The sequence below is a fragment of the Sorex fumeus genome, unplaced genomic scaffold (genome assembly GCF_029834395.1).
Source record: "Sorex fumeus unplaced genomic scaffold, SorFum_2.1 ptg000047l, whole genome shotgun sequence".
In the NCBI taxonomy this organism is placed as follows: domain Eukaryota; kingdom Metazoa; phylum Chordata; class Mammalia; order Eulipotyphla; family Soricidae; genus Sorex; species Sorex fumeus.
Genome location: NW_026606104.1, coordinates 54,502,608 through 54,570,000, shown reverse-complemented (window position 1 = coordinate 54,570,000; position 67,393 = coordinate 54,502,608). Strand labels below are relative to the sequence as shown.

The window sequence follows — 67,393 nt, the reverse complement described above, 5'->3', positions numbered from 1 at the left end:
ATCTCTGCCGCTTCTCTCTCACCATCTCTGCTACCTGGTCATTGATGTGGTCACCCCAGCTTTCTTGTGTCTGAATCCCTCGCTCTTTCTGTATCCATTTCCGTTCCACCGGTTAGATTGACAGTGCCTTCTGTAGAGTGAGCTTATCACTTGTTCCTGATTTTCTTTGCTCCCTTACTGCATCATTCGGCAATCTCTGATTTTAATTAGAGCATTTAGTCCATTAACTTAAGCCCTGGGCTGGAGATTCCCCCATGAAGACAGGACTGTCTCGTTGCATTTATTTGCTTCTTCCTGCTGTGTAAGCCCATCTTGGGAACATGATGAACTGGATTTTCCCAGCATCCGGGATGCAGCCAGCCAGGAAGGCGAGACAGGCACCCTGGAGGCTGCTCAGCCATCTGTTAACGAGGCATTATAGGCCCCGACCCATGCGGCCTCCAGCCCTGACTCAGTCCTGAGGCTGCAGCTCGGGGCAGGATCTCGTGAGAGCATGAAGCAGGTTCCCAGCACACAAACTGCCTAGGTTGGCACGGTGGCTTGGGATAATCTGCACTCCTGAGCTGTCTATCTTGGGGACAACTTGTTTCTCCGCTCTTCTTGTTGTCGCTTTTGTCTCTGGATCACAACTGGTGGTGCTCAGGGCTACTCATGGTTGTGTGTTTGGGATCATTGCTACTGGTTCCCTGGAGACCCCTTTGGGACAGGGATTGAACCCTTTGGGCTCCCTGTCTGGTCCCTAAGTTACCAATTCTTTTCCTGTTCTGCAAAAGGCAGGTAGGTCTTGGTCCTGGTGACCCTCACCTTGTGGTAATGAAGGCTCTTGGTTTACAAAAGCTGGTGTGCAAGAGACCAGTGTCAGCGCCTGAGAGGGGGCCTTGCTGGCCCCCCACCGCAACCTCAGCACCTCAACCTGTATCTACTTGCAACTCCCCTGTGAGGAATAATGGTTCTTTTTTTAAAAAAATTATTAGACACTGTGGTTTACAAAGTTATTCATGATAGATTTGTTTCAGACATACAATATTCCAACCCAACCCCACCACCAATGTCTCCTTCCCTCCACCAATATCTTTCTCACCCTCCAGTCTTGCCCTCGAGGCAGGCATATAACAAATTTGTTTCCTATTATTTGCTCCAACAAAATTTAAAGGAATGGCAAATGGAATTATCAGAAAACAAATCAATAAAATTCAAATTTGTGATGACTGACTGCTATGTTTTAACCTTTCTTAATCTATATGCCCGAGCGGGCCCAGTAACGTCTCCATTGGAGACGTTGTTGTTACTGTGTCTGGCATATCGAATACTCTCGGTAGCTTGCCGGACTCTCACAAAATTCTCCAATGGAGACGTTACTGGGCCCGCTCGAGCAAATCGATGATCAACGGGAGGGCCTTTACTTTACTTTACTTAATCTATATGCACCGTTAGTGAGTGCTATACTCAATGCCTAATGTTGGGAAGTTTCTCCTGTCCTAAAAGGGTTAAAAAGGAGCTCTTTGAATGTTTCTTGCTAAACTGCTTTCAAGGCTCTAAATTCCCTAAGTTGTTGCCTGTCCCAGGAATCTCTGTATCATTCCTTCAAATCTGAATGATAGCAATGGTTCTTAAGAGCATGATTCTCGAAGATTGGATGGCTGTGCCTTTCTCAGAGACTGGTGCCTTCAGCAAATATTTATGAACCCCTGACCGATTGCCCAGAGTCGAAACGCCAGAGGTGCTTGGGCTCTGAAGGTAAATTGGGATGATAATCTGCTAGTGGAGGGAGGGACCTGTAAAGGGACCTGGAATTTTCAGCCAAGGCAGCACATGCAGGAGAACAGAACAGTGGTGGGAATGTGTGCGTGTGTGTGCATGGGCGGGGTGGGCAGACTGCAGAGACAGAGCAGGGCTGCCAGACCTCCAGGTGCTACGCATTTATGCACCTGGAATAGCACAAGTTAAAGCTAAGCAGGTGTCAGCACTGCAGGCATTCAAGCGGTTAATGTCAAGTGCATTAGGCCCCCCAAAGGGGCAGTGTTCCTGGAACTTCTTAGTAGAAGGCACTCGGAAGCAGCACCCTGTGGGTGGTTCTTCTGTAACAGGTTGAGAGAGTAGATTTTTATTTTGAAGTTTGGGCTGCAGCTGCAGAGAAAGGGAATCAGGAGAGGCGGGGGGGGGGGGGGTGGTACTAGGAGGAAGCACAGTCGGGAGTGGGGGTGGCAGAGAAGAGAAACCGCAGGAAGCACCTAGGTTAAGAGGGCAGGGAGGGAGGGGGCAGAGGGATAAGACAGTGGTTAGGGCTCTTGTCTTGCACCCATATGACCTGGATTCAATCTCCAGCATCTTATACGATTCCCTCATGCACCAGCAGGAGTAAGTTCTGAGTGCAGAGCCAGGAGTAAGTCCTGAGCATTCCCAGATGTGGTCCAAAAACAAACTAAGAAAAGCACAACCCTCCCCCCAAAAAAAAGATCTGGGGGGGACTGGAGCGATAGCACAGCGGGTAGGGCATTTGCCTTGCATGCAGCCAACATGGCCGACCCAGGTTCGATTCTCGGCATCCCATATGGTCCCCCGAGCACTGCCAGGAGTGATTCCTGAGTGCATGAGCCAGGAGTAACCCCTGAGCATCGCCGGGTGTGACCCAAAAAGCAAAGAAAAAAAAAGATCTGGGAGAGTTGAGGAGATATTTGATCCTAGTTTGTATTCATTTTATTTATTTTTATAGAGTCATCCCCAGCGGGGGTGGGTGCCAGGGGTTACTAGGGCTACTAACGCAGGGTTAGAATGGGGAGGGGGGTGTGGTGCTGGGGATCAAACTCAGGACCTCACATTTGCTAGACCTGTGCTGCACCACTTTAGAAATCTCCCTTCTTGGCCTCTCAAGAAGCGGCAGAAGGTTGAATTGATAGTTCACACCATCAGTCATTGGCTATAAAGGGACCTCCAGGAGAGAAGCTGCACTGGACAGACTCATGTGCTCCCCTGGCATTGAAGACTCAGGCGGGTGAGCTCTGCACCAGGCTGAAAGGCTAAGAGGAAGAACAGGACTGGGCATCTGTGTCTGAGCAAGGGACCAAAGAGCAGCAGGAGAGCAGCTATCCTGGAGACGGGATGCAGTGATCCAAGCAGAAGCAAGCAGTGAGAAATAAGAGAGGGATTTTTAAAAAATTTTTATTAGTGAATCACTGTGGGGTACAGTTACAGACTTACAAACCTTTGTGCTTGCGTTTCAGTCACACAATGGTTGAGTACTCATCCCTCCACCAGTGCCCATTTTCCACCACCAACAGTCCCAGCATCCCTCCCATCACCCCCCACCCTGTCCCCTCCACCCCACCCCGCCTTTGTGGCAGGGCATTCCCTTTTGTTCTCTCAAGAGAGAGGTTTTTTGTTTTTTTTTTTTTTTTTTTAGTGACATTTATTTATTTATTTAAAAGAGCTCTTTTATTTTGTTTTTTTTTTTTCCCTTTATTTTATTTTATTTTTTTTAAAGTTGTAGATTTACAATTTTTTGTGCTTTGGTTTCAATTATACAATGATCAGATACCCATCCCTCCACCAGTGCCCATTTTCCACCTCCATGGATAATATCCCTCCCACCCCCATCCCCCCATCCCCCCTGTCTCTGTGGCAGGGAAATCCCCTGTGTTCTCTCTCTCCTTTTGGGTGTTGTGGTCTGCAAAAGAGGCATTGAGTGGCAAACATGTTCAGTCCATAGTCTACTTTCGACATGCATCTCCCCTCCTGGGAGGATCCTCCAAACATCCTTTATTTGGTGCTCCCTTCTCTATCTGAGCTGCCCTTTCCTCTAGAATGCCCGGCTGGCCTCTAAGCTATGGAGTAATCCTCCTGGTGCTGATCTCAGCTATTCTTGGGTATTAATCTCATACTTTGTTACTTTATATCCCCCAGATGAATGCAATCTTTCTATGTCTATCCCTAAGAGAGAGGTTTTGACCTATCAGTTTGGCTTTGTATTTGGCTAAATACACTTACTTATGTGTATTTAGCAAATACATAAGTGCCTGGGGTTGGCTCAAGTGGAAAGGAATGGGCATCTCTGTCCCCTCCCCTTTTTAGTGACACTCCTGGAGGTGCTTGGTGCCTCCAAAGACTTACCAATCTCCATTCATGGAGACCATGTAGTGCCAGGCATCAAACCCAGGGTTTCACATGTACAAAGAATGTGCTCTACTACTGGGCCCTGGTCAGTTTATGCCCTTTGATCAAAACAGCTCATCTCTGGAAATTTATCCCAAAGAAACCAGGGGGCTGGAGAGATAGTGCAGGTAAGGTACTTGCCTTGCAAGATTTATGAGCACAGTTCTATGTCTAGTACTGTATATGGTCTCCTGAACATGGCCCACAGAGTGATTCCTGAGCACAGACGCTCACCTGAGCACCACTGGGTGTGACCCAAACTCTCTGTCCCTGAAAAAAAGAAATAGAGGGCTGGAGTGATAACTTAAAGTTTATATGCAGAAACTCTGGGTTCAGTCTCTGGTACTTCATGCTCCCCCAAGCAATGAGGGGAAAAAAGAAATCACTTTAAAGGGGATCAGATTATCTGACAAGACTGTGAATAACAGCACTGCACAAAACAGACAAATCTGGGACCAGAGAGATAGCACAGCAAGATGGGTTCTTGCCTTGCATGAGGCCAACCTGAGTTCAATCCACATATGGTCCCTTGAGCTCAACTAGGAGTGATTCCTGAGTGCAGAGCCAGGAGTAAGCCCTAAGTACCACTGGGTGTGGTCCAAGCAAGTTATCTTTATAAAGGGAAAAAATAGTGCCTTTATTTTTAAATTTTTTTATGTTTATTTATTTTGGTTTTTGGGTAACAGTCGGCAATGATCAAGGGTTTCTCCTGGCTTTGCATTCAGGAATTACTCCTGTCAGTGCTCGGGGAACCATATGGGATGCTGGGGGTCAAACCATTCCAGCCCCAAATTAGTGCCTTTAGTAGTGTGAGCAAAACATTTAATGAGTATAGCTAGGGCTGGCTGGAGGGATAGTACAGAGGGTAGGGCATTTGCCTGGCATGCATTCGACCTAGGCTAGATCCCTGGCTTCCCATATGTTCCCCCGAACATGATCAGGGGTGATCTCTGAGTGAAGATCCAGGAGTAAGCCCTGGGTTCTGCTGGTGGTGCCCCCCCCCCGACCAAAATAGACTATCTAAAAGGTAAAGGTAAAGGCCATGTTGACTGCGTGTAAGGCAAACGCCCTACCGCTGTGCTATCGCGACCCGAGTTCGATTCCTCCGCCCCTCTCGGAGAGCCCGGCAAGCTACCGAGAGTATCTCACCCACATGGCAGAGCCTGGCAAGCCACCCGTAATGTATTCGATATGCCAAACACAGTAACAACAAAATCTCCAATGGAGACGTTACTGGGCCCACTCGAGCAAATCGATGAACAACGGGAGGGCCTTTATAGACTATCTAACCCCCATTAATTGCTTCTGCTTCCTCTTCCTGTCATGGTGCCAAGTGCTCTATCTACACTCCCACTGAATCTCCATTACAGACTTCCAATTCATTCTGGTCCGACAACAGTTGAGAAACAGCTCAGAGATAAATCATTTCTCGATGGTTGCAGAGTTGGATGTGGTGGGGAAAGCCATTGGTTGATATCACTCTGCCCAGTTCTAGATATTCCCTCATGGGGGGGGGGGGTCACTACCAACTTCCACTGTCCTTCTAGGCAGTTGACAGACCCCTCTGTTGGCACTGCTGTCATTCTGCCTTTGGAAATGATTGTCCATCCACGTCACCCCTGGGAGAGCGGGCACTGCCTGGGAGTGGGCAGCTGTCAACTTTCTCTATTTCAAGACACAGCCCAGCAGCCCATAGAGGTGTAGGGTCATGGGAGACCCTCTGGATAAAGAGCAGAGCTCTCCCCTTCCCCAATAAACTGAAAGGATTCGCTGTTACCGAATGAGGCCAGCAGGCAGAATGAGCTGCTGCCGTCTAGCTGGGGGACCAGCACCGCCTAAAACCGAACTGAGATTCCAAGCTAGGTCTGAGGGCCTACGTGTTGTGATGTGGACTCAAATGGGGACTAGAAAGGGATGCCCAGGGGTCCAGGGTAGTAGATTCAGAGACCTTGACTCAGTGGGGCACTCTGCGCCTCTGCAGAGTCACCCCACCCCGGTGGATTCTACTTCCTATCAGCTTTTTCGACCTCAACCCATCACCATGGAAGGATCATGACCCTCTTCACGGGATCTTCCCCTGCACTGCAGGCCCTGATCCATCTCCCTCCTTCCAATCAGGGTCCCTCTGCAGCCAGGCTGTCTGGCCTAGGGCACTTCGATGGCGAAAGAGCAGCGCATGCTCTGGGTTTACAAGCACCTATTGAGTAAGACAGAGCTGGCATGTGGTTAAAGTATCAGTGAATGATTTAAGAACTGACTTGGGAATCCAGAGAGCTCAGAGTTGGGTGTCTGTGATCCCTCCACCCTGCCCCCAGTGAGCATCACAAACAGAGGGGTGTGCGTTGCTGCCCCTGAGTGGGAACAAGAAAGGGAAGGGAAGTGACTTATGAGAATTTTATAGAACATCACATTTATTTTGAGGTTTGATCCTGAATCCTTTTGGGTCACCATAATACCTGTCCAGAACATTCATCTAGTCTCCCTGCCCAGCACCTGTGGTCAGTCCTTGCCCACCCCTCCAGCCTCAGCTTGGTCGTTTGCCCACCTGCCTCCCCCTTACCCAGGCTCTGCTGAACAGCTCACCTGCACGTGGCCACCTGTCCAGCCTAGCTGTGTGTCTGGGTAGCCTGGAGGAGTTTCTCATCCACAGTGCTCTGCCTGTTCAGGAAGGGCATAAATGGTCTTTATTCTAGAGCAGCGTGAGATCTTTCGTGGATTGATAGAGAACCTGCCTGGTGAGGAGAGTGCTCATTGTCACCTGCCTCCGGCATGCTGTCCCCTCTCCCAGGGCCTCACTCAGCCTTTTCCTTCGGAACACGCCTCCCAATACCGTTCCTGACGTCCAGGAGTTCCGGGCCAATTCCTCCAGCGTCCCAACTCCGTCTGGGCGTCACTGCCCCCCACGAAAGAAACACGGGGGAGGAAGGACCACCCGAGAGGGGAGCATACAGGACAATGAATCAAGTGCAGTTCCCCGAGGCGTCTTCTCAAGTCCGGGTGGGAAGCAAGTGAAATCGCAAAGGGACTGGATGCTCGGCGTCGAGAGGTGGTGTCGGGAGGGGACCAGCGCCCGTGGGCGGCGCTGGAGGCCTGTGCGCGACCCCGGGCAGCCGGAGCAGCACTGGGCGCGCTACGAGGCCGCCGGAGCCCCGCGGTGCGCACGCAGAGCCGCGACGGCGCTTTACCCGGGAAGGAGACGCCCCGGGGACGGTTTGCGCGGGGCCGCAGCGGGGAAGGCACCGGGTGACCAGGACGAGCCGCCGGGACCGACAAGGACCCCGGGCTGCGGCCGCGCAGGGGTGCGGTCACCCTCCGGGCCAGGCTGACCCCGGCGGGCCCCGGCACGTGGGACTCACGCCGCGTTTCTAGGCCGCGCCTGAGCCGCCCGCAGCACCGAGCCTGGGGTCGGGGACTGGCGGAGGGCGCTCGAGGGTCCGCTGTCCTGGGGCCCAGAGCCAGACCCCGCGCCTGAGTCAGTGCCTGGGGGAGACCCAAGACGACCCTGACGGCCCGGACGGCTGAGCGGCAGGACCCTCGCACGAACTGCCCACTCCCGGCGGGCGAGTCGTACCAGCGGTTCCCGCGCCGCCGCACCGGCCCCGGGCCCCTCGAGGGTCGCGGCCGGGCCTTGGCCCCGCCCCGCCGTCCCATTGGTCGGCCCGGGGGGCGGGGCCAGGGACGCGCCACTCAGAGGGCGGCTCGCGCCGGCGGCCGCACTCCGGGCCGCGCCTCCCAGACGTCGAGGCGCCCCCTCGGCCGGGTCCGCCGCGCCGCCCCGCCAGCCCCGGAGCTCGCTCGGCCCCGACAGCCGTGGGAGCGGCCCGCGCCCGCGGGTCCCGGGACGTCGCGAGCCGCGGAGCCGCGACAGGTGCGGCCGGGCCCCGTGGCCGGCGAGCCCGGGCGGATGCGCGCCGGGTGAGCGGCGGCCGCTGCCCGCCCGCCATGCCCGCGCGCCCCGGGCCGCTCTGGCTCCTGGGCCTGGCGCTGTGCGCGCTGAGCGGCGGCGGCGGCCCCGGCCCGCGCCCCCCGCCCGGGGGCCCGTCGCGCCGTCTGGGCGCGCGCGAGCGCCGCGACATGCAGCGCGAGATCCTGGCGGTGCTCGGGCTGCCCGGGCGGCCCCGGCCCCGCGCGCCCCCCGCCGCCGCCCGGCTGCCCGCGTCCGCGCCGCGCTTCATGCTGGACCTCTACCGCGCCATGGCCGGCGGCGGCGGCCGCGACGGGCCCCTCGAGCGGCGCCTGGGCCGCGCCGACCTGGTCATGAGCTTCGTGAACATGGGTGAGTGCGCGGGGGGCGCGGCGGCGGGCCGGCGGGGGCGGGGACACGCGCCGCCGCGCACCGGGGCCGCGGGGCTGTCGCCGTGGACGGACGGGGCGGGCGGGACAGCCCGGGGCGCGTCGCCGCGGTGGCCGGAGCCGAGCCGAGGGGTCACCCCTGGCCCGGCGCGCAGGACACGGCTCAGCGTCGGGTCAGCGTCCAGGCCCTGCCGGCTTGGGTCTGCGCGCAGGGCCCAGCCCTCCTCCCCGCGACCTGGACTCCAGATCCCGGAGCCTTTTGCCCTGCGCTGTCCCCGACCCTGGTCTGCAGTCCGGAGCCTTGGCGGCCTCTGGCTGTGCCCCTGTGAAGTCAGTGGGGGCAGACCCCCAACTCCGGCTCTCGCAGGTGAGGAGCACTGTGGGGCCGAGTCGGGAGGCTGCAGCCTTCGGTCTTAGTCCTCCCCAGCCCCGGACACCAGGACTCGCATCTGTCCCCGTCTCCTACGGGAGCCCTGTCACTGCTGGGCAGAGCAGCCTCGGCTCGGACCCTCGTGGTGTCAGTGGCCCCTCCATCCGCTGCTCCAGGAGGCCACATCCCACAGCAGGAGGCAGCTTCCAGGTGGGGAGAGTGGCCAGGGAGGGTGGCAGCGACACAGGATGAGCCACAGCAGGTTTGTGGGTCCTTGGCCGTCACTTCCTCACTGGGCAGGAAGAGGGGACAGTCACGGAGACCCTATGCCCCCACCCCAGAGTTGGGGCTAGTCCGGAACTCAGGCAGCAGGAGGCAGCGGTTGCGCAGTGCCTGGGAACCCAGACCAGGCTCAGGACTAGATCCCAGGTTCTCAGTACCAACTGTCACTCATGGAAGGGACCCCCGGGGATCACCACCGGCCCCTTATACTGCTGTCCCAAAGCCCCTGGTCAAGGCACATAGGGCCCCATGGAGCTGCGAAGGGAGCTGTGGTCTCTTTCCCTGGCACTGGCCCTGTGGCCTCTGCACGGTGGACTGGCTCTGTGACCTCTGCTCTGGCCTGGGAGTCCCATTCCCATTCCCATTCCCATTCTGAGCCTCTGCTCCCTCCTTGTCAAAGGCAGGGGGGGCGGGGGGGGGGGGGACGGGGACGGTCCTGGGTGCATTCTCAGGGCTGTGATTGGACAATAATCCAATCATCCTGTGGGGTGAACCTGACCTGCTCCCTGCTGACCCCCGTTTCTCCCAGCTCCTGGCCAGCCTCAGTGTTCCTGGTGGGCATACCCCCACGTGTCTTAAACACATGCAGATTCCAGAAACAGACTTTCAAAGGATTCCTGAAGGGGTCTCCACCAATTTTCCAGCTGAAAGCTAACGCTGGAGACCCAGAACCTTGTAATTCCTCATTTCTTCCATGTGGTCACATGTGAAAGCTGTTTTCCCAGCCCCCTTTCGTGGGCTCAGAAAGGTTAGGTGGCAGCCCAGGGCCAATGGCACATCCAAGTCCCAGCTTCTCCCCACACCGGCTGAGCGTGTTTCCTTGGGTCTCGGGCCTCTGTGGCTGTGGGATCAACAAACTGCTTTGTTCGGAGGAAGCCCAGGCAGTGGGCGGGCCGGCGGCCCTGTCCCAGGGACTAATTGCTCCCAAGACTCTTTCAGCTGAGTAGTTTAACTGGTGATTACGGGGCGGATGCAGGGTTAGACGCCTCCCAGATCGGCTCCTTGTTGGGAGGCCCAGGCCCCTGAAGCCCCGTGGGGTCTAAGAGCAGAGCCGCTGGGAAGCAGCGCCCACGCCCAGGCTCCCACACCTGTGCCTACACACCCTGCCTCCCCTCGGCCTCCTGGGGTTCCGGAGCAGCCACCCCAGACTCAGACCCCGCGGTCCTCCCTCTTAGTTTGATCTTCGCTCAGCAGCTTTGTCCGAAGGATGGTGCCTGCAGGGAGGCCAGAGCCTTGGATACAGCCCTTGGCCCTGCCTGGCCTGGCGCTCGGCCTCACAGACACTTGACTTCCTTCCCTTGGGCAGAACAGGGACACAATAGTGTTTCTCTCGTGGGACAGGGTGAGCCTGTCCTGGCTGTTACCTGTGCTTGCACCTGGATCTGCACTCAGGAATCACTTCTGGCAGGCTTGGGAACTTATATTGGGTGCCAGGGATTGGACCCGGGTTGGCCACGTGCAAGGCAAGTGCCCTGCTGCTGTCCTATCACTCTGGTTCATTAGCTGTGGCTCTGAGAGGCATCCTCTCCCACTCGTCCCTCACCTCAGGGCCCCAAGCCCCCAGGAGGTCACATGATCCACAGACTTCGGTACTAATAGCTTGTGCCAGACATGATTCTAGTGACAGGACTTTGACCGCAACGTATGCCACATCCCTCCCTCATGGCGCTGCACTTCCGGTGGGACCCACAAATAATAAACACAGCTGCCAAGTCAGCTGTCAGCAGTGACTGTGGTGGCCACAATGGGGGTTCTGAGCTGGATGGGCCGAATTCTCATCTGGACTTCGCTGCCTTCTCTGAGTGCGCTCGGGGTTTTCCAGTCCCCACACCGACCCCAGCGTCCTCCTCTGTAAGTGGAGCCATTCTCAGTGCCACACCATGGGGAGATTCAGGCATGGGTAGAGATGGCAGGGGGTGGGGAGGGGGCGAGCACTTGCCCCAAACCTCAGGTGCTTCTTCATTTTCATCTCCCGGGTACCTTAACAGCTTCATTTTAAACAGAGGCCTAGAGAAGTCTGGTGATTTTCTCCAGGCCACACTGCAGGCTGTCTCCCTGCCTGCACCCTGTGCACGAAGCTGCCTCTCCCTCAGCCTAGGGCCTGCCCTGTCATTAGGTGCAGTGAGCAGCGCTGAATCAGACTGTGGTGAATATGTGTTGTAAACTGAGTATCTCATTAAAAACATATCTCTTTGTTGGCCAGGGCACTGGCTCAGTGGTAGAGCATATTCCTTGCATATGTGAGGCCAAGGGTTGAATCTTTAGCATTGTGCACTCTCTTGGGCGGGCAGGCTGTAGACACACACACACACACACACACACACACAGTACATTTACAATGCTTTTTCATTGTAGATAATTACTACCATATAGAGTCATTACAAACAATTCAGACCATATGTCTAAAAACATATGAATGGTCTGGAAGTCCTTAGTAATAGTCCTTCTAACTCAGAAAACCATTAAAAATCTTTCTATGTAGTCACCCCCCAGCCTATATTTTGTCAATACAGTAAGTAGCAATAGCAGTGATATTATCTTTTACAAAATACATCACACATGCTCACTACCTTGGTACTTTGTCTCTCATTGAACAATAAATTCTTGCCGATCATAAAAGCTTGAGGGGATTTTCTTTGTTTTTGGGCCACTCAGCTTGTTTTTATGTAGTCTTGTACCTGGCATACTTCATTTACGTAATGTTCTCAAGGTTTGTCCACATATCTCAAATAACAGGACTTCCTTCTTTCTCATGGCTGAGTAATATTTCCTTATATGTAAAAGTCCCAGAGTAATCTGTCACTTCTTTATCTGTTCCTCAGCAGTCCACAGGTTGTTTCTGCATCTGGGCTGTTGTGAGTAATGCTGCAGTGAACGAGCACTGGAGTACTTACGAGTAGCTCTCAGGCTTTCATTTCCTCTTAGTACACGCTCAAGTGGGGTTGCTGAATCAGATGGTAGTTTTAGTTTTCACTTTTTGGAGGGCTATTCATGTTGTTTTCCATAGTGGTTGCACTAATTTCTATTCCCACCAACAGTGCGCGGCACCATGATGCTTTTCTCATCATGTTCACCATGATGAACTCTTTTCTCTGCACCTCTGTCAACATTGGTTATTGCGGGGCTGGAGCAATAGCACAGCGGGTAAGGCGTTTGCCTTGCACGCAGCCAACATGGCCTACCCGGGTTCGATTCCCAGCATCCCATATGGTTCCCCGAGCACCGCCAGGAGTAATTCCTGAGTACATGAGCCAGGAGTAACCCCTGAGCATTGCCGGGTGTGACAAAAAAAAAAAAAAGCATTGGTTATTGCTTGAGTTTCAATGATTGTCACTCCAAGATGTGTGAGGTGATAGTTTTGATGGTTTTGATTTGCATTTCCCTATGTGTAGGGATGTTGAGAAACATTTCATATACCTGTTCACTGTTTCTGTGTTGTCTCTGGGAAAATGTCCACTATGTTCCTCTACAGAATTTTAAATAGAAATTTTTCTTATTGTTTTTGTTATATGTGTTTCTTATAGGTTTGGCATGTTACCCCCTTATGAGAGAAATATTTTCTCTTCTTCTGTAGGTTGTCTTGTCTTTTCATTTCATCGATGGCTTCCAAACTCTTTTCAAGAGCTGAAGTAGGTCCTTTCCCTCAGGTCAGCTTCTTGAGGGTTGACTTGTCTGGCTGGCCCTATCTCCTCACTAATTTCTCATCCTTCTGGAGAAAAGAACTATTGGCCCCAGTTGACAGAGGAGGGAATTGAATCTCAACCTGTGTTAGACTGACCAAAAGTGTTAGCCAGATCCATTTGGGAAAATATAAAAATGGATCACTGCAGCTATGAGGAAGGTGGGAGTCTGCTATCAACAATGGAGAGATCTTGAACAGGTTACTCAAACCTCTGCATCTCAGCTCCCTCCCCGCTTCTCACCTTCAAAATCAGAGTAATACCTGCATCATAGTGCAACAGTTAAGGCATTTACAGTGCATGTTTATGAGACAGCAAGTACCTTGCACTTCTCTCTAAGTGGCGGGCAGTTTCATGAGAGAGCACCTGCTTTATTTATCTATAGCACCTTTTCCTAGTCATTTGGAACCTGTAGACAGGCAACAAAGAACAGTTCTAGGATTACGCTGCCAGCATCCAGAGCCATATTCCACCACTTACTGGTGCTTTTTGTAACAGATCCCATGGTTCTTCCCAGATCTGGTCTTTGGGATTAAGTCACTCTTTACACTGCCTGGCGGGTGTATGAGTCATAGCTAAGTCCATCACTAAACCCATGAAAGCTTCATGTCCCAGGGAGGTACACTCTAGGGAGGCTGTACATCCAGTGGCTGGTTTGTCAGGGTGTAGCATAAATGTCCAACCTTCCTTTGTCAGGGAGGGACAACTCTGAAGAGTATCAGCCCCATAGCTCCTGTGCAGATGGAGTGGGCCAGGCCTTTGTTGTGACTGCATCACTGTTCCTCTGGGTTCAGTTAATATCCAGGAAACCTCCCCGCCCAGAGGCTGGGGCACAGGAATCCTGACCAATGTTATGACTCGTGTGTGTGTGTGTGTGTGTGTGTGTGTGTGTGTGTCTATATATCATGGTGCGGGGGATCAAACCCAGAGCCTCACACATGCAAGCAAGCCTCATGTCTACTGCTGAACTGCATTCCTGGCCCCAGTATTTTTATGTAAATTATTTAATGTTTTGTGCCTTTGTTTCCTTATCAAATGGGAGAGAGAAATAGTTCTTCCCTTGTAAGATGACTACCTTAAATGTTTACATATAATGTGCTAAAATTGTGTTCAATAAATGTAAGCTTTTCCTTTTTTTATTTATTTTTATGTAGGAGTACTGCTATTTATTCAGCCACTGATTAGATGATTGAATTGTGCATGAACTCCACCTTACTTTTTTTTTCATTTTTTATAATTTTATTTATTGAATCACCGTGAGAGCAGTTACAAAGCTTTCGGGTCTAAGTCTCGGTCATACAATGAAACACCCGTACCTTTACCAGTGCCCATTCTCCACCACCAAAAACCCAGTATACCCCCATCCCACACCCTCTCCCTACCTGTGGGGCAGATGGGATTTCCACATTACTCTCTCTCTACTTTGATCACATTCAATATTTTGACACCAGACCTACCATTATTATTTGAGATTTCACCCCAACACTCAGATCTGCTGAAAAGGCAACAGTAGACAATTTGTGTTCTATTGCTGGTTATGAATAACATATGATGTCGCGTGGCTGCAGTAGGGCCATGTGATTTTGAGATTCCGAAATTTTAACATTTAAATCTGGAGGGATTTCTGCCAAAAGCTACTGGGTTTTGAGATTTGCTCCTGAGTCTCTGGGATCATGGCCATTGAGCCGCTTGATCAGGAGCCAGAAAGGCCGTTCGTGGGCGATGACTTGGGGTCTCATTGGAACGGGGAGACCAGGACCGGCTCCACCCCCATCCTGTGAGGCCCAACAAGTTTCATCACTGCGGGTCCAGACCTGACTGTCCAATGGCCTTTGGAGGATGACAGCCACCAAGCTGCCAAGGGGGAGCAGGTGGAGGGACAACACCCTTTCCCCCTGGGATGACCTGGCGACAGTAACATACTGTGGGGTCCGGACACATTTCTGCCAAAAACCACTGGGTTACGAGATTTGTTTCTGAGTCTCGGGGATCATGGCTGTTAAGCAGCTTGATCAGGAGCCAGAGAGGCCGTTCATGGGCGTGACTTGGGGTCTCGTTGGGATGGGGAGGACGGGACCGGCTCCACCCCCATCCCGTGAGGCCCTGTGCGTCTCGTCACTGGGGGCCCAAACCTGACTGTCCAGTAGCCTCTGAAGGATGGCGGCCACTGGGCCACCGGGGGGAACAGGCCAAGGCATGAAACCTATTCCCACCTGGGTTGGCCCAGCACCGGTAACCTACTGCAGAGACCAGACGCATTTCTGCCAAAAGCCGCTGGGTTTTGAGATTTGTTTCTGAGTCTCTGGGATCATGGCCATTAAGCAATTCAGTCAGGAACCAGAGAGGCCATGCCTCCAATTATACAGCTGAGCCAGAGGTGGTTTGTGGGTGTGTCTCCCACATACCTAACTTTTGGCCGTTTACTTTCTTGGTAAACTTTGCCCCAAGTTTTTGGGGTCTGGCCAAAGGCACAGCAGCAATTTTGGGGTATCTGGAAGTCTGAAGGCGCCATCAGGCTGCTGATGCACACGTCTCACAGGTACAGAGTGACCTGCTGGCGGCACCATACCTCCAAGCTTTTATTTTTCTTTAGTTCAAGGCCAGCTGGTTTGTGACAGGACCGGAAACAGAAAGTTATTTCTTTTAGCTGTTGACCCTTTGTCCTGTTTCTGAAAAGTCTAGGGCTCCTCATACAAAAATGGTTCTAAAGAAACTGAGGCTGAAAGACCTGGTAGTGAAGCAGGGTGGTCTGTGGTCATTCCTGAATAAATCCTATTGTGCTCCTCCTGGGCACCATTCCTCTTCATGGTTATCCTGTCACCTGATAAAGGCACTGCCTGAGCCCAAGACCCCTCATTGTTAGTGGGAGATCTTAATATAAATGGTCACAGAATGGAAGAGATGGTGGCCATTCAGCTGCTCAGCAGAGTCCATGAATGTTCATTTCTTCAGAAAACAAACCAGGGATGGGTGTGGTGGGAATTATATACACAGGGAATCATCATTAACAATATAGTAAATCACAGTACCTCAATCAATTAAACAAAATTAAAAAGATGATGACAAATCAGGCCCCTCTCTTTTATGGGAGACAAACAAGGTCAGAAGAAAAGGGGGCAATTTCCTCCTGGCTAGGGGACAGAGAAGGCTTGGAGGAACTAACATGTGTGCTGGACCTTGGGGAAAAGGAGGGATTAGAGGAAATGAGGAGAGAGGCCATGTTCAGGTGGAAGGGAGGCATGGAGATTAAAAATATTCTCACGTGTTCTTGGGACTTCAGCCACTGAAGTGAAAATCCAGGTGTCACTGTTTGGTTGGGATGCCCCTGTGTGTTCCTACATGCAGAATAGCACTCATGTCCCTCTGGCCCAGGTCTTAACAGCCAATGGTCTAGTTCGACTCAGCTACACAGTTGGAACCTTGACATAGCCCAATTTTGCAAGATCATGGATGAAGAGAAAGTATACTGACTCTGGAGAAGATACTCGCAGACACGAACATCACCTTGGGTGCTTCAGGGATTGGTCTGCCGCAAGGCAATTCACATCTCTGACCTTGTTATGGTCTCTGTCAGAGGGGATGAATCATGCCTCATTCACAGGTTCACAGGCCCCTTGTGAATACTCCCTTTCACTCTGACTCCCTCCCCCCGCTGGTCAGTGTGACCAATAGAATATGATAATAGTGAGACATGTCACTTCCCAGAGAAGGTTCTGAAATACCACAGCTTCATCTCTATTGCCAGCATCCCTTCCACTCACCTCACATACAGATTGCTAGTATAAGGGAAGTTCTGTGTGAACAACCCTGTGCAGAGGTATGCATGGTGAGGAACGGAAGTAACTATCTGCTTGAACTTAGAAATGAATCTTTTACTATTTATTTATTTAGGGTTTGGGTCCATGCTCACTTGTACTCAGGGCTTCCCTAGCTGCACTCAGGGGTCACTCCTGGAGGGCTCCAGGAACCTAATGGGGTATTGGGGATTGAGTTTGGGTCAAATTTATGCAAGGCAAGGGCCTTAACCTTTGTTCTATTTCTCTGGCCCCTGTTTATTTTATTTTTGTTATTTTTACCATTTTTATTGAGGTGTCAGTATTTATAATACTATTAATTATACTTTTGATGCTTGCATCATTCTGATACCACACCCATCACCAGAGTGTCTGCCTCCCTCCACCAGTGTCCGCAGGCCCCCATCCCCAAAGTAAGCTCAGTACTATAAACAAAATCTCCAGTTCTGATAACTTTGACCATTCGTTGTTCCCTCACTATATTTCTTTATATTCCAAAGTGGATCTTTTGGTTCCTGCAAATCCTCAACATGGCAGCTCCAGCTAAGAGCTTAACTGTTAGCTCAGGAGAGTTCTGAGCCACCCCACCCAGCTAACTGCCATGATTTCAGACCATCAGACACTGTGTAAAATAGAAAGTGGTTGTCTGAAGCTGCTGTGTTTGGGGTGATTTATTAGGTAGCAGTCGTTAGTGGTACCGTTGGGCAAATGTTAGTGGGAATCACAGACATGGCACCTAGCACAATGCCCAACAGCTCTATGCCTTTCTCTGTGCCTGCGTGTCAGAATGCTTCCACACTCAAATTCAAATTCCACCACTAGATGTGTTCTCTGATTTTTTCTCCCCAGGGCTCTTCATTGTTGTGTATTTCTCTTAAGGTTCTAGTTGTTTCTGCCACTTTGATTGAGAACCATATCTGGTTCCTCTTTTCTTCTCCCCAGAAACTATGAACAGAGACTAAATCTGTGTCTTCATCGAACTCCCACCAACCCCCAGACCGTGCTCAGACAGTTGAGGACCAGAGTGGAGGAGGCTGGGAGTAGCAGGAAGCAGGGAGAGAGAGGAATACTGGGCCTGGCCCGGTCACAGAAGCTAGCTGGTCCCTCCTGCTGATAGTAGGCACAGTCCTAGCCCCCATAGATCCTGCCTAGAGGAAGGCGGCTTCAGTAGGGTCCTCAGGCCACCAGGTGACAAGAGGACTTTGTAGACCGGTGACCCCTGCCCTAGTTCCACCATCCTGAGGTGCATTCAGGCTGTTCCTTTCTTGTGGGCTTCCACTCAGAGTCCCCACAGAGGGCCTTAACCTGACACATGACCCTGGCAAGTCTCTGCCCTTCTGGTCCAGCTCCCATCAAAAGTTGGGGTGAGGTGCAGGGTGGGGAGGGCCACCCAGTCTCCACCCACTACTGGGGCAGTGGGGATGTGTCACCTGACCACATCCTTCTGGAAGACTCCCCGGCTCTGAACTGAGGCTAAGTCCATCCATACTCACAGCTCCTTGGGTCTATTTTTGGCATTGGAGGCTTGATGTGGTACACCATGCGGGTGTTCCCCTTTAATTTGGGGGTGGAAGCGTCTGGGCCCAGCCCGGTAATCATGAGTACAGAGTCATTTATGGAAACAGCTCTTGAAAAAGTTCCTGATGAGAATGGACTAAAGATACCTCAGAGAGGAAGCCTGGGGCCCTGGGCAGCACTGGGATTTCGGGGTGGGGGAGCCCTTCAGGGTGCAGGCTCAGTAGGTGATGGGGCTGCGCCTCCTCCAGGGGCCGCATAGGGTCTGGTTTTAGGTCAAAGGTGGTGAGCCTCCCTCTGCCTGAGTGCCTTGGTCACTGGCAGGACCAGCCAGACAGGCACAGCCTGTTCCCCCTCCGGGCCTTGGGGCAGCCTGACTTCCCCTTCACCCCCCAGCCCCGCAGGGAACAGGCCAAGGAGAGGGGAAATAGGGTGCCTTCTGGGGGGACCTGCTGTGATAGGGGAGCCATTTCCGGAGCAACAGAGTTGCCCCTCCAGGGAAGTGATGATGCTGGACCCCAAGGGCTGTCCTAATGAGAGGGGAAGGAATATGGGCTTTCTTTCTGGGTCCTTCAAGTACAAGGGGCTTGGTCAGGCCACTGGAAGTTTCCATGTTCCCCTCATATTATTGCCTTCACATTGTTCACCATCCTCTTGCACAAGCGAGCCAGGGACATGAACTCTGGCCAGGAAATGAGGGACCACCAAGCTGGTCTGGATAGGGTAAGAGGGTAGGGAGCTGGGCTGAGGGAAGTAGCCTTAGACATGGTAGAAGGGGATAATCCAGGAGAGAGCGGCTTTGAGGAGAGTCTGGGGAATGAAGCCATCTGCCAGAAGGTCCAGGAGACCCGAGAATGGGCCAGCCTGAAACAGAGTCCAACTGAGGCGCCATATGGGCTGGGGGTTAACTGGGAAGGGTCTGAGGGCAGGAAAGACCCTCAGAACTGCCAGAAAGTTCTCTTCTCTTTGCAGCCACTCTGACCTTAAATCTCAGTAAGACTAACTTGATTGTCTGGCAGACTAAGAGCTGAGGCCTGGCTGGTGTGGGGCGGTGGGTACAGTGCGTGACAACTGGAAGTTGAAGTCAGAGACTGGGCTGGCTGGCCTGGAGGCGCCCTGAGCCCACAGCGGGCCCTCCCTGCAGATGGGCATCCAGAGTTGGTTTTGTCATGGGCTGGAGAACTAAAATCCTGTTAGCAGACTTGATGAATCCTGATTATTAATTGTTCCGGAAGCCACAAGAAGGCTGTTTGAAAAACTAATTCATTTGCTGTTTCCCCCAAACAGGTTCAGAGTTTGAACATTTTGGGCAGCTTTTATAATTGTATGGAAAATAAAATTCTAGGTGCCAGTTGAATTGTGAGGTAGCCTGGTCTGCCCCTGTTCCCAGTGATTGGCTTGGTGCATATCTTTTCATATGTTTGCCGGTGTGTCTTCGGGATTTTTGTATTCAAAGATAAGTTTGCATTTAATTGTGCCAGGGTATTTCAAAAGGATAGTGCCAGATGCTATCCAAAGCATTGCTACCAGCAACATGTGAGAATGTCTTGTTGACTCTTATCTATTTCCTTCCCACAGACCAAACTGTGTACCCTCTGAAGAGCATATCCATTTCTTCTCTGCATTATTCTTGAGTCCATAATCCACTCTGCCTTACTTATAATAGAAACGACATTACACGCCTGTTCTGTTTCTTTCTCCTCCATTATAGTTTAACTCCTGTGTGAAAAGTGCTGACTCCACTTTTTCACTGCTGTACCTCAATGCCCAGAACAGAGAACTGTGTCTCGGGAGAAGTAGCTCAGTGGTAGAGGCCTGCTTGCCTTGCATGTCTGGTGCCCTGGATTTGATCACAAAAACAAACAAAAAAAGACAAAACCAAGAATGTGATTTGTTTTTTAAAATCTGAACTGTTGAAGCATGGGTGAATACTATGTTCTTTTTATAATTATTTTTCAAAGCCGTACACCATGCAAAAGTAAAGCTTTCCTTTGAAATGGCTTTTGATGGTATGCTGCTTTCTCATGACATATCATTATTAAAAGTGGCTACAAATAAGTGAAATTTTAAAAAAAATCACAACTGAACTGTTGGAATCCGAGAGACAGTACAGCAAGCCTGGCAATTGCTTTGCACACTGCCGATCTGGGTTCTATCCCGGCACTCCCATATGGTTCCCCAAGTCCCACCAAGAGTGACCCCTGACCGCAGAGCAGGAGTAAGCCTTGAGCCCTGCAGAGTGTGGCCCAACACCCCCTTATCTCCCCACTCCAAAAAAAAACTCACCTGAACTGTTGGGTATATACTGATAGTTTAAGGGAATGAGGTGCTTGCTTACACACAGTTCACTTGGTTCAGTCCCTGGCACCACCTATGGTCCCCTGAACATCACAAGAAATCTCTGAGTGTGGGGCCAGAAGTAAACCCTGAGTACTCCTGGGTTTGCTACCACCCCAACTGAATTATTTATAAACTGAACTAATAAGCGATGGGCTAGTCAACACGTTTATTTTGGGAAAAGGTTCATCACTCTCCCCTCTGCTCCATCCCCTGGTCTCCTTGGCCTTCTGATGGTATCACAGGTTGGGAGACAGCAAGTCAGGCTCATCCCACATTCCTGCATAATAACCATATAACCGACTACTGCCTGCCCATTGACAGAGCTGGGCAGTTTCCTCTCTGAAGCCTCAGAAGAGGAGGCAGGCTGGGAGGGAAGCACATGAGGGCCTAGGTCACTGCTCAGAGCTCTTGGCTGCTTCAAGCTGCCTCACTGGCAAAGCAAGCTTAGTCTGCACAGCGAACATGGGAGAAAGAGGTGGCAGAAGCTACTTCCTCGGAGCCTTCAGGCTGGGAAAGAGCTCTCCGAACTCAAAGCAACAGGTCAGAGAGAGCTGCACACTATCAGGAGGTCTCTCTCAGGTCCCACGGCCGTCAGAGAAAGAAGTGCCTTTCTTTGTCCAGTTCCGTGACTCAGAGGACATAAAATTTTCAGAGAAAAATCATTTTCCAGTACGGGTGGCAAGTAGCCAGGCTGGGCTCATCCCTATATGGGCACCCTGGATGGGTGTCACAGGATGGAAGTTAGGAGTTGGCAGTCCCCAGGTCAGGGACAGAGGGGCAGAGCAGGCAGGTTTGGGCTTCCCTCTGTCTCTGATTCCAGAGGACATGGATATCCACCCTGCAGACAGATTTCCCAGGGAGCCCCCAGGACACATCACCTGTCTTTCCACAGATGAGTTGTCTGTTGGTGGAACAGTAATTCTGAGCCTCCTGGCCTCTCTCTGAGCCACCCCTGGTGACAGTCCATAGCTGGACCTGGCTCATGCCAGAGCAGGGGTGCCACGCAGCCACCTAACAGGGACCAGCCCACCCTGAGTCATGAGACTGTCACCAGAGCTGCAGGAGAGATGGGGGAGGGGACAGCTATGTAGATATTCCCTCCCTGCCAGGGAGTGGACCCCACCCCAGCTGCTTTGGGTAGCCTGGAAAACAGCCAGGTTCTGGGGACAGGCCTTTGCTGAGCCCCTGTCACATGGGGTCTTTGCTCCCTCTCCCTGGTCTGTGCATGGAGAGCACATCCCTGCCTGCTTGCAGCCTGCGACACACAGCTGTGCCCGGCTGTCCCTCAACCTTGTCACCACAAGGCAGGAAGTGCTCCCCACATCCGGCCCTGCCACCAGCCTGGTGACTTGAGGTCACAAAGCCCAGTGGCCAGAGAAGGAATTGCCAGAGAGGGAATTTTTTTTTAAAGACTCAGACCTGTCATTAAAATCTCAGTGCTGGGCTTGGGGGAAGGCGCTGGGTGGCCCCCGCCCCTGCTTTCTGGAAACAGAGATTTTCAGTGTGTGAAAGGGACAGGAGGCCAAGTGAGCGCCCGAAATAGACTGTCCCGGGCATTTCCGGGCAGCGGGAAAATGTGGGATTGAGCTTACTACCAAGGTCTCCGCCCTGACTGTCAGCACCCCCCACCTCTGGGCCCCACCTCAGGTGCCCCCACCAGCCTTTGTGCCCTCCCTCCCCCAGGCTTTGCTTCACTGCCCCCATTTACCCGGGACCCGTACCATGGGCTAGAACCCAGGCTCCTTAGAGCAGTTTCACCCAGACTCAGCACACCCTGAGCCCCACATCTGTGGGTGATGTGCCCTTTCCCCAGAACTCCTTCGTGCTCCTTCACCCCCAAGACTCTGCCCCATCCTTCAAGGCCAGCCCAGATGTCCTCTCCTGCAGGAAGCCTGCTCAGATCCTACCTTTCTCCTTCCTTCCCACGAGCCCCAACAGCCTTGCAGCATGTTATGTTTGGGTTCCCTGCCTGCACCACCTGCGCCAGAGTTCTAGGCCCTTGCTCATGCTGGCCCCTTCTCTGCAGGGACCTTCTTCCTGGACATCGTGGCAGATTCTCTATCACCCTCAGGACTGGGCTGCAGTGTCAGCTGCAGTTCATGGTCCCCATCCCCCCACTGTCCACCCCAGGCAGGGTCTGCCCTGAGGCCTCACCTCTGGGTCCCAGAGCATAGGGGTCCAAGTGGGGGCAGGCTGGGTGAGGGGCTGAGGGGCCAGAAGGAAGCTGCCCTAGCTGGCACCTGCCCTGAGCTGGGACCTCCTGCCTGCCCCACTGCACAGTCTTGAGGCGTCCCCTGACCCCCCAAGACAGCTTAGGGCTGTGTCCATACCCCAGAAGAGGGTGGTCCACCCATCCTGTCTGGAACCCCAGGTTCCCCTAACTCTGCCCACCCAAGCTTGAGCCCAGCACCCCCTGAGTAACCCCACTTTGCCTTTCAGTGGAGCGTGACCGTCCCCTGGGCCAGCAGGAGCCCCACTGGAAGGAGTTCCTCTTTGACATGACCCAGATCCCGGCAGGGGAGGCAGTCACAGCCGCTGAGTTCCGGATCTACAAGCTGCCCAGCTCCCGTCCACTCAACCAGACCCTCCACGTCAGCATGTTCGAGGTGGTCAGGGAGCAGTCCAACAGGTGCCCGTCTGGTGGCATTTCCTGGGGGACAGGGGAGCGCCCAGGTGCCCACTTCGGGGATGATAGACACTTGGCTGAGGACTTACAAGGAGAGGCCCAGCCTCTGTCCTGGCCATGGGACCTTGGTCAGTGTTGAGCTTGAGTCTCAGTTTCCCCACCTGCACATGGGTGCAGTCATCCCTCTATGTATAGACTCAGCACTCATTTCCAGGGAGAGCACGGGGCTTGGGGTGGTACAGGGTAGAGTTGCAGGCACTGTGGGTAGAGTGAGACGGGCCCATGAAGGGTCCCACCCAGAGCCAGGGAGGCAAAGACCGCCCCCCCTCAACCCATCCTTGGTGCACTGGAAGTGGGCAGCGGTGCCACCCTCAGCCCCCGTTAATTGTTCTTTCATGTCCACAGGGAGTCTGACTTGTTGTTTTTGGATCTTCAGACGCTCCAAGCTGGGGACGAGGGCTGGCTGGTGTTGGACGTGACAGCAGCCAGTGACCGCTGGCTGCTGACCCGCAACCAGGACCTGGGACTCCGCGTCTTTGTGGAGACGGAGGATGGTAAGAGCAGGGCTGGGAGGTCACCAGGGCTTCCCTGGGCCTTGCAGCACTTTCAACTGGAGCCCCGTCGCCAGCGGTGGTGACTCTCCCACTCTGGGACTCAGAGGGTCAGGCAGAAAGCACAGAGGCCTTTCCAGGGATTTCCCTCCTGTCCCATAGAACAAACTTGAGACTCACAACATTCACAAGAGAAATGTCTTGTTTCTCTCCTCAAGAAACAGGAGAAAGCAGCTTGTCTCGAAAGGAACCTTCCATGTGGGGCAGGAGGGAAGTGTCCCCATTGGCTGTGGTTCAGAGACCCCAACTCTGCAGCTTCTCCTGGAGCCCTGGACAGCTCCTTACTAGCCAATCTCTAAATGTCTCTGTAGAATGAGGATTTGAGCATTCACTCATTCTGTGGGTGAGTGGGGGACGGGAGGGAGCCCCCTTTATCCCAGGCAGTGAGGCAGCAAAGCAAGAATCGAGGATCAAAGGTGCCTTGTCTGGGAGCCAAGCACAGCCCATGGTGGACTCGACCCATCATCTTCACCCCTCTCAGGCCTGGAGGTGGAGCTGGGTTGTCCCTTGGGCATGGAGAAGATCTGGATCCCCGCTGGCATGACCCCGAGAGGGTGCCCTTCCTGCCTTGGTACCTGTAGAGGCAGGGGCCCAGGGCAGGCACAGGAGATAGGCACTGAAGCCAGAAGGAGGAAGCTCAGGCCTTTGATGGCTAGCACCAGGGGGCAACTGTGGAAGCATCACCCCTGCGGGTACCTGTGACATGCCTTCAGGGAGAGCAGGGAGGCAGAGAAAGACACCTATTAGGGATGCCAGCTTGTTTGGGGGTCCTGTGGGGATCAGAGAATCTGACAAGGGAACTGCCCAAGACTGAGTGTGAGATTAGCCCAGGTCACAGGACATGGGGCAGAAAATTGTGGCTGTGCTGCTGGCCTAGCATCCAGTACATTCCCTCATCCCTGTTGTGCCGTGGGAAAAAGGTGCCTGTGACTGGAGCCCTGAGTAGTATCTGATGCCCCAAGGCTCCCTGTCACCCATCCCCTGGTCAGCAAATCAAGGACCTGAGTACTAGTCTTTTACCTCCTGGGCACTGACCTGGTTGGGAAGGAGGCAGTCAAAGGCCATAAGGTGTGCCCCCAGGGTAAGGGAGTTGCCAGGCACCACTGTTGGGATTTTACTTCTGTGAAAATGGTGAATGGCGACCCCGCAGGAGGCATCACAGATGCAGCAGGAGTTTCTGCAGGACTGGTGCCCCGGAAGCATCCTGATTTCTGTGCTCCCGGATCCAGGCTGCAAGGGAAATGCCCATGCTTGACTCCTGGGAGAGCAGGCAAAAACTCTGTGTTTGCCATCTAGGACTGATGTGAGGAGTCCATACATCCCTATTCAGCAGCTCTTGAATTTGAGGACAGAGGTGTCCACCTGGGCACCGAGTCCCTCTGATGGCCAGCAGGGACTGGGAAAGCTGGAGTCCAGGTGGTTCCCCAAGACAAGAGGTGGATGCAGACTTCAGCTGACATAAGCAGAGCACCCCCATTTTCCTGGGGCTGGCATTTCCCCATCGATGACTCATTTGAGGGGCCACCTCAACCTCACCATCCTAGGAGCCCGACAGGTGACCTGCCAACTAGATACTCCCCAGAGAGATGAAAGGAATGGGGGCGCTATGCATTTGGGTCCAGCCCCAGGCCCAGAGTGGTAGTCTCTGTGGAGCACTGCTGAAACCCAGTGAACCCCATATCTTGAAGAAACACGCAGTGCATTGGGAAACAGTGCAGGACTAAACAATTGCTGAAAAGGTTGCTTTTGAGTTGCTTGGGCAGAGGGCTGAGGTGGATGGGATTTTGAGGGGGCCTGGCTGTGCAGGGCATGAGGAAGGACCCAGGGCACCTTGTCCCTCATCTGCTGACCAGGTTGAGTGTCAGTGCTGTATGGGTGAAAAACAGAAAGGGAACTTTGTTTTTATGAGGTTCAAGTTTAGGTCTGTCCAGAGAAAGAAGCTGAGAGTTCTGCTTAGAATCAATTCCCATCACCCATACCAGAGCCCTGCTAGGGACAATGATTAAGGTCAGTCTCAATAGAGGGGAATTTGAAGCAATAGCAGACCCCGCCTTTGTCTTTTGTTGCTTCTGTGGCAATTGCCAGCATCCTAACTGAACAAGAGAAAAATGCTTTTGGACTCTGAGCTCATTTTCCTGGGCAGGGAACTTCTTAGGTGTGAGGAATGCGGATCCTCGGAGAGATGCAGGGAGGTCTGACCCCGCCTAATGGTGCCATTACCCCCATCTAACTCTGGTGTGCTCAGCAGGACCTGGGATGTAGGTGGGGGCTGTCCTGGGGCTCTTCTGATAGTAAGGGTCTCTTCCCTCTGTTTGGCAGAAAAAAAAAAACAGAGGGGCTGGAGTGATAGCACAGCAGGCAGGGCGTTTGCCTTACATGCAGCTCAACCCGACTTGGATTCCCACCATCCCATGTGGCCCCCCAAACATAGCCAGGAGTAATTTCTGAGTGCATGAACCAGAAGTAACCCCTGTGCATCGCTGGGTGTAATCCAAAAAGAAAAAAAAAAACCTCTGTAAAAATTCATAAGCGCCATGTCAATGAACCTCGGGCCCACACAGCAAGTAGCGCCCTAACTTGGAAGGAAAACTTGCTTGCGGGCCATGTATTTTCACTGGAGTCCCTAGAATTCCATCTTAGCCTCATTCCTATCCCTCGGTCACCACTGCCTTGTCCTCCGGGGATGCTGGCCTTTCCCTCTGCTCAGGTGCCCATGAGTCCTCGTGGTTCTGCTGCTTCCTTATGACAAGACTCTCCCAGTGACTTGTCTCTGGGCCTCCTTCCCTGTCAGCTCCCTCTCAGGGTGTTCCCGAGTGGAACCCTGATGGGACCAGCCCAGTGGCTTGTGTTGTCAGTGGTCAAAGGTTGGTCTCTGGGTTGATTAGTTGTTAGCAGTGGCTCATGGGCCCAGCCTAAGGCACAGCTGGACTGGGTGGAGCTGGCAACGCTCTTGACCTGTACTGTGTAATGGAGCTTAGACCCGTGGAGGAAACTGAATACACATGTACACCTGTACACCGTATAGACTATGTAAAACTTTTACCCCAGAAGGGATTGGCGAGATAGTATAGTGGGTAGGGTGCTTGCCTTGCATAAAGGCAGACCTGGATTAGACACACCAAATGGTCCCCTGAGCCAGGATTGATCTCTGAGCACAGATTCAGGAGTGCTAGCACTGCTGGGGGTCACCTCCAAAAACCAAAAATTACCACCCCCCCCCAAATGAAAATGACACAGAAGAATGGTGGAAAGGATTTAAGAATATTATTTTTTCTTATCCCCAGATGCAGACGTTTTCCATTAGCAGAAGCAGCACTAGTCAGTCCCAGTTCTGTGGCTTCTGGTTTGAACTCCTGAGGTTCTAGGAAAGGACTCGCTGCACCCAGTGCCTCCCTAAAGCTCAGCTCTGCGAAGCCGTCCATGACGTCTGTGTCTGTGAAACCCTCTTCTCCTTTTCATCTTCTCAGTGCTTCCTGATCACTCTCCTAAATCACATTCACTTTAATACATCCTGGAGCGATAGCACAGCGGGTAGGGCGTTTCCCTTGCATGCGGCTGACCCAGGTTCGATCCCTCCATCCCTCTCAGAGAGCCCTGCAAGCTACCAAGAGTATCCCGCCTGCACGGCAGAGCCTTGCAAGCTCCCCGTGGCATATCTGATATGCCAAAAACAGTAAAAAGAAGTCTCACAATGGAGATATTACTGGTGCCTACTCGAGCAAATTGATGAACAATGGGAGGACAGTGCTGCAATGCAGTGCTTAAAAAATTTGCTTCAGATAAATACAGTTATAATACTGCCTCAACAACTAAAAAAGTGGTACGTCATTTAGAACAAAAGGGGTTAGGAATTTTTTCTTTTCTTTTCTTTTCCTTTTTGGCTTTTAGGGTCACACCCGGCGATTCTCAGGGGTTACTCCTGGCTCTGCACTCAGGAATTACTCCTGGTGGTGCTCAGAAAACTATATGGGATGCTGGGAATAGAACCCAGGTAGGCAGCATGCAAGGCAAATGCCCTACCTGCCGTGCTATCGCTCCAGCCTGGGTTAAGAAGTTTTATTGGTAGCTTATTCACCTGCTTTTCATGGCCTGCTCAGTCTGGAAGTGGAGATGGGGTCAAATCTAGGCAGATAAACTGCACACCTCCAGCTGGCACCTCCCAAGGGTGCTAGTGGTTATTCCATCTGACTTTCTTTTTATCTTCCCCTTTCCAGTGTTTGAACCAGGTCTTCCTTTTACGTGTAAGGCAAGTGCTCTCCCACTGAGCTGCACCCCTGTGCATACCCAGCGGTGCTCAGGGCTTACTCCTGGCTCTGAACTCAGGAATTACTCTTCGAGGTGTTCAGGAGACCCTATGGGGTGCTGGGGATCAAACCTGGGTTGGCTACATGCAAGGCAAGCGCCTTCACCACTGTACTATCTCTGACTCCAAAGTCCCCAGTTTTTAACCACACACACACACACACACACACACACAGCCTCGTGGCAGGAACTTGGGCTCTAGAATGAGACCTACCTGGCAGACCTGCACTCTTGGATACTGGTCGGTGTCTCTGCTGCTGAGCCTGGTCATAACTGTGAACATCAGAGGACACCTGGGGCCCCCTTCCTGGGGCTGCCCCAGAGCAGCTCTACTCAGCCCTGCAGTTGCTCCAGCCAGCAGGCAGAACTCAGGTCTCAGTCTGGAGACCCTAAAAGTCCCTGGCAGGGTGGTGGGGCCATACTGGACCCCCATGTCTCAGGGACAAGCATAAAGACTTGGGAGCCATTGGGATGCACACTTGGCATTCAGGTGTCCCCAACAGTCACCCTGACTCCTGTTCCTCCAGACCTGCTGCCCAGGGGCTGGAGCTGCATGTGAGCTCCCCTCAGATGGTGAAACTGAGGTTCAGGGGGTTACTCAGGTCCTGGCCCTCCTGCTCCTGTTCACGCCAGCCAAAGTCCCTGCCCTGTCCACATGCAGGGCCACTTTGAGTGACCACTGTCTCTCATCTCAGGTCGCAGCGTGGATCCTGGTCTGGCCGGTCTGCTGGGCCGCCGGGCACCACACTCCCAACAGCCCTTCATGGTCACCTTCTTCAGGGCGACCCCCAACCCCGTCAGAGCCCCTCGAGCACCACGGCCCCTGAAGAGGAGGCCCCTGAAGAAAACCAACGAGCTGCCACACCTCAGCCGACTCCCGGGGATCTTTGGTGAGGCTCCAGCTGGGGAGGTTGGGCGGGTCAGGGGACCGAGAACAGGTGACGACCACAGGCCCCCTAACTCTCAGGGGGTCCCCAGCCACCACTCTGCCCGAGCTCCCTCCAGGATCCCACTTGTCCGTTTTCCCCAGGCTTCAGGCCTTTCTCATCTCTGTCACACACAGCAACTGTCTTGGGCCAATGCCACCCTACAGCCCTGGGCTCTGTCCACATCTGCCTGAGCCCCTTCATTCAGAGGTGACCCCACAGGTGGAACCTGACCCACCTCCTCTCTCTCCTCCCAGAGTTGGCCCTGTTGCCTCATGGGGACCCCTGGAGTTGTGGGAGGGGGTGACAGGAGAGGGGGTGTCAGGAGGTTCCTCCAGAGGGAAGGAGGAGCCACTGGATGTGGGGGTCCCTGGAACTCAGGGGGGGGCTAGGTGTGGGGCTACTCCGAGGCTGTGAGGTGAGGGCCCTGCAGAGCCGCAGGGTGGACACCCCATTGGTTTTTAACCCACCACCCACTCACTGGACAAGTATGCCTGTCAGGGCCCCTGCCCCATGCCCCACAAAGACCCTGCACCTGTCCCTGCAGATGGTACCCCACGCTCTGGTGGCCGGCAGGTCTGCCGACGGCACGAGCTCTATGTCAGCTTCCAGGATCTCGGCTGGCTGGTGAGCTCCCTGCATGCCTCTTTCCTCACCCCATGGGTCACAGGGCCTCTCCAGGGGGAGGGGAGGGCGTCTCATTTTCTCAAAGGTCATCCCATGAGTTTCTGAGCCTCTCCAGGGAGTAAGGTTGGGGAGCTCATAGGTCTTTTCATCTGTTTTTATGTTGCTTTCATGATGAGAACAGAGCCACCCTGACTCAGTTATGTCGGGGCTGCCAGGAGTGAAGGGGGCAGCAGGAATTTGGGCATGCACTGCCACTGCAGGAACAGGTGACGGGGGGGGGGGGGGGGGAGGGCACTGAAGGTGACAAGAAAGAGCAGGCCCAGCCCTGCTCCTGAGAGTCTACTGGGACCCAGACCCTGAGGGACACTGGTCCAGGGCTGAGGCTACATCCATGGTAATGGTGGGTGGGGCAGCTCTGAGGGCCCCATGGTGGGACTCACCTCTTCCCACTCCTCAGGACTGGGTCATCGCCCCCCAGGGCTACTCGGCCTACTACTGTGAGGGGGAATGCGCCTTTCCGCTGGACTCCTGCATGAACGCCACCAACCACGCCATCCTGCAGTCCCTGGTTAGTACCTGCGCCCACCACACCAGGAAGGAAGGGGCACACTCGCATCTCCGAAAGCCTCCTCAGAGGGGCTCCTTCCTGTGCGGTCATGGATTTCCAGCCCACCTGTCCCATCTGGTCCCCATGAGACCAAGCTGTATAGACTCCCTGTATTCAAACACACAGACACGACCTAGGACAGGGGCCAGCTGGGTGGGTTCTGGACCAGCAGGGATGGGTGCTGATTGGAGGGAGAGGGTGAGCAGAGTCTAGCTCACAGGTCTTGGGATGATTATGAGCAGGTCTGAATGCTCAAAACCAAGGCCAGGCTCATGTTCCCAAAGTGTCTATACCAGGGAAGGGATGGGGGCCGAGGGAGGGGGTGTGCAGTCCCCTGGTCCTCATGTGGGGGACTCTGCAGTCACTGTGAACAGCAGATCCCTGTGGTTTCAGGGGGAGCCTCTGTGGTGCTGTATGAGCCATTCCGTCAGGCTTCTGTGTGTGCCAGGCAGACCATATGCCCCCCAACCCTGGCCTCACAATCACTTTTGGGTGGGTCCCAGTAAGTTGGAGAAGCGATAGGACTCTGCCCTCAATCCCTGTTCTGTCTCCCTGCTTGTATCCCTCAGCAACCCTGTCTGCCCGTGATCCTCACCTCGGGGGGTACTCTAGGGGGCAGAATCCCTCAGAAATCCAGTATCCAACACGCTTGGCATCCAGGACTCCCCACTGCTCCCTGCCACCGACAGGTTCATCAGGGTGGGGGCAGACAGCCCAGACACAGCCAATGTGGACAAGGGATGTGGTGGGCACAGAGAAAAGCAGAGACCTCTTGGGGTCTCCAGGGGTGGAAGGAAAAGGTGCAGCCACAGGGCATCAGGTGCTGGGCACCCTCAAGGTGGTCTACAGGGGAGCAGTGTAGCCCTTCCGTGCCCTGGGCTGTAGTACCACCAAGAAAGGACAATGGAGGGTGGCGGACACCAGGAGGTCTGGGCTTGGCCCCAGGCTCAGGCCTCTGCCTCCATCAGGTGCACCTGATGAAGCCAGACGTGGTCCCCAAGGCATGCTGTGCCCCCACCAAGCTGAGCGCCACCTCCGTGCTCTACTATGACAGCAGCAACAACGTCATCCTGCGCAAGCACCGCAATATGGTGGTCAGGGCCTGTGGCTGCCACTGAGGTCCCCTGCTGCCACCCCTCGCCAGATCAGAACCCCCCTCTGGTCCCTCAGATGCAGGCAGACCCAGGCAGGTTGGCATGGAGAGAGTCAAACGCTAACTGTCTGGGTCCTGCTTGCCCCGCTGCAGCCTGAGGGAGTCAAGGGCCAGGTCTTTGGGGCTGGCACAAGTCAGCGGAGCTGTGATTGATGGCCCAGGCTCTGAGGCACCTGATCTGAAAACTAGCCATGGTTCCCCTGCGTGTGGATAAGTGTGTGGCTCCAGCTGCCTGCCCCTCTCAGGAGCAAAGGGGGTGGCCTGTGCACCTAGCGAAGGAGCCTGGCCTTGCCCTCAGGTATGTTATATTGTAGATCTGAATTACTGAACTGGCCACGATTATGCGTGTGGGGGAATCCAGGGGCAGCTGAACAATCACCCTTTCAGTCTGGGGGCCCAGCCCTGCTCTTTCCCGGTCTCCTGCCTTGACCCGCCTGTGCTGTGAAGCAGGCGGTTCCAGTTGTCTCCTTCAGAGTCTTCATTCACCCACCCCAGGGCTGCTGCCCGCTGAGGCACTGGATGGGCCAGCGAGGTCATCACTTCCCACCCACATACATGTTCAGTCATCTACCACGTCGCTCCTCCAGACGCCGTCAGGTTTCGAAAGGCTCAGCCTGAACTCCAGGAAGCCACTGCCAACAGGTCAGAGTCGGTGACAGCTGCCATCTGTCACACTAAGGAGTCATCCATCTGTCTGAGCATGGCCACATGTGGGTGGAGGACTGGCTGGCAGCACCTGCTGTGTCCAGATGTTGCTGAAAAGCAGATTGGTCACCAAATAGGTGTCACCCTGTGTGCTGAGAAGCCCCGTCCTGATCCTTGGGGGCCTGTCAGCCTCGGGACCCTCGGGGGAGGCCCTGTCGGGGAGTGACTAATAGTAATTAGCCCATCAGGGCGGGGGCTTCACACCAACCTCTACTCTCCGGAGTGCTGGCAGTGGCCGGAGTGTTTCTGGATTCCTGACCTGAGAAGCGTCATCACCTGCTGTCGACAGAGTCAAGCTGCCTGAGCCTTGAACTGCTGCATCATTAGTCAGTCCCCACCCACAGCTGGACGAGGGTTTCTCTCTAGATTCCTGCTCTAGAGCCCACAGCTGGCAGTGGGGTCGGGGACCCAGGAGGTGGTCTGTGCTGACCTTTAGGATGCCTGGCTGGCGGGACACCTCTTCCTTTAGGCCTCATTTTCCTGTCTGACACTTGAAGGCATTCGACTTTTGACTTTCAGTGGGCCTTCAGCTAAGAAATCTGTCAGCTGACCCTTTTTCTCTCTGAGCTGCATGACCCCACACTCGGGGCTCCGGATGCCATCATTAACTGGAGCTGCCATTACTTCCTGACAGTTCTTTTCCCAACACTACCGGTAATCCTTGAGGCAATTTTAGTGTTTAAACCAGCCAGTCAACATAACAAGTAATTTTTTGGGAGAGGCACACTCGGCAGTGCTTGGGGGACTGCGGACTGGGAATGGAACCCAGGGCGCTCACACGTAAAGCAGGTGCTCCAGCCCTTGGCATCACCTCCCTGGTCTTTTTTTTTTCCAGTCTGTGTCTGGCATGCATGTGTTCAACAGTTCCCAGTGGCATATCTGAAGTGAATTTGCTAATTTGAGGCCCTGTCTACGCTTCTCCAACAGCCTTCTCTCAGAATTGTGTTTGGGGGTGATGGTTTACTGCAGAGCCTGGCATTTTTCTAACACATCTACTCAGTGCAACCTGAGGGGAGCTGCAGCTTACCTGTTTTAAAGGCCCAAGTCCAGTGCCTGATACTGTGGGAGGTGGGGTTGGGTCCTATGTCCCCTTTGTCCTGTCCTCAGAAAGAGGCTCCTGAGGGTGCTACACTAAATACCTCCTCAGGCTCTTTAAAATGGGAGTGCCCTATTCTGGGCTTTCCTAGGGGAAAGGTCTTATGCAAACACTTCCAAGAAATGTACTTTTCATTTATTACATAAAGAATGCAGTTTGGGGGCCAGAGAGGTAGCTGACTGGCTGAGTGTGTACAGGAGAACCAGGTCCCCCAGCGCTGCCTGGAGGAACTCCAAGTATACCAGGTATAACCCCAAAACAAAAAATGGGGTGTGTGTGTGGAGGGGGAAGCAGTCTGTAAGGAAAGTTTGAAAACAAACAGTTCAAACCATACTGAGTCCCATATTCAGCTGCACTTTTAATCGGTGGACTAGGCGTTTTTCTTAGGACATACATATAGCTGTTTACACAGAACTGGTATCATACTATACTATATAAATTGCTTGATGTGCTTTCCCCACCTGATACGGTGAAAATTTCCCTATTAATAAATATTTTTTTTGAAACACAGCTCTCCTTTGATCTCCCCTGGATTCTATATGGCTTTTTCACAAATGAAAAGCAGGTCCTATAGCCCTTCAGAGGAGGTTGCTGAGAACCACTGGGGCTGGACTGGCAGTGTGGCTGCAGGCAGGCTGTGAGGACATCCCAGCAGACATTCTGTGAAAGGCCAGTGTGGGTGGGGACCAGCCCTAAGCGTCAGTGAAGCAACATGTCAGCCAAATCCCGCCCCACCTTCTTAGTCCTGGTGTTGGAGCAGTGGGAAGGTGGAGGCAGTGACAAAGGCCCCACAGTGTCAGTCTCCAGAGCAGCAGGTCACGTGGGCTCTGAGCTGAGCTGACCCTTTAGAGCAAGCTGTAGGTGACTCCCAGGTTCTGCAGCCCCCAACCCCTGCCTGGAAGACAGTACTTTGTGCCTAGGTGAAAACTGATCATGTGACCCATCTTCCCCCCAGGCAGGAGACCTCTGCTATAGACAAGTGACAGCAGTAAACCTCCTGGTCACTCCACGGTGACCAGGAGGAGACAGGTCAATCCCAGTTCTGCCACGCCATCCCGGGCAACCTTTGCAGCCATGTCACCTGAGCCTTGTGGGCACAGTGAGATAACACTCTGGTCAAGCACTGGGAGGGGCCATGGCACCCAGTGACTCCAGACCCACTGAGCTCTGTGACCCGACTGTTGGCCTCACCCTCTAAAAGCGTCTGGGAAGAGTTGAAAGAGACAAGGCCATGTCACAGCTGTGGGCCCTCCTGGGAGACCGGCTACACCAGGTACCTCCCTGATACACACCCTTTCTTGGGCACTGTACAAGCACTGTGGCGTGCTAGAGATAGGACAGTGGGCATGGTGTTTGCCTTGCATCCCACTGACCCCTGTTCTTTGCCTAGCATCAAATATGGTCTCCCCCTAAAACCCCAGCTATGCCAAGAGTGATCCCTGAGCACAGAGTCAGGAGTAGCCTTTGAATACTACTGAGTGTGGCCACCCCAAAAATAAATTTTAAAACGAAACGAAGAAAAATACAAATTGACAAAGAAACACTCCCTTGTATCACTGCTGTGATCACACTAAAGCCTGCTCTAACACTATGAGTGACCTGGGGTGGGCACAGATAGGGCCTGCGCTTTGCAGGAGGATCTTTTTGGGGAGTTCCAGGAAGTTCAGGAGTCACCATGGGGTACATCCAGAAAATACACCCCACATGCAGCAGACGGTGCTGAGTCAGGGCTGAGAGTCAGTTTAGCACACAGGAGCCAGATGCCCACATGCCTGCCAGGAGCATGCCCAGATGCTTCAACTCAGGATGAAAGCCCAGTCCAGTGGATTCTGGATGGTCTGAGGAACCCAACCCATAGGGAGGGATCCACTGGCCACAGTGCCCAGCAAACTCTCTCTGAAGCAAGTAATTTAGGCTTTTGGGAGGGTTGGTTTATGTGTTATTCTGGATGGGCCACAGCATTGATTTTGGCCAAATACCAGTCTTAATACTGCCATGAGGATTTTTCAGATGTGATTAACATTTTAAGTCAGGAGACCTGGGAGTCAAGATTACTCTCCACAATGTGGACCTGATCCTCTGAGGACCTCAGGAGAGAGAAGATTGAGGTTACTCAGGTGGCTCCACATTTGAAGTCCAATCTGAAATGTTCCTGAGACTCTAGTCTGTGGTTGTCCCTGCATGCCTCACACCTGCCAGCCTCCACAACTGCAGAGCAGACCCTTTAGAGAAAGCCTCTCTGCACGCCCATCCTATGATTCATGCTTCTCTGAGAATCTGAGTACAGGGACCTTATGATATCCACTGCCAACTATCCCACTCTGCCACTCCAGGGAGGATGCAGGCACAAGTGACATGTAAACAAAGGGATGTGGACATGTTCCAGTACAATTTTATTCACAAAAAACACAGCAGGTTGGATTTTTTTAGGTCCATGTGGTTTGCTGACCTCAGGGAGAAGGCACTTTGAGACAGAAAATCTCATTTTAAAAAATTAATAAAAGTGAACAAACAAATGCATCACTGACACTGCTAAGTACACATGCTGGTTACAGGCTTGGCCAGAAGAAGCTGTGCGAACAGGAATGACCCAGCACCTTTCATTCCCACTGCCTGACAATGGTCTGACTAGGGGGTCTGGGGTGAGACTCCATCTCTCGGCATCCCAAGGACTCCTCCAGGGAGCAAACAAAAGTCACGGGGAAGCCAGACACCCTGTGTATTCTCCAACTGTCTCAGCAATGATACAGACTAGGCACTACCAGAACTGTAGCGTATTTCACCAGGACCAGCCAGGAGCCTTATTATTGGTGGGCTCAGGAGGGAGGCAGCAGTGACGACCTGGGAAAGGCTGCACAGCCGTCTTTGGGCTAGGGTGGGCGGGATGGGGGCGGGGGCCACAGGATCTGTCTCAGCTCCCGGGCCCACAGCAACACGGGAAAGAGCTTTGGAAGAGGCCCAGTCTGCAACCAGCAGTCCCTGTGGGAAGTCAGGATACTCCCTGCCTTGTAACGTGACTTCCCCAGTGGCTCGTTTCACAGTTGATGGCTTCTGACACGCGTGTACTCATTCACATGTACTCCCCACAGTCTGCAATGAGCACCTTCTGCTTGGGCTTCCCGTCCTTGCTGCCCTGGGCCTGTGCGAGCGAGCGGGAACAAGTGAGAAGTGGGGGAGGGTGAACAGAGGGTGTCTGCGACACCCAAGATCTGAAGACGGGTCCCCTTCCTGGAAAGGGCCAGGGCCGCTCCTAGCCCGAGGGCTGGCACTCACCTCAATTTGCCGCAAGACGTCCAGGCCTTCTGTGACCTCCCCAAACACCACGTGCTTGCCGTCTAGCCAGTCTGTCTTGTCACATGTCAGGAAGAACTGGGAGCCATTGGTGTTGGGGCCCGAATTGGCCATGGAGAGCAGGCCTGGGGGAGAGAAGGATCCGTCAGCTCTTGCACCCCTGCTTAACCCCTCCCAAGCCCCCCACCTCCCGCCACCCTGAGGACATGGCTGGGAGTGGGTCAGATGAAACTGAAAGACGGCCTCAACAGAATCTTGCTAAAACTGTGTCAGTGGAATGTGCTAGAAATATGGCAGAGGGAAAGAGATAATGGAAAGTAGTTTACAGAACATTAAAATTTTAAAAATAATTACTATTTTGGGGGCTTTCCAGTCCAGTACTCAGGGAGTGTAATCCCAGTCACTCCTGGAAGTACCCAGCCAACTCTCAGGGTTGGGACCCAAGGATGCTGTGCTACTTGGGGTTGACAGGGCCACGGACCTCCCAGAGTCACCCCAGTGATGCTCCAAGGCCTCCAGGGATACACAAACTCAGATCCCAGTGCAGGCTTTGACCGCCTAGCTATTTCTCCAGCTCCATGCCCAACCTTTGCCTAAAAGGGCCAGGAGGGCCAGGAGCTGGCACATGCCTTGCATGCAGGAACCCTGGTTCAATTCCCAACAGTACATGGCTCCCCAAGCACTTCGGGAGCAGCCCAAAAACAGAATAGTGGGGGAAGCCAAAGACATACATGTTCGCTGAGGGGGACAAAAGGTGATGGCTTTTGAGGGGGTCACAGCATGCCTAGGGAGCCATGCACTGCCAGAGAGTGAACTTGGGGCCTTAAACATGCCAAGCATGTGTTGTACCATCCACAGCCACTTCCTGGCCCAAAGGAAGGAAATTTTAAAATAAGCCATACATGCCTTAAGCTGAGGGGCTGAGCACCAACAGGGAAATGGAAGTAGAGGCAGCTGGGGTCCACGGCAGGACCCGAGTTCTAAGTGGGGGAGAGGTCAGAGAGGGTAGGTGGGCAGGGAGAGGTGGACTGCTGGCGAAGAAAAGAAGGTGGGAATGGGACAGTGTGATAGGGCAGCTAATGAAAAAACTTGAGCTAATGCCCTAAATCCCAAGCTGCCATCAGCATACTTCTGTGCGCTCCAGCTGCGGGTAGAGCAAGTGTTGGGCGCATCTAGCCAAGATGAGGGTGAGGACTGAGGGCAGAGAGAATCCAGGAGAGGTTGGGGTCGAGGGAGGTGTAGGCAAGGAGAGGAGAGGTAGGATAGGAATCAAGGGGTGCTGACTCACCATCCAGGACCCTGTCCCCTGCACCTGCCAGAACCATGGCCCCCACAATTCGGCCCCCCACACTCACCAGGCCCTGTGTGTTTGAGGATGAAGTTCTCATCGTCAAACTTCTTGCCATAGATGGACTTGCCACCGGTGCCGTTGTGGTTGGTGAAGTCACCGCCCTGGCACATGAACTGGGGGATGATGCGGTGGAAGCTGCTCCCCTTGAAGCCAAAGCCCTTCTCGTGGGTACACAGGCAGCGGAAATTCTCTGGGTGAGAAAGGAAGGCTCTGGTTAAAGACCAAAAGGACCACAGTGACAGTACAACGGATAGGACATTTGCCTTGCACTCAGCAGACGCGGACTTGATCCCCGGCTTCCCATATGGTCCCCTGAGCACTGCCAGGAGTGATCCCTGAGTGCTGAGCCAGGAGCAAGTGCTTAGCACCACTGAGTGTGACCCCCCCACCCCCAAAGAAAACCATGGAAAATGCTTCTTGGGTTAGAGTTCAGGGGTTAAAGCAAGTGACCTCAGTTTGATCCTTGACACAACATGGTCCCCCAAGCATTGCTGGGTGCAGCCCTGGAGTCCCCAGCATCTTTGAGAGGCCCCCGGGTCATTGTGTGACCCTCCCCGAAAAGCTTTATATATCTATATATCTCTCTCTCTATAGAAAGTGAAATAGTTATCTGATCTGAATGAAAACAAGAGCATTAAAATTTTTGTTTTTGGGCCTTACCCACTGTGCTCAGCACTTACTACTGATGGGCCTGGTGGTGCTACCGTGGATCAAATCTGGGTCAACTGCATGTAAGACGAGAGTCCTACATGCTATACTATCTCTCTGGCCCCTTGTGTCACTTTTCAAACCAAGAGTAGGGCCAGAGGGACAGTACAGAGAGTAAGGCACTCGCCTTGCATGTCTACGTCAACTATGATCCTGGTTGGAATCCCAGGAACCAACTATGGTCCCCTGAGCACAGAGCCAGGAACGGCACTTGAGCACCGCCAACCCAATTATTTTTAATTTTTAAATTTTATTTTCATAAGGTTGTTCACATTAATTGGTTACACTCAATATTTCAACACCAATCCCACCACCATTACACCTTCCCACCACCATTATTTTGAATTTTCCCACCACTGTTCAAGCCTGCCCGCCATAGGCAGATACTAGAAAATTTATTTTCTATTGCTTAACATGAATATCATGAGGTCGTACAGCCGCCAAAGTGGCATGCGTTCCTGAAATTCTAAATTTGTAAACAACTGAGGTTTGGAGACACTTCTGTAGGGAACTAATCCATTCTGAGATTCATTTGTGAGTCTCTGATCAAGGCCGGTGACAAGTGGAGGCAGTTTGTGAGTGTGACAGTCAGGACCCTGAAGGGGTGGGGAGACAGGAAGGGAGATGTCCCTGCTGCCACCATGTGGCCTGGAGTCTTCAGTCCCTGCCCACCCCCAATTTTTAAAAAACTATAAAGTATAAAAAGTACACAAGCACTTTACTTGCTTTGGGACAGCAAGTCCATTCATGTGTGAAGCCCTGGATTCAATCCCTGGTATTACAATAAGAAACAACAAAACGCCTGCTCTGACTTACCTGAGACATACTCAGGGTGAAAGAATCTCGTGTGTGTGTGTGTGTGTGTGTGTGTGTGTGTGTGTCTGAGAGAGAGAGAGAGAGAGAGAGAGAAAGAGAGAGAGAGAGAGAATGTGTGTCTCTCACCTGCTGTCAGGGACACGAGGGGGCAGCTGGGGCCTGTGGTGGAGATCGGGTTGGGGGTTTGTCCTCACCTGCTGTCATGGGCACAACATCAGAGCGTAGGCGGATTTGGATGCGGCCAGCAGGCTTGTTCCCAATCTTGATGTCCAGGTACACCTGAGGGGTGGCACGTGCCTTCTTTGCTGCGGGCTCCCCCTGAGGGCAGAAAGGTAGCCTGGTTAGAGGGATGCAAGAGCACACAGCCCTCTGAGTGTAGCCCAGAACCCTCTGCCGAGAGGGAAGGTGGAAGGCACGAGCCTCCCAGAGGCCAGTGGCATGCCTAGAGCCGGGAGCCCACAGGGAGTTAGCCTTCCCATCAGAGCAGCGTGCTCTGGCCCAACAGGCTCCACCGCACCTCAGACTCTTCCCCTGCAAAGCCGCTGCCGCCCAGTCACCTGCCTCCAGGCTCTGCTGACCCACGATGACCCACAGCCTCCCTTGTTCCCCGGGCCGATTGCTCAGATGAACACAAAGAACAGAGGTCGTGGCTTTGTGGTCCAAGTTGTCAAGACTAAGCAGAGGACAGAGAAACCAAAATGCCACCCCTTGGTTCCAAAGAGCAAAGTCACCCGTTGATGTGGTTTAGTGTAAACAGGGCTGATGTGCCAACAGGCTGCTACTGTTCATTGCCAAAGCACTGGCACAGCGGGGCCAGTAAGAAGCACTCTCCTTGTGCAGAGCACCGTCTGAATCGTGCTGCAATACAGCCTGTCTATTGCTCGGCCACCCGGAAGTGGCACCACCACCATCCCCGCTTAGGGACAGCAAATCAAGGCAAACCAAATTCCCTATTTGCCCGAACTCACTGAGATCATGAAAATCCACACTGAAACCACTTTCTCCCCTAGCCCATGCTTTTTTTCTTTTTTGGTTTGGGCCACACCTGGCAGTGCTCAGGGATCACTGCTGGTGGGTTTGGGGGATCCTGTTTCACAACATTTACTGGTTTACTGCCTAGAAAGATAGGGAAAGGCATTAAGCACGGGAGCAGCCTGTACAAAGGCAGAGACGGCGGGGGCCGGGTAGGGCTCCCGCTGTGGGTTTCACCAAGTGTGGCAAGTGGGGGCTGCAAGGTGCAGAAGACACAGGTGCAGTAGCAGGACAAGCATGGAGAGTCCCTCCCAGCCTTCCCTGGGGACAGGTGACGGGGAGGAGAGCTGGGTTTCCAAAGAACATCACAGCCATCTGCTGAAGACAGGAGGAGGCCAAGACTGCAGCCAGGGACTACTGAGGAGCTACACAGTCACGGCAACAAGCCCAGGCCACATGGTGATCAGGAGGAACCGGGAGGAGGGAAGCGGATGGTTCTGGAGAAAGACGAAGCAGAACATGGCGATACTCCAGCTATTTGAAACAAGTGGGCCAAGACGGCCTCCGGTGACTCCACTGACCAAGGGGTTATTTATGTGCTGTGCGTGGTTCCCACGTTTATGTCTGACGTCCGTGTGTGCACGGGCCAGGAACAAGTCGCTGAGCTCTAGGAAGAATAGGATCAGGGGAGGGAGGGTCCACAGCAGGCAACAGCATACTGCCTGTGAGGCTTGCTGCAGCCATGGCTCGGGGCAGAAAGGGAGAGGGAGAGTTCCAGGAGAAACTGAGGGAGCGTCACCAGCATAGCCAGGACAGGCTGCATACAGGCCCGGGCCTCCCTGGGAGCACACGCCGGTCTCACCTCCTGGGTTTCTACTTTGGGAGGCTCTGACCCTTCTTCCTCTTTACTCTCTTCAAGAGTCTTCCCAGAAAACTTCTTCAGCCAGTCATCATCTGACCAAACTGAAAGGGAAGAACCAGTCCAGGTTAAGAAAGCAAAGTCCCCCTGGCAAGGCCAGCAGAGAGGGCCAGCTCCTAGCAGGACTGAGTGAAAGGGCCACACACAGGGAGTGGCTGGGCCCCTCTGGAACATTCCAGAAGTCAAATGCTGAGAACAGGAGGAAAGGTAAGGGACCAGGCACTTTCACACAGAATGGAAGCAGTGACTCCGGCTTGCTGAGATGCTCAGACTTTTTTGACCCCAAGCCGGGTGGCACATGCCTTTCACCGACAGGCACCATCCACTCCTGTCCACTTGAAGCAGTGGTCAGCACCTACTTCCAAGTAAATGGAAGAAACACAACTGAGGGGGCCGAGGATATGGCTGATAGAGCCTACAGAGTGCATGTATGAAACCTTCTGTTTGATCCCTAGCACCCAAAAACAAAGGCCCCACAACTAAGGCTACTCAGAGGACGTGATGGAGGATGTGGCCACTCACCGGGTCTGGAAGAGCCTTCTTTAATCCGCATTGGCTTTGCTAAATTGACACGGATTGTCCGTCCAAAGAGCTCAGATTCATTCTGAAAAGATTACAAAGCCTGTTGCTGAGACTGTTAAGAGAATTGGATTCAAGGATCAGAAGTGTCCATGGCTGAGAGCTTACCACAAAGTGTGTATGGGGGGCGGGTTGGGGGTGTGGAGGGCAGTTAGGACAGAGAGGGAAGGGGTCACTATGACAATGATACTTGGAAATGATCACTCTGGACAAGAACTAAGTGCTGAAAGGAGATTATATATATATATACAACACCTTTCAGAACCTATATTGCAAACCACAATAGCACAATGCCTAAAGGAAAGGGAACGAGAACAAGATAGAGGTAAAGTATCTGCACAGAAGCAGGGTTAGGTAGGAAGGGAAACTGGGGAAACTAAGGATGTCAGAACACTATAACTGAACCCCAATCATGAACAATTTTGTAACTGAGTATCTCAAAGTGATTCAATTAAAAAAAAATTTTTTTTAATGAGAAAAAAAAAAAAAGGACTGCTTTTTACAACTTCTGCTCTATGAGGTAGGCCCCTAACTTACTGTCCCTAACAGGCTGTGCAGCACCTCACAGCACTGAGGGGTTTTCTCCCTGAGTTGTCATTATAAGCAGACGCTACTGCCAGAAATAGCCCGGACTTCAGAGGCTCAGCAATCACCGAGAAAACGCAGCTTCCAAGTACCCAGGTTTCCTTTCAAATTAAAGAACATCGACTTAAGGCCGTGAAGAAAATATCATGATAAACCATGATGAGAAAGAACGTCTGACTGGGATTTTATTTGCCAAGATTGAATATAATGAAAATAAATTTACTGGAGTAGAAATCCAGGCATAGTGCCTTCTCGACCTTGGTGATTTGCCCCATCTTGACCTGAGATGTGAACTTGGCTTTTTCTCTTCTAGAGAAGCCTGTGTTCTCACTTGAATATTAACCTCTCCTTCTCTCCTCATATCTCTAAGTAAATTTCTTGAAATGAAACTATTTTACTTCACAAAAATAGTGAAATTAGGGCTTAGCTGTGCTCTAAGGAACAACACTCCTCTAGAACAACACTCTGGATGCTGATTTGAGCATCCCACCTCGCCCCTAAAATCCATTGCCAGCAGGACGCAACATCTTCCACTTCTTAGCTAATATGAAAAGCCAGAAGATCCAAAGAGGAACATACAGACAGGAAATCTTTTTTCAAAAGGCTCTCTCTACGCTATCCAAATCATTTGCCTCAGTAACTCACCCTACCCACATCCTTATTGAATTTCTTTCCTCAACTGTCAACTGATCAAACATTTCACAAAACCTTGCCTCTTTTTGCAAAATATGCACTTTCATCATGCAATCAGTTCGCATTATGTTTGCAATGTATTATCCTGGGAAAGGGCAGCCAAGCCAGGGAGTGACCCACAGGAATGATTAGGATCTACAAGATTATTAAATGAGGAAGAATGTTTTGAGGAAGGACTAAGTTTAGAATCAATGAATTCACAATGAGTATTTCCACGTGGCAGTTTTCACTTGTCCACGTCATCTTCTGACTCTGGAGGATCAGCGAACCAGTATCTGAATAAGCATCCTCTGTGCCACCCAAGAGCAACATCAGTCCCAACAAAGACTTCCAGCCATACCATGTTGTCGATAGCCGCTGCAGCATCCTGCCAAGAAAAGACAAGATCCACGTTGAGGCTTGCAGCTGAATCTTTCTAGTGGCGTCTAAACACATACTCAGGCAAAGAACCCAGACACAAGTCACCACTCTGCTTCCTCTGTCTGGGAAGAGTACCTCCTGGCTGACTTCAGCACAGGTAGAAGGCACAGAAACTAATCACCGAGGGTTGGGGCAAGAATGCTCCATGAGCAGGGCCACAGAAGCTTGGCAGAGCAGCACAGAGGTCTGGGCGGATGGGCGGTATTATTCAGCTTGTGCAGTTTGACTGAGTGAGCAAAGCTTCCCTTCAAATCCCACCACTTGTCTCTCAGGAAGCAGCAGTTTAAGGTCCAGAAATTCAACCAAAGAAAGGATGAAACATAGGTAGGACTGACTTTTCTCACCTCTGCCAACTCAAATTCAACAAAAGCAAATCCTCGATGCTTTTCTGGGGAAAGAAAATGGGGGTGAGGGGGAGAAGAAGAAAAAAAAAAACCGCAGTGAATAACCATTTGGGGCAATGGGAAGAAACAGATGGTCACAAGAAAGTGAAGTCAGCCTCTTACCATAGCGACAATAGAAATTCTGCCCACTCGCTAAGATGGAATCTCATTCTTTGATTTTTTTTACCTTGTTTGAACAGTATTTTGCACTTAGTTTTTTGGTGGAGAGGAGGTCTCACCTGGTAGTGCTCAGCAGTTACTCCCAGCTCAGTGCTTGAGTTTCCTGGTGCATGGGAGGACCAGGTGGTGCTGGGAACTGAACCTGGACCTCCAGCAATGGTCCTCCAGGACACAGAGCAGCCAGCTGAGCCCTCTCTCAGGCCCTCATCTCAAATTTTGCTCGAGCAGGCCCAGTAACATCTCTATTGGAGATTTTGTTGTTACTGTGTTTGGCATATCAAATACATCACGGGTGGCTTGCCAGGCTCTGCCGTGCGGGCGAGATACTCTCGGTAGCTTGCCGGGCTCTCCGAGAGGGGCGGAGGAATCGAACTCGGGTCGGCCATGTTGGCTGTGTGCAAGGCAAACGCCCTACCACTGTGCTATCGCTCAAATTTTAAGTGGACATAACTAAATAAGTTTTCTAACTAAAACCATAACAAATATACGCAAGTCAGCTAGAAAAATTAAGTACTTAACCTATCAATTATTTGTTCCAAATACGCGTTCTGAACATCAAGTCTGCAGAATGCATGAATCCTGAAACCTAGACATAATGCTCAATCTTTATCCACAAGAAGGTGCTGCCAAAACTGGAAAGGCCAAGAATAGTAGTGTCAATTTAATTACCAATTAAACTTAGATAAATATTGGTTTTGTTTGGGATTCACACTGGCAGTGCTCAGGGCTTACTCCTGGCAGGGCTCAGGGGACCATATGGGGAGTCAGGGATTGAACCTGGGCTGGCCACGTGCAAGGCAAGTGCCTTACACACTGTTCTATATCTCTAGCTCTACCTTATTATTATTATTATTTTTTAAATAGGGGGTTACACCTTGCAGTACTATGGAAGCACGGTAGACACTAAGTACCAGGGATTGAATTCAGGAGTCTCACACACACTAGGCATGTGCTCTACCATGAGTCATCTCCCTGACCCCAACCTATTGTCTTTAACATATAAAGATCCCAGGCCTAGGGGCAAGGGGCCAGGAGATGGCTTAGAGAACAAGAGCACATGCTTTGTATGCAGGAGCCCCAGGTTCCACCCGTGGTACCACATCGCGCCAGCACAGCTGGATCGAGCAGCATCAAATCACATCACAGCTCTGAGCATCCCTGGTGAGTGGCCCACAGGGTCATCCAAACTCTGCTTCAGAGGTCCCCTCATGCCCCAGACAACACAAAAACATAAAAAGCACTGTGATGCAGCTGTCACAACTACATTTAAGTTCTTGGACTCACCTGTTTCATAATCCAGTGGAATCTGAATATCTGTGATGTCTCCGAAAGGGATAAAAGCGGCATGGAGAACTTTGTCGTCCACTTCTTCTGCGAGTCCACCTGCAAAGTCAAGGGCCTTCTAAGTCACTGTCCTAAGTCAGTCTCTGGGCACATCACATAAGCATCACTCCCTTTACCCTTCTTTCAGACTCTCCTGGAGCCTCAGGATTACTGCAAACCCTTTTTCTTTGTGGGAGTGAGGGATGTGCTCCCAAGCAGTGCTCAGGGTGGCCTAAAGATGACTTCCAGCCATCCTAGACCAATTAGGTCAAAATGTTCAATACTCTGGCCCAGCAATGCACAGGTCAGCAGTACTGGGGTCACCAGGACCACAAAGGGGGGGGGAGTAAGGGGAGATGGGGGAGGGTCTCCAGAAGTACACGCTGTGGTGCTGTGGGGGGAGGGGACTGAACTGTCCTTGCACAGGCACCAATTCCTGGGCTACTCCTTGACCCTGCAGTAGTTTCGTGTGTGTGTGTGTGTGTGTGTGTGTGTGTGTGCATGCTCAGGGGTCCACGTGATCCCAAAGCCATGGTGATCAAACCCCTGCCTGCAAAGTATGCACTCCAACTTCCTGAGCTCTCTCGCTTCCTTGACAAAAGAGGGGCCGGGGGCAGGGCTTGGTGGTGAAATGCACGTCTTGCCAGGATTCAACCCAGTGCCACAGATGAATGAAAACCTTCAAGGTTTCGTAGTGTCCTCAAGATAAAAGTATAAGGTCAGTAGTGTCCACCGGTCTGCGACCTGAACTCAGCCTGGTTCTTTCAGTCTCTGCTTTCCCAACCCTCGGGGGTTTCCGCGGTAAATCCCGTTCCCCAAGTGTAAGCAAGGGTTTACTGCTCCTGCGGCTCCCTTTCAGCAAACACATTTGCCACGTGAGGACGCTAGCTGCTTGGCACAATGACCGATGGCCTCCACCCCCCTAGGAGGGGGTCGTGTCTCCCAGCACCCAAGCCCAAGTCATCACGTGGGTCCTCTCAAAGGCCTCGTCAAACTGCACCGCGGAGGCTACTTTCACGTAGGCCTGGCTAGCCGGGGACGCCTTCCGCGGGGCAGGGCCCGGGGCTGCATCATCTTGCGGCAACCGTTTGTCAAGTGAACGGGAGCGAGGGTTTGGAGGCGCAGAATCACCCTCTGGCCAGGCCGGGGCCGGGGAGGTGAAGTTCTCGATAAAGCGCATCTAAGTGTGTGTGTGGGGGGGGGGACTCGGAAGAGCGGCGGGCAAGTCCGTGACATTCTGGCCCACAACGAAGCAGAGCTACGGTCAGCGCTCCGGCTCGGAGAGTTACACGCAGCCCTCCGTGTCCAGGGGCACATCCCGGCCCTCCCCCCCCCCACCGATTCGGGGTCCGGTTCGCCCGAACGCCGCCGGGCGCCGGCGCTTGCTCACCCACGTACAACACACGCTTGGTAGTGGCCATCTTGCTCCCGCGCTCTTCCGCCGGAAGCTGGCGCTGGGACCGCCCCCCCGAGCCGTGGCCACGCCCCTCCGCCCCTTCCCAGTCTCCTAAGGCCCCGCCCACCCACGCCAACCCGCTTCCAGCTGCGGCTGCTGGGGGAGGCGCGTATTGAGACCGGCGGGAGGCTGCAGCGGGTTCCCGCGCTCTCACCCCCAGCCCATAAGCAAATAACTATATCATAATATATTATATATAATATATTATAATAACAAATACTCCACTCGCAGCCGGTTGCCCTTATTCGGTTTTTTTTTTTTTTTTTTTTTTGCTTTTTGGGTCACACCTGGCGATGCACAAGGATTACTCCTGGCTCTGCACTCAGGAATTACTCCTGGCGGTGCTCAGGGGACCATATGGGATGCTGGGAATCGAACCTGGGTCGCCCGCGTGCAAGGCAAACGACCTACCCGCTGTGCTATCGCTCCAGCCCCTCATTCGTTTTTTTTTTTAAACAACTGGACCGCTAAATTGCCTTGTTTTGTTTTTAATTTTGATCATGCGGGGAGATCAACCCAGGGTCGCACACATAATAAGGCTTGTGCTGTACCTTTGAGCAAAATCCCCTGCCTTAACAGTGTTTTTTATGGTTCAAACAGTTGTGTGTGGGAGGGAAGGGGGATTAAAACAATAATAATAGATCCTGACACGTGAAAAATATGTGAAGTGCGAAGGGGAGTGCGGGGTTGGTGGGGGGGGGTTGTTGCACCACACCCAGCTGTGCTTAGGGCTTACTCCTGGCTCCGTTCAGGGCTTACTCCTTACTAGCTGGACTCCGGGGACCATATGCGGTGCGGAGTCACCAAGGATCGCCACTTACAAGGCAAGCACCTTAACCCTTCTTCTATTTCTCTAGCCCAGAAGTACAGTTTCCCCTAGCAGTAAATCAGGTTTTACCGGAGCACTGCCATGCTCATTCCTTTCAGTATTGTCTGGCTGCCTTCACACTACACTGGCCACGTGGCCCAAAGATGAGGTCGGGTCTTGCCATGTAGGGGCCATGCAAGTGATGTGAAAGGTTGGGAGGGGGGTCCCTGAGGGCTTATAGGGGTTCTGTGATCACATTAATGTTGGAGGGGTACACTGGAATTCTGGGATCACCCCCAGGGGCTCTCACGTGCTGTTCCTGCTCTCTGCTCAGACAGGACCATGGACGTTCTGGGGGACCATATGTGATACCGAGGATTGAACTGGGGTTATTCACATTGCAAGGCAGGTACCTTAACCCCTTAACCCCTGTACCATCTCTCTGGCCCCACATTTAAGGTGCTCTGGCCAGATACCAGGTAGATGCAGAGGATTTAGGGAAGTTGGGTCTCACTTCTTCCAATTCACCCTCCTGCTTGTTGTCAGAGTTCCCTGAACTCTCTAGGATACCTGCTGATAACAGGGCCCCTATGGCCCTTGCCAGGGCATGGCTGTTGTCCAGCCCAGCAGGATTCCATACCAATGTCACTTGTCTTTATACTCGCTGGCCTGTCCTTTGCCCCTGCCCATTTGGTTTGGTTTTGGTTTTTGGGCCAGACCTGGCAGTACTCAGGAGTTATTTCTGGTCCTACACTCAGGAATTACTGCTGGCAATGCTCAGGGGACCATATAGGATGCTGGGGATCGAACCCGAGTGAGCCATGTGCAATGCAAGCGCCCTGCCCACCGTACTATTGCTGGGCCCCAACCTTGCTCATTTGGACCCCTCCTTTCTCCACCTACAGACACATATCTGTCTTTGTCAGAAGTCAGAGTTACTCTGCAGACTGAGGCCACAGTCTCAAGTCCAGAAGTTAACAGGGACACCCAAAACTAGTCACATGTGTCCATCTCTCTCATGCTGGCCCCCAGGCTGTGCCTGCTGAACTCTCAGAGCTAAGCGGTGGCTGTACACGGAGAACCTCCCCTACCTCAGGCCCAACCAGCAGGTTATGGGAATCCCAAAGTTGTTGGTCAAGTAAAAATGTGGGGAGCCTATGTACCCCATTTGTGGCTCGTATCATATAGAGGAGTTCCGACCTCCATCGACGATCAAGAATCAGGGACGCTGTCTCATTTGCCAAGGCGTCAAAAATCAGATGGGCTGGACACGTAATGAGATTTAGAGACGACCACTGGACTAGAGCCGTTACCGACTGGATTCCATGGGACGTCAAAAGACCACGTGGCCGCCCACCTACCAGATGGTCAGACTTCTTCGTCAAGGTTATGAATGATAGATTTGAGGCTCTTCGTGCTCCTAGAACGAACAGATGCCACTGGGCTACACTAGCACGCGACAGGGACAAATGGAGACATTACTGGCGCCCGTTCGAGCAAATTGACGATTAACGGGAAGTCAAGTGATCAAGTGATCATATAGAGGGTCAGTCTTGAGGAACTCAGCCCTTTACAGAGTTCTGTGTGGACTGCTAAGCCCAGGTAGTGTCAGAATTGAATTGAAATATTGGGCCCATTGGTGATGGAGAATTGATGTCAGGAAATAAAATAGGAGTAGAAACTGTTGTTTGTCCTTTGTAATTCTCAACTCTTACTCTCCTTTCTCTAATCCCAGCTAACAGGTAAGACACAAAGGTAGTGACAACTCAAGCTGTTGGGACAGATATCAAAATTTACACTCCTCTCCTACTGTCTTTCTAGAATGGTGTTCTTAAACCCATGGCTGGAGTGATAGCACAGCGGTAGGGCATTTGCCTTGCAAGCCACCAGCCCGGCTAAGCCGGGTTCAGTTTCTCCACCCCTCTCAGAGAGCCCGGCAAGCTACCAAGAGTATTTTGCCCGCACGGCAAAGCCTGGCAAGCTACCCGTGACGTATTCGATATGCCAAACCCAGTAACAACAAGTCTCACAATGGAGATGTTACTGGGCCTGCTCGAGCAAATTGATGAAAAATGGAAGGACAGTACTACATTCTTTTTTTTTTTTTTTTTTTGCTTTTTAGGTCACACCCGACGATGCACAGGCATCACTCCTGGCTCATGCACTCAGGTATTGATCCTGGCAGTGCTCAGGGGATCATATGGGATGCTGGGAATCGAACCCGTGTTGGCCGCGTACAAGGCAAACGCCCTACCTGCTGTGCCCCAGTGCTACATTCTTATATCCAAACCACGGCTGGAGCAAAAATGTCAACTATGGTGTTTCCTGGCCTGGGAAGTGGCAGCAGCCATGGTGCCCACCTTCTGGGCCGCTTCTTTCTTGGCATGATGAGCCTGGAGAACCACCACAGCTTCATTTACCTGTGGGAAGCGGGCGTCAATGACCTGAGGAGAGTGCCCTTTCTGCCCTTCCACTGCCCTGCCCAGCAGAGGTGGGGGTCCCACTGCTAACTGTTTCCCCAGACACAGGCACCTCAACTGTCAAGTCCCAGGTAAAACCCGATGAGGGTCTTGGGTACCGCAGACACTGGGTGCCTCCAGACCTAGGACTACTCCTTGCTCCCCATCCCATTCTAAAACCACAGGGTCTGAGAACCGGCTTTGCACTGAGAGGCCCCTGCATGAGCAGCCCCTCAGCGTGATCGGTCTCCAAGCAGCATCCCGGGGGCCTTTCCAGTCAGGCTTAAATGCACTGTTTGCGCGAGGGGAACAAATGTTCTCCTATGGGAAGATGTTTGAGTAGACACCAGCTGGAGGCCTGGAGAGATGGTCCAGCGGGTGAGGATCTTGCATTGCACAAGGCCAGGTCTGGTTTGATCTCCAGCAGTACATCTGGTTGCCCAAGTACCTCCAGGAGTGATCCCTGAGCAGAGTCAGGAGCAGACCCTGAGCATGAAAAAGCAAACAAAAGAGAAAAGCAGATGGAATCCTAGTAAAACATGCACTGGCGTCCAGGGCAGTACCAGGATTTGACTGTCTCTACCTCTGCATGTTTATCACTCAGCATCTGCTTCTGTTCCTGCTCTGTGTGTGTGTATGTGTGTGTGTGTGTGTGTGTGTGTGTATGTGTGTGTGTGTGTTTGCACATTCCTGTATGTGCTGTGGTCAGCATGGAAGTGTTTAAGGACTCCTGCACTTGCAATTAAACCATAGGCTGGGTGCCTGGGAACCAGGAGAGGCAGCAGGTTCACACCAACGAAAACACTTGACAATGGTCAGGGTTAGGAAGCCAGTCCAGCCACTCAGCACCTGAATGCTCCCATTCAGAATGCAGGGTGAAGAAAGAAGCTACAGTCCTGAAGCAAATTCAGTTCACCAGAAGGGAATGGTAGGAAGATAGAACAGTCGACGTTTCTCACATCTGTGGGCTTGTAAGTAATAGAGCAATAGGATTAGAAAGGAGAGGTGATAGGGCTGGAGTGATAGCACAGTGGGGAGGGCGTTGGCCTTGCACGCAGCCGACCTGGGTTCGATTCCCAGCGTCCCATATGGTCCCTTGAGCACCGCCAGGGATAATTCCTGAGTGCAGAGCCAGGAGTAACCCCTGTGCATCGCCAGGTATGACCCAAAAAGAAAAAAAACAAAAGGAGAGATGAAGTGAGCTGTATAGAACACATCTGCTTGGAGTCAGACTCAGCATTAGGCAGCTGTTCCATGACATAGTTTTAGTCCTGACAAGTTTCAAGCTTTTTCTACTTTCTGTTCTTGTTTTTGTTTGTTTGTTTGTTTGTTTGTTTTCCAGTCATAGGAATCAAATCCAGGGTCTCCTGCACACACACGCACACACTTCATTTAAATACTGTGACTTACAAAGTTGTTCATAATGACTTGTTACAGGAATTCAGTATTCCTACACCAATCCCACCACTTCCCTCTACCATTATCTCCATTTTCTCAACCACCCCTCAAGCCTGCCCCTGTAGCAGGCCCACAATAATTTATTTTATAATATTTTTAACCACTAAATGGCTAATAGCGGAGAGTGGTCTCAGCATGGTGGTGGCTGGTTCTGAAGGTCTTCGGCTGCAGGAGCTCTGGTCAGGGCTATAAAACCCAGCTCCCGGAAGCATGCAGCCGCATTCGTGCCCACACGATGCCTTATCATCTCATTCCTACTTTGGACAAACTGGCAGGCTACCGAATGTAAGAGTCTGGCAAACTCCCTGTGGCGTACCCAATATGCCGAATACCAGTAACAATGAAGGGTCTCATTCTCCTAACTCTGAAAGAGCCTTGAATATGGCACTTTTTTTAAAAGTCTCAGGGCTAGGACGAAGGAGACGTTACTGGGGCCTGCTCGAGGCAATCGACGAATAACAGGATGGTTGTGATTGATTGTGTGAAATGGCTAATAGCACTGTAGTGCTGTAGCACTGTCCTCCCATTGTTCATTGACTTGCTTGAGCGGGCACCAATAACGTCTCTATTGTGAGACTTGTTACTGTTTTTGGCATATCAAATACGTCATGGGTAGCTTGCCAGGCTTACTCTCAGTAGCTTTCCGAGCTCTCCAAGAGGGGCAGAGGAATTGAACCCAGGTTGGCCGCGTGGAAGGCAAATGCCCTACCCATTGTGCTATTGCTCCAGCCCTAATGGTTAATAGCACTGTAGCAAGATTCTCCTGTTGTTCATTGATTTGCTCGAGCGGGCCCAGTAACGTTTCCATCATTGTGAGACTTGATGTTACTGTATTTGGCATATCGAATACGTCACGGGTAGTTACCGAGAGTATCTCGCCTGCACGGCAGAGCCTGGCAAGCTACCCGTGACGTATTCGATATTCCAAACACAGTAACAGTAATGGTTAATAGAATATTTAAAAATATTTATGTCAAAGAAAAATTGTGAAAATTGTTGTATCTTGCCATGGGAACATTAAGTCCTTGTCTGAGGGTTTACTAAGCTATTGCTGCAAGTTAAACCTTTTGTGTTAATGTGTTTGTTAGTTGAGATTAGTTGACTTCTACATTACATTCTATAAGCCCAGGGTCTAGTATATGCAAGGTAATAATAATAATAATAGCAACCAAGTATTGAATGTTTGTTGAATATACAAAGTTATAATAATTAGCTTTTATTCTACAGCTTTTTTTGGCGGGGGGAGAGATCACACTCGGCGATGCTCAGGGGTTACTCCTGGCTCTGCACTCAGGAATTACTCCTGGCAGTGCTTGGGGGATAATATGGGATGCTGGGAATCGAACCCGGGTTGGCCGTGTGCAAGTTAAATGCTCTACCCACTGTGCTATCACTCTAGCCCTATGCTAGATCTTTTTAATAAAGACCACAGTATCCCTTTCAGAAGGATTCCCAGAGGCATATCTATAAGAGCAGTTACAATTATTATATACCATAATACAGCTGTCTCCAAAAATGCTCTAGAAATATTAGATGTTCCTAGATGTCTGGATGCTTCTGTGAGGTTGGTATTGAGCAGGATGCTAGAAGCAGAGCAAGTCCTTGAAGGCTATAGAAAGGACTCAGGTCTTTTCACATGTCGTTGAGTTTTGGAAACCCTATCTGCTTTTATTTGGTCTTTCCACTTTTAATAATTAAATTTTTATGGTTTTTTATTTTTAAACTTTTACTCTAGGAAACCTTGTTACGATAGTGTAAGTGTGTATGGCTTTGATGTACAAATAGGCTGTAACTTCACCACCACCACACGTATGCCTAAGGTCCTTTATTATCCTAGTTCTCTTTTTCCTTACTCCCCTCCCCCTCCTGTTTGGTAATCTCGGTTTTATAATTTTGGTATTGCTCAATATTTATTCCCAGGGCTGGAGACATAGTACAGTGGGTAAGGTGCTTGCCTTGTGCGTGGCTGACTCAGGTTTGATCCCCGGTAAACTATATGGTTCCCCGAGCACCACCAAGAGTGACTTCTGAGTGCAGAGTCGAGTAACCCTTGAGCATTGCCAGGTCTGGCTCCCAAAATAAAATAAAACAACAGCCCCCCAAAAAATACCTGTTATTCCCTTGTTTTGCTAGACATTACAGATGAATGAGATCATCAGGTATTTCACCTTCTTTGACGTATTTCTTTTAGCATGATGCCCTCCAGTTCTTGCAGCAAAAAGCAAGATTTAATCTTCTTCTATCTGAATAATATTCTATTTTGCATATATGCCACAACTGCTCTATTTGGGTTGTTTCCATCATATATATTTGGTCTTCATCCAGAGTCTGGGCTCACGGCTCCCCAAACCCTTGGAATTTCCTAAGTGCTGAGAGGGAGCATGGTGTCCCATCCTTTTTAATATATACATATAAATATATATTAATGAAGTGCGTTGTTTGGGAAGGGACCTGGGAATGGAGACTGGTTGCCAGTGGGCCGACTGTGTAATTTAGAAGGTTGGCTTTTAGCTCTTGGCAGGGGAGAGAGACTGGAAAGGATGCAAAATCACCAATAAACAATTAGTTAATTAATCATGTCTGTGTAATGAAATATCCATTAAAAACTAAAATAGGGGCTGGAGAGAAGGCTCAAATGACTGAGCGTAGATTTTGGTAGGTCTTGCATTCTGGAATCCTGGGTTTGATCCCTGGCACCACCGGAAATGACCCCCAGCACCATCAGGAGTGATCCCAGCACTGAGTCAAAGTAGCCCCCACACTCCTGATTATGACCTAAAAACCAAACCCACAACAAACAAAATAGCCTCCAAATGGGGGCCAGGGGGTTGGAGCAATAGCACAGCAGGTAGGGCGTTTGCCTTGCACACAGCCAACCCAGGTTCGATTCCCAGCATCCCATATGGTCCCCTGAGCACCGCCAGGGGTGATTCCTGAGCACAGAGCCAGGGGAAACCCCTGTGCATTGCTGGGTGTGACCCAAAAAGCAAAACAAACAAACAAACAAACAAAAAAAACCAACAAATGGAGGCCAGGGAGAGAGCTCAAAGAATTGGTACCCAGGGGCATGCGCATGGCCCAGGTTCAGTCCCTGTACTGTACACCCTGAGCACTGCCAGGTGTAGCCCAAGCCAGAAAACGAACCCCAATGGACAGGGCTCAGATGGAGATTTGCAGAGCCATGGGCACAGACTGGCCCGGGGATGCCGCACCCTTTCCCAGACCTCAGCCATCCATCTCCCATCTGGACGCTCATTTGTATTTTTATTATGTCTTCTAATAATAAACCAGTGATCCGTCCAATAAAATATTTCTCTCTGAGAACCCTATCAAATTAGACATGAGGAGGTGGGCTGTGGCTTTTGGTTTTTGTTTGTTTATTTGTTTGTTTTGGGGGGCACACCTGGCAGTGCTCATGGTTTACTCTTGGCTCTGTGTTCAGGGGTCACTCCCTCCTATGGGCTTGGGGGACCATATGGGGTGCCGGGGATCGAACCTGGGTTGACCGCATATAAGGCAGACATCCCACCCACTGTACCATGCTCCAGTTGCCATCCTCTGATTTATAGCCAGTCAAAAGTATAGTTAGTTGGCTGCCTAGACCCGAGTGAAGGCTGAGGGGTGTGCTTTTGTCAGACTGATCCTTTTTTTTTTTCTTTTTGGGTCACACGTGGCAATATACAGGGACAACTGGCTCTTCACTCAGGAGTTACTCCTGGCCATTAGACCATATGGAATGCTGGGAATCGAACCCTGGTCGGCCGCGTGCAAGGCAAACACCCTACCCGCTGTGCTATTGCTCCAGCCCAAGTCAGACTGATCCTTGACTCAAGATCTTTTGGTGCTTTCTTCTGCTATATAGTGTCAGAATTAAGTTGAATTGTAGGATACCTTGCTGGTGAGTTCACCTCACTCCACCCACGAATTGGTGATAGAACCTATATGCCATCTAATTACGAATAGTGTCTGGTGGGGGCAGAGTGGTCAGCCTCCAGAAAACTTCATCCTGCATTTTCTAAAGGTAAAGGTAAAGGCCCTCCCGTTGATCGTCGATTTGCTCGAGCGGGCCCAGTAACGTCTCCATTGGAGACTTTGTTGTTACTGTGTTTGGCATATCGAATACGTCACAGGGAGCTTGCCAGGCTCTGCCGTGCGGGCGAGATACTCTTGGTAGCTTGCCAGGCTCTCCGAGAGGGGCGGAGGAATCGAACTCAGGTCGGCCATGTTGGCTGCGTGTAAGGCGAACGCCCTAGCACAGCGGGTAGGGCATTTGCCTTGCATGTGGCTGACCCGGGTTTGATTCCCAGCATCCCTGCATTTTCTAGTCCTTTTTTTTTTTTTTTGGTCATGTCCAGCAATGCTCAGTCATGGCTCTGTACTACAGATCACTCCTGGAAGTGCTCAGAGGACCACATGGGGTGCCAGGGGTTTAAACTCTGGTCAGCCACATGCAAGGCAAGTGCCCTACTATCTGTGCTATCATCCTGGCTCCACGTCCCACATTTTAAAAAAAAATTGGGGGGCAAAGCTGGTAAAGCCCAAGAATTATTCCTGGCTCTGCAGTCATTACTCCTGGCAGTGTTCAGGGGACCATATGGAATGCTGGGGATTGAATCCGGGTCGGCTGTGTGCAAGGCAAACGCCCTACCCACTGTACTATCACTCCAGCCCCATCTCCTGTATTTCTTAGTGCAGTGGCTCCACTTCATGCTCACCTGCAGCACGGTTTGTATTGACTTTTTATCCCCGTTCCCACTCCCTTTCTTCCACGAGAGAAAGAACCTTTAGAGACCAGGAGTCACATCTGTTTGCTTTCCACGGTAACCCCAGCACACTGCACAATTCCTTGGCATTTAGTGGTGTTTTAATATCTGATGAATGAAGCAGAAAAAAAGGCCTTTTTTTATTTTTCAAATAAAGTCGAAATGGAAAATTCTATTCTTAGCTCATTGGGTGCCTGGGCTCCTCAGCAGAGGCTGAATCACAGGGAGTGGGTTGCTAGGAGTGGGGGCGCGTTGTGTGGAACAAGAGCCTGGGAGGAAGGGAGGGGGACCAGTCACCAGGGGTAAGTGCCACACAGCAGTGGGAGCTCCGACAGACAACAGGCAAGTTAAAGCCAAGCACTTTCGGCCACCAGGCTTATTTGAAGGGTGTGGGCCTCCCAAGAAGCCCCCAGGGTCTGAGGACCAATACTTGACCTGGCAATACTTGACCTCCTGAGCCAGAAGTTCAAGGCTAGGACCTTGTGTTGGGTGCTGTTCTGCCTTGTGGAGCATAGGCCACCCAGACCACATCTGACAGTGCTCTACAGCCTTCAGGACCATACATGACAGTGTCCAGGGGCCCATGTGGTGCCAGGGATCCGACCCTGGCATCTGCCTCTGACCCCTCTGAGTCTTACCTGAGTCCATGTTTGTTCCATGGAGACTGTTTGAAAGACCATAACGGAAAATGCTCTCTGCTGTGGGGGACCCGTTTCTTCCTTGGCAGCAGGAGGGACAGAACCTAGAGGTGATGACCTCATTTCCGGCTTTCCACAGTATTTCACAGCACTGTATTCATCCAGTGCTCTAGATGCCATGTCCGGAGACTGGGGGCATAGCTCAGACAGTGGACACCTGCTGACATGTGCTAGTTTCTGGGTTCAGTCCCCCGTGCAGAGTGTGACCCCTTCCACCAGCACCCTGGCGGCCTCCGATAATTTTTAAATTATCAATTCTTCCTGACTTGGACACTATGAACATGATTTTCGCTTTGATTTTGGGGCCACCCCTGATGGTACTCAGGGATTACTCCCACCTCTGCACTCAGGAATTACTCCTGACAATACTTGGGGACTATATGGGGTACTGGGGATTGCACCTGGGTCAGCCAGGTGACAAGGCAAACACCCTACCTGCTATACCATCTCTCTGGCCCGAAATATAAAGAATTCTATGCATGGGTTCTTTCACACCTTCTGTCCCGCATCAGCATCCCGAGCACACCTTTAGGAGGTACTCAATCAGGGATATCTTATTTTTATTTTCTTTTTGGGTCACACAAGACAATGCACAGAGGTTACTCCTGGCTCTGAGCTCAGGAATTACTCCTGGCGGTGCTCAGGAATTACTCCTGGCGGTGCTCAGGGGACCACATGGGATGCTGGGAATCGAACCCCGGGTCGGCCACATGCAAGACAACCGCCTTACCCACTGTGCTATCTTTCCACCCCTATTGTTCTGTTTTATTTTGAGGGTGCTGGATGCATTCAGGCCACACTCCGTGCTCAGGAACGCCCCCTGGTGGAACTTGGTAGACCATATGTGGTGTCAGGGATCAAACCAGGGTTAGAGCAGCCACACGTGAGACAAACCTCAGATCCAAGAAATAAATGCCTTATCTCTTGTCCTCTGGCTCTGTCCCCCAATCAAGGCCTTCTGTCCTGACCTTTCCTTCTATAAAAGCCAGTCCTACTTATTCTTGGTCAAATGATTCTGGATGATTTGCTTCATTGCATTTATTACTATTATAAATCATTTTCACTCGGGCTGGAGTGATAGCACAGAGGGTAGGGCGTTCGCCTTACAAGCGGCCAACATGGCCGACCCGAGTTCAATTCCTCCGCCCCTCTCGGAGAGCCCGGCAAGCTACTGAGAGTATTGGATATGCCAGACACAGTAACAACAAAGTCTCCAATGGAGACGTTACTGGGCCCGCTCGAGCAAATCGACGATCAACGGGAGGGCCTTTACCTTTATAAATCATCTTGTTTCATTGGAAGGTTAATAATGTTGATCACAGCCAGGCTGCATTCCTACATTGAGATTTGCTTATAAACTCTTCTTACGTCATTAGACTTTCCCTCTGTTGGGATATTTTTCTCTTGTTGATGTATAGCAATTTTCCAAATGGAGAACTGATTAAGTAAAGTAAGTAAAGGCCCTCCCGTTGATCATCGATTTGCTCGAGTGGGCCCAGTAACGTCTCCATTGGAGACTTTGTTGTTACTGTGTTTGGCATATCGAATACGTCACGGGGAGCTTGCCAGGCTCTCCCGTGCGGGCGAGATACTCCTGGTAGCTTGCCGGGCTCTCTGAGAGGGGCGGAGGAATCGAACTCGGGTCGGCCATGTTGGCTGCGTGCAAGGCAAACGCCCTACCGCTGTGCTATCGCTCCAGCCCTGGAGAACTGATTATTCCTATACTATTTACTAGTATGGTCCTATCCCTTCATTCCATTCAATATGATTGATCATGCCTTTCGGTGTGATACATCAAGTCTCAAATATATTTGAAATGCATCTGGACTCTCTTCTCCTTTATACTGATCTAATCTAACTCCACCCCTATTTATTTCTAATTGTAATTGTAAAGATTTATATCAGGTACTTTATTTTCTTATTCTCTTTTTATAATTATCTTGGCTATTTCTTAATGTTTGCTATTTCATAAGAATTTTATTTGTTTCTTTTAAATTAATATTCTAAAGAGTTTGAATTTTTTTGTGGGGAGGGGTGCAGCACATCAAACAGTGCTCAGGGCTTATTCCTGGCTCTGCACTAGGGTTTTTTCTTTTTTTTTATTATTTGAATTTTTTTTTCTAATTTTAGGAACCATGATTTTAAAATGCTGTTAATGTTAAGGTTTCATGCATACTTATAAGAATTTTAGATTGAGGGCTAGTAGTCCAGCATTTTATTTTTTTTGGACATAGGAGTTCTATCCCTGGTAAGACAAAAAGAAAATTCTTTTTAGAGTTTGCTTAACTTTTACCCAAAAGAAATATAATATTGGGATGAATTAAATTTGTAAGGCTTTTTGGGGAGTAGAAACAGTCTCCAAGTATGATCAGTACCATCAGATGTGACAGAAAAATCCACCCCAAATAAAAATATATATAATATGTATTTTATATCTAGGAATATACTTATATATGTCTAGATAGCAAAAGTTTTTATTGGCATCATGAATCTATGTATGCATATATGTATATATATTTATATATGTATATACACACGATGCCAATATATATTTGCATTTTTTTGATTTTGGATTGATGCTCAGGAACTATTCCTGAATTGGTGCTCAGGAGACCATGTTGGGCCAGGGATCAAACCTGGGGTTCCTACATACAAAGTGTGGCTCCAGCCCTTTAAGCTGTCTCTCCAGCCCTTAGTGGTATCTTTTTGCCTACTGTATCATCTAGTTTCTTATTCCTATATCCAGTTCAAATAGTTTTTCTCTAGATTTGGGGGGGGTTTCTAATGGACAGAAACAGTATGTTTCTCATTTTTAAATCACTCTTATTAATTCCTATTCCATCCTCTAGGAACTCTGGTCTACTAATGAATAGCTGTGGTGAGATTGAAAGATGTCTTTTCTATTCCTAAGATTTAAAAAAAATTATAAACCCATATTTTTTATTCTGCATTAAAAAATAACATGGGGGACACACAAACAAACCTCAGATCCAAGCAACTTGCTACAGAGATAGAGAAGGCCCTGGACTTTGCAATAGGCCATTTCTTCTGGGCTGCTCCAGACAGGGAGAGGTGCCGTCCCTCCGCCTATGCCCCAGGAACTCCAGCGACCGCCACTTTCTAGAAGTCAGTGATAAGCTTCAGGTACGAGTGGCGGTGGCGCTAAAACCAGGTCTCATGGGACAGGGGAGGAGTGGGCACTCCTCCTTTCCCCCGCCCCAAAGAGACTCTAAGATTATGCAACACCTGGCCACCCTGCCACCGTCTACTTTAGCTCCCACGCGGCCAGGATCCACAGACACACAAGCGAACCTCAGACGCGAGCAACTTGCTGCAACGATCTCTTCAGACCCTAATTATTAAAATTTTAGAATTCCTAGAGTGCGTGGCTGCAAGAGCGGCCACACAACATTATATTGCATCCAAAACAAACAATACAAAACACATTGACTAGCATTGCCTTTTCAGCAAGTATGAGTGGTGGTGGGTCTGGTCTTGAAATATTGAAGGTAACTAAAGTAAAGAAGGAGAGTATTGTGCAAATTGTCAGCTACACAGGCAGGGAGAGGTATGGAATGGGGGGAAGGGATACTGGGGATTTTGGTGGTGGATAATGTGCACTGGTGAAGAGATGGGTGTTGGATGACTGTATGATCGAAACTCAAGCATGAAAGCTTTGTTATTGTACCTCATGGTGAATCAATAAACAAATTAAAAAAAATAATAACCATGGGATTTTCCCCCTTACCACTTTGTTGGCAAATCCATGTGATTTTCTCATGTTAAGTCAACTTCTGTGAGGGCTGGAGTGATAGTACAGTGGGTAGGGCATTCGCCTTGCATGCAGCTGACCTGGGTTCAATCCCTGGCATCCCATATGGTCCCCAGAGCACCATGATGAGTGATTCCTGAGTGCAGAGTTAGGAGTAAGCTCTGAGTATTGTTGGGTGTGACTCCCAAACAGAAAAACAACAACAAACAACAACAAATCAGACTCTGTGAGTCAAAGGAAAATGGTTATCACATTTGAGCTGATGCAAGCCTGACTAGCACTGACCTCCGTCTTCTCTAATACTGGAAACCTCACAGTTAAGACCAACAAGGACGATTGTGGATGCCTCCTTTGTTGTAAGTCTCCTTTGTGCGTAAGCATAGGGTTAGAGGCTTTGTCACACAGGCTCGTAAGCTGTGGGCTCGGACAACAGAAATGGTAGAAAATAGTGGGGGGCAGCTCCTATGGATTAAGGTGGCCCCACATATGTCTTAGCTCCTGTTGCAGTTGACCAGGTCCTGTGAGCAAGTGACCAAAGGCCCTGAGCATGTAGTTAGCTGCGGAGTTCCGAGGGATATGAAAACAAAAATGTGGCATCTGCCATATTTCCTGTTTGTCATCTAGATTTAAGTCTATTTGCATTTTAGGGGTTGACTGCCAACATGTCCTGTAGTCTCAGCTGGGGACTAGACCCAGAGGATTTTTAATATATTGCCCAACTCTCTATTTGTTTGCATTTCTTTTAAGTATTTTTGCAGGTACATTCATGAGTTGGAGCTTTTCTCGAACTAGGACTTTTTGTTTTGTTGTATTTTTTTAGTGTGTGTGTGTGTGTGGGGGGGGGAAATTGCTAAAATGTCCACCATCATCATTAGCAATTTGAAAATTCAGAAAGTTCTGAGTACTGGTCATAGGATTTGGGGGAGTTACATTTGGTAGCGAAATCTAATCTGAACTGGTATGAGGCTATTTATAACTTTGCTCTAGCCTATTTGGTATATTTATGGGGGTGGGCTATAATACACAAATTTATGCTATAATTTTTAAAAAATCCCCAGGTCCCCAGAAGATATGGATATGTTTTTGTTCAATAAGATGAATTAGTCAACTTTTGTATTTTATTGATATTGCTATTGCTAGTTAAAGTAGTTTACATGGGAGGGGATAATTTATTTGAAATATATATGAGAAATTTGTAAAGTTATCTGAGTTATGGTGTATGTGCATGAGAAAGAGAAGGGGGGGTATTACTGCTGATGGTGGATTACTTTTCACAAGAATCCTTTGGTGTCCTGTTTCGCCCTGCAGTGATACCTAACTGGGCCATGTCTTCCTGGTTCTCTAAAGGAAACTCAGACTTATAATACAAAGATATCAGAGACACACCAGAGATCAGTTATTACTAGGCAATTTAATTTCTAGAAACTACAGGGCTTTGGTCTGGACAGTTTGGAAGAAAAAGCCTTTCAGAGATTATATGTAATTTAGTTAGTATAAAGCTGTGTTTTAATTTTACCTCGAGGGGGCAGTCTTGGGCCATAAATTGGTATGCCAGTTAAGGAACCATTACCCAAAATAGAATCATTTGAGTGCTCTTTATGGAATGTATTGTTTTTCCACTTTACAGATGAAGAAACTGAGCCTTGTATGTAGATTTGGCTAAGTCTGGCATCTGGTTCTTTGATCAAACTTCATTCTAGATGTTCCTGGGTGACTCCTTCTGGGATACAGTCAATGATAAAATCAACAGAGTAAGGTAGATTTCCTTTATAATGCAGGCAAGCCAATCAGCTGAAGGTGTTTGGAGCAAAAACCTAGACTCTACCGGGGAAGAAAGAATTCTGCAATGTAAAATGTCTGAAGACTGGGGGGCTGGAGCGATAGCACAGCGGGTAGGGCATTTGCCTTGCACGCGGCTGACCCAGGTTCGATTCCCAGCATCCCATATGGGCCCCTGAGCACCACCAGGAGTAATTCCTGAGTGCAGAGCCAGGAGTAACCCCTGAGCATTGCTGGGTGTGACCCAAAGAGCAAAAAAAGAAGAAAAATTCTGAAGACTGAAAACTTTACCAACTGTGGCAGGGTTTTAGAGCATGCTGGCCTGCTCCATGGAGTTCAGGCTGACCTGCGCCTACACTTCCATGAGCTGGTTCCTTACTATAAATCCCTCCTGGTCAGAGCTGGCTTAGAGACAGAAAGCCAGTCTTGCAGGCATGAAGCTTCAGAGTGATTTCAGGTACTGCACTGTCCACATGCGAACGCAGTCCCAATGGCACTGGGCACTGTCATTTGTGACCACTAAGATCACAGCAAGTACAAGTTCTGAAACCCCGTAAGCCAGCTTGTGTGTGAATCTGGGTTCTCGCAACAATGAAAGGGAAGGGACTTGGGAGAGAATCTCTTACAGACCCATGCAGCCTATTATGTTTGTTCTGTCTCTCTGATGGCCTCTCCTACAGGCCAGAGTCACAGAAGAGGGACCGGCGGGGGTGGGGGGGGGAGCACTATAAAGGGAGGTGGCCCTGGGGTGGGCACTAATGGGGCAGAGCCAGGGGGAGGGCTATGGCCCTCTCAAGGACTGAGGAGTCCTTGGGGGATTCTGAGCTAGGTGATGACTCCACTTCTGTGTGGGCAAAGCCCCCTCTGGCTGCTGCTAGGAGAATGGGCTGCTGGGCCAAATGGGGCAGGGAGCAGAGGCTGCTGCAGGCATGGCAGGAGGCCAGGGCGTGCCTGAGGCTACAAGTACAGGGATGAGGGGGTCCATGTGCCTAGACCTGTGGCTGTTCATATTGGGACCAGGGATATCACCGAGTGAGGGCCAAGGAGTAGTGGGGACCAGGGACATAGGTGAGTGAGGACCAGGGATATCGCTCATTGGGGACCAGGGACATCACTCAGTGGGGACCATGGTCATCGCTCAGTGGGGACCAGGGATATTACTCAGTGGGAATTAGGGATATCACTCACTGGGAACCAGGGACATTGCTCAGTGGGGACCAGGGATATCCCTCAGTGGGAACCAGGGACATAGGTGAGTGAGGACCAGGGATCATTCAGTGGGGTCCAGGGACATCACTCACTGGGGACCAGGGATATCGCCCAGTGATAGAGGCATAGCTTGCACACATGAGGCCTGGTTGTGGATCCTGGCAAAATCTAACACATTACAGCATAAACAGCATACACATCTTATACACACAACACAGCATAGATCAATAAGACACAAAGAACACACACAACACTGCACAACATATGCAACACACACACACCACAACACACAACACATGGAGTGTACACACTCCTCTCTCCTCCCTCCTCAGCCAAGCCCCAGGCAGGATGGAAACAGCCCCCCTCCTCCTCATTGCTCATTGCTTGGGTCAGTGCACACAGGCCATAGCTAGTCTCAGAAAACAGGTGCATCCCCCCCATTCTGGTTACCCATTAACCAGCCCTCAGGGTGGCCGAACAAACAGGCCTGTCCCCTCACAGAACGGGTCCCCATCAGTCCGGGGAAAGCAGCATGCTCCTCTCCAGTGCCTGCTGTGATGGAGAAGAGTTGGCTGGACCGGGGGACCGGATGCTGTCCTAACCAAGGGGTGGGATCTAGCTTTCTGTCAGTCATGTCTCCTGTAGGGGCAAGAAAAGAAAAGTGGCTCTTCGGCAACTGCACCTCTGATGGACCTGGGGGTTAGCTTCGTCCTTCCCCCAGAGCTGCCTGGAGTGGGGCAGGGAGCAGAGATGTCTGAGGCAGGAGCACACAGAGGGAAACCTTGGGTCACACGTTGTTGGTGTAGTCAGGGGAGAACCTGTTTGCCAAGCGCACTGGATAGATGAAACGTGTAAACAGATTCTATAAACCTGTCTTAGTTTCGGCTGCCATAGCGAAGTACACGGGTCAGGCACTTGGACAATAGACAAAGATTTCCTCACAGGGCTGGGGACTGGGACGCCCCAGAGGGAGGCACCCACGGAGCTAGTTCTGTGAGGCAGCTGTGTCGTCACCCACTTTTCCCTTGTGAGCCTGTGTGGAGAGGGTCTGGGGGGCTTGGGGAAGGTGGGAGAAGGGAAGAGAAACTTTTTCCCTTTTCTAGGGCCACACTAGACATGGGCCCCAAACATTAAGGCTTCATTATCTCCTGAAGATCCAGCCCCAGGAACACAAGGGTTATAGGATTCCAACTTAGGCTTGTGGAGGAGATAATTCAGCCCAGAGTACTTGTCCTCATGGCTGTTAGCATCTCACACAAGTAAGCAAAAATGGAATGGCCAATCCTAACGAAAAATGAATGAGAAATGACTCTGGGAAGATGGTCTTTAGTGACGGTGGAGAGATCTGGTAACACTGGTGGTGGGGTTGGTGTGGTAGATCTCCACTGTAAAAGGACAACTTCAATACTATGGCAAACTATGACATCACCATAAAAATTTATTCAAAAAAAGAAAAGAGAGAGAAGATGGCATTTAAGTTTTGGCTGATAGACATGAATTGCCATTTAGTGAACAGGGGAAGAGTGTTCCACAAAAAAAGACCCACAGGCAGAAAAGAGTTTGGTATTCTTGGGAATCTGTAAAGGAAATTTTTCCTTTTCAGACATCATTCTGGGCTGGAGAGATAGTACAGCGGGTCATGTTCATGCCCTGCATGCAGTCTACCCAGGTTTGATCCCCAGTACCCCATATGATCTCCCAAACTCTGCCAGGAGTGATTCCTGAGTGCAGAGCCAGGAGTAACTCCTGAACGTCTGAGCTGTGTCCCCAAATCAGCAACAAAAAATATTAGTCTGATTTAGCTCAAAGGGCACTTGTGCATGCTATTTGATCAGGAGAACTGGGTTTGAGCTTGGCACTGTTTAGACCCCCCAAACAACACCAGGAGTAGCCTATGAGCAACATGCTAGGAGCAGACTCTGAGCATCCTGAGGATGGTTTCTAGTATAAACCAAACCAAAATATGACAGATCATGAGAGAACATATGGGCTGCCTGAGCCCACCCGGCATGACCCCTGAGCACAGAGCCCCACTTGCTGTGGCCAAAAAAGTAAAAATGAAACAGGAAGCTCTGAGGGTTGGGATTGTGATTCAGTGGTAGAGCACCTGCCTTGTAGACATGAAATCACATGTTTAATCCACAAACACACCACATCATCAAGTGTGACCCCTGACCTGTCATTAGGGGTACTGCAACTAAGTGTGAACCTACTAGACATTGCAAGAATGACATGGGGGGGGGGGGGTATGGTGCTGCCAGCAGGTCAATCTGTACCTGTGAGGTGAGTGCATCAGCAGCCTGATGGCACCATCAGACTTTCAGAAACCCCAAAATTGCTGCTGTGCCTTTGGCCAGACCCAAAAAACTTGGGGCAAAGTTTACCTAGAAAGTAAATGGCCAAAAGTTAGGTATGTGGGAGAAACACCCACAAACCACTCCGGCTCAGCTATATAATTGGAGGCATGGCTTCTCTGGTTCCTGATTGAACTGCTTAACGGCCATGATCCCAGAGACTCAGAAACGAATCTCAGAACCCAAAGGCTTTTGGCAGAAATGCATCCTGTTCCTGCAGTAGGTTACTGGCGCTGGGGCACTCCAGGTGGGAATAGGTTTTGTGCCTTGGCCTGTTCCCCCTGGTGGCCCTGTGACTGCCATCCTCCAGAGGCCACTGGACAGTCAGGTTTGGGCCTGCAGTAACGAGACATGTGGGACCTCACCAGATGGGGTTGGAACTGGCCCTTTCCTTCCCATCCCAATGAGACCCTGAGTCGCCACCTACAAATGGCCTCTCTGGCTCCTGATCAAGCTGATTAAAGGTTATGATCCCAGAGACTCAGAAATAAATCTCGAAACCCAGTGGCTTTTGGCAGAAATGCATCTGGACCACATACAAGGTGGCTACCGCCTCAGAGCTTATAGGAAAGCCAGGTATGAGCCGGCGGTGACAGGGCAACTGCAGTCTCATGGGAAGGGGGGCGGTACCAGCTCATCCTTCATGCCCTACTGAGGTCATGAGTTGCCCCCCACAAGCGGCTCTCTGGCACGGCCATGGTTCCAGAGGCAAAAGGACTTAATCCAGAGCCCGGCAGCTTGTGGCAGAAAAGTGAATGGACCATACGTTAAACTCCGGTGCCATGCCTCCCTGGAAGGGAAAGGGTGTTGTTCCCTTCTGCCTTCCTCCCCCCGCCAGCAGCAAGGTGGCTGCCACCTCAGAGCTTATAGGAAAGCCAGGTATGAGCCAGCGGTGACCTGGCAACTGCAGTCTCATGGGAAGGGGTGTGGTACCGGCTCGTCCTTCACGCCCTATCGAGGTCATGAGTTGCCCCCCACGAGTGGCTCTATGGCACAGCCATAACACCAGACACACAGAAGCCAATCTCGTAATTATCTGGCTCTTTGCAGAAATCCAAAATCATTATATGATTCTCATAACCAGCTATAGAAAACTAAGTATTTCACAATTCTGATTGTTGGGGGGGGGGAATTCTAAACAATAATGGTGCATCTTTTGTGAAAATAATGAATGTAATCAATGTAGAAAAAAGTTAAGTAGAAATCATCTGCCTCACAAGCGTTGGGAGGGATAGGAGGGGGGGTATATTGGGGATTCTTGGTGGTGAAAAATGAGTACTGGTGAAGGGAAAGGTGTTTAATCATTGTATGACCGAGACTTAAACCTGAAAGCTTTGTAAC

The 67,393-nt window shown here is 51.2% G+C and overlaps 2 protein-coding genes and 1 non-coding gene across 5 annotated transcripts; 2 read left to right on the top strand and 1 right to left on the bottom strand.

Annotated features, from left to right (window-relative positions):
• Window positions 1–8,091: 8,091 nt before the first annotated feature.
• LOC130031881 (bone morphogenetic protein 8A-like) lies at window positions 8,092–31,240 on the top strand. Its single transcript, XM_056123424.1, has 7 exons — window positions 8,092–8,425; window positions 22,863–23,052; window positions 23,455–23,603; window positions 28,658–28,852; window positions 29,436–29,515; window positions 29,973–30,083; window positions 31,091–31,240. The coding sequence occupies exons 1-7, from the start codon at window positions 8,092–8,094 to the stop codon at window positions 31,238–31,240; spliced, it is 1,209 nt and encodes a 402-aa protein (XP_055979399.1).
• LOC130032232 (small nucleolar RNA SNORA15) lies at window positions 20,002–20,139 on the top strand. Its single transcript, XR_008793782.1, has one exon. It is a non-coding gene; the product is annotated as a small nucleolar RNA SNORA15 (small nucleolar RNA).
• A 4,208-nt stretch (window positions 31,241–35,448) lies between the features above and the next one.
• PPIE (peptidylprolyl isomerase E) lies at window positions 35,449–46,744 on the bottom strand. Of its 3 annotated transcripts, none has more exons than XM_056123426.1 (10): window positions 46,687–46,744; window positions 45,258–45,356; window positions 43,755–43,798; window positions 43,331–43,357; window positions 41,656–41,737; window positions 41,077–41,177; window positions 39,437–39,560; window positions 37,723–37,908; window positions 36,350–36,492; window positions 35,449–36,215 (listed from the first exon to the last, which is right to left on the bottom strand). In XM_056123426.1, the coding sequence occupies exons 1-10, from the start codon at window positions 46,715–46,717 to the stop codon at window positions 36,147–36,149; spliced, it is 906 nt and encodes a 301-aa protein (XP_055979401.1). In that variant the 5' UTR covers window positions 46,718–46,744; the 3' UTR covers window positions 35,449–36,146. The 3 variants fall into 3 exon arrangements, with proteins under 3 accessions (XP_055979401.1, XP_055979403.1, XP_055979402.1); XM_056123428.1 differs by having other exon boundaries at window positions 43,331–43,415; window positions 46,695–46,729; XM_056123427.1 differs by having other exon boundaries at window positions 46,695–46,723.
• Between the last annotated feature and the right edge of the window lie 20,649 nt (window positions 46,745–67,393).

What these genes read in the sequence shown, in the direction of transcription:
- PPIE (XM_056123426.1), bottom strand. Translation starts at nt 46,717, where the DNA reads ATGGCCACTACCAAGCGTGTGTTGTACGTGG. An exon ending in AGAAGGCTCTTCCAGACCCG is followed by an intron (nt 41,178 to 41,655) that starts GTGAGTGGCCAC and finishes CTTCCCTTTCAG; the next exon opens with TTTGGTCAGATGATGACTGG. An exon ending in ACGTCTTGCGGCAAATTGAG is followed by an intron (nt 36,216 to 36,349) that starts GTGAGTGCCAGC and finishes TCGCTCGCACAG; the next exon opens with GCCCAGGGCAGCAAGGACGG.
- LOC130031881 (XM_056123424.1), top strand. Translation starts at nt 8,092, where the DNA reads ATGCCCGCGCGCCCCGGGCCGCTCTGGCTCCTGGGCCTGGCGCTGTGC. An exon ending in CTTTGTGGAGACGGAGGATG is followed by an intron (nt 23,604 to 28,657) that starts GTAAGAGCAGGG and finishes CTCTCATCTCAG; the next exon opens with GTCGCAGCGTGGATCCTGGT. An exon ending in ACGCCATCCTGCAGTCCCTG is followed by an intron (nt 30,084 to 31,090) that starts GTTAGTACCTGC and finishes TGCCTCCATCAG; the next exon opens with GTGCACCTGATGAAGCCAGA.